Here is a 72,089-nt window from a genome sequence, read left to right as displayed (position 1 = left end):
GGCTTTAGCGGCACTTTTGGTCCACCGCAATAGTTTGTTTTTCTTGTAGTGCATGCAAGAGTAAAACAATATTTCTATCAAATAATCATGTGTGTGTGTGTGCGCGCGCGTGTGCGCATATTTATATGTGCATCTAGATGTTAAAACTTTTAAAAGGTCAAAAATTTGAAGAATAATTACCCTCAAAGAATAATCCATGATTATAGTTGTGTTGCTTCCATAAATTAAAAAAAAAAAAAAAAAAAAATTGTGTTGCTATTGAAATTTTCTAGACAATTCAAGGTATTGTAAAAAATGAATTGAAAAATTCATATATAAATCAAACAATCAAAAGATTATGAGCCTAGAATTTATTAAAAAAATAATAAAAAAATATGTAACTATGCAATAGAGAAATATAAGAAAAAGATGAGTTATCCTTAAAAAATAATCTATTGCTAAGTGTTGAAATCTACCAAACAGTTTTAGATTTTGCAAAAACTGAACCAAAAAATTCGTATGTTAAAACTTCCAAAAGGCAAAAAAAAAAAAAAAATGAAGAATCAAAAAAACATATATGACTTCACAACATAAAAATCATATCATATTATATATAATAAAAGTTGGGCTTAGACGCCGTGGTTGCGCCACGTGACTTCATCAAATTGCAGAAATTTTATTAAATTTTTATAATTTTAAAGAACTAAAAATGAATAGTATACTATCAGGACTCTAATTCATTCTTATCATTAAATAAATTTAGATTAACATTATTTTTTTATACGCTAGGATATATTTCTTAAATTAAGGAATAATATTGAACATACAAAAATTTAATTTAGATAATATTTATCATCAAATTAACAATATTTTTTTATTTGTTAGGATATATTTCTTAAATTAGGGGATAATATATTACATACAAAAATTTAATTTAGATAATATTTATCATCAAATTAACAATATTTTTTTATTTGTTAGGATATATTTCTTAAATTAGGGGATAATATATAACATAAAAAAATTTAATTTAGATAATATTTAACATCTAAATTTTCAAAATTTTAATATTATTAAATTAATATTATTTTATCAGAATATCAAGCAACAAAACTTGATTATTAAGGGATAAGCACAATCCAAATTCTTCAAGAGGTGATTAATATAAATTGGACTTAGACGTTGTGGTTGAGCCACGTGGCTTCACCAAATTGCAGAAATTTTATTAAATTTTTATATTTTTAAAGAACTAGAAGGGAATAGTATACTACCAAGACTCTAATTTATTCTTATCATTAAATAAAATTAGATTAACATTATTTTTTTATTTGTTAGAATATATTTCTTAAATTAAGGGATAATATTTAACATACAAAAATTTAATTTAGATAATATTTATCATCAAAATTTACAAAATTTTAATATTATTAAATTAATATTATTTTATGAGAATATCAAGCTACAAAACTTGATTATTAAGAGATAAGCACAATCCAAATTCTTCAAGAGGTGATTAATATAAATCTATCCTAAGAAACAGTATATATATATATCTCCAATAATTTGGTAATCTCTATCTATTCCACAAAAACAGTATATATCTCCATTAATTTAATAATTTTTACGTTGATGACATTAAATATATATATATATATATATATATCAAAATTCCTTATAGCTATCAACCATGTTTTCTTTCTTTTTTCTTTCTTTTTTCATTCTATTCATATGAACGTTTTTTAATTCCAATTTTTATGAGATAAAAACAAACACATTGATTAGATATCTTTAATTTCAATAAAATTTAAATGAATTATATTTCAAATGGAACTCTACCAATATATATAACCCTATATATCCCTTTTGGAGTGAAGCTTATTTCAATATGTGAATGCCTAAATCCCATGACAATGCAGGTATGCATTCTTTATTCTTTTATTATTATTATTTTCATTTTGTTTATTTTCTTTAGTGTTATTATTGGTTTTTTGTCTTCATGTTATTTTAATTGATGAAATCAAAACATTCGAAAACATTGTCAAGTTTCTAAAGGCTTCTTCTTTGTTTTTGTATTTTGTTTTTATTAAATTGATTTGGTTTTGTGTATTGGTTGCCTTTTGTTTAAACTATTTTTCTTAGCTTTGATCTAATTTATATGCTTAGGGTTAGGGTTATGGTCTTAGAATTAATGATTAAATTGTGTTAGAATTAATAGATTAATTTTAACAATTTTCTTATTTTATTTTTATGTTACATCAAATTATTAAGATATTCTACATGTGTATTCATGAATTATCACCTTTAATTTTTAATTTATAATATTATCAAGATTATATTAATTTTAGACTTATCAATTGTTTAGTACATTTTTTTAAATAATTATCAACTTAAAATTCAATTTGGAATTATCAATTTAATTTAGTAGGAAGAAATCTTACCCCTTATTTTAGTGAGATAATTATTTACACTTGATAATTTTTTCTTTTATCTTTATTAAATCTATTAAAATATATAATTATTTATAAATTTATTTTATAAGTTTTTTCACAAAACCATGCAACGCACGGACCCATAACTAGTATAAAAGAATATTTAGTTACCTTTGAAAGAATAATGCATGGTTAGAGCGGTTGAAATTCACAAGACAATTTCAAATAATTGCAAATAAATGAACCCAAAAATTCAAATGTTAAAACCATTAAAAGATAATAATAAAAAAATGAAGAATGGTTACCCTCAAAAAATAATCCATGATTATGCAATAATAGATCTAGATGATCCTTAAATCAACTAAAATGTATATTAGTTATTGATTAGCTTCTAAGAAATAATAATCATTATGGTAGTTTTTAGATAATTCATGATGATTATTACCTAATCTACCTAACCAATCGCATTATACGAATATGCATTAGAAACAACTTCCCAATTATGAATGAAATTCTCCATAAAAATCCATCCGTGATGTCCATGAACCATTTCAATGGATTTATTCTCCAAAACTTAAATATGCATTACTTTTCTTCACCAATGGGTTTAAGCTGTAGACATTTTCCTGTGAGGATTTTCAAAATTAAAATCCCTAACCTTGATGCAATGACCAGAGAAGGAGAGAAGGAGTCCAAAACGTAAGAGAAAAACGTATCACAGAAGGTGCATAGTGGTAAACGTAGAACGTAGGGTTTTTTTTAGAGAAACATGTTGCTAAAATTTAGTTAAAATCAAATAAATAAATTGTGTAGCCATAGAATTAAGACATGTTGCTCCCTACTTTCCAGGTCACGCATGAGCCACCTTCATCTAAGAAGTTTTCGAACATAGTAGAACCCTCATATATAGAATCTTGAAGAGAAAGAAGTTGTAGGGAGAACATTGTGTTGCGGCAAAAGAAGACAGTAGCAGATCAGACTTTATGCATAAAAGTACGTAAAAAACTATAGATAAATTTTTACTATAAGTTTGCAATGGACCAAAGAAATTGGATTTTCTGGGTCTTTGCGGGAGATAGAGATTAGAGTGAGAGAGAAGGAATGAGGCAATTGAAAGTTTCACCGTGTGTTTCTTTAGGTTTTTCAGAAACTTGGAGTCACCTTCTTCAAACTAAATAATAAAGAAGATAAATCAAATTTAAAAAATAATAATGATGTGGAAAAGTGTAGAGTTTACAAAGTTGATGTGACAAGCTCTAATGAGATAAACAAATAGTCAAAAGTTTTGATTTTATAGTATATTGGTTAAAGACCCATACGTTACACGGTTTTATTATAAACTTATAGAATATACATTTTATTTGATAAACAATAATCTCTCAAATAAACTAATACTATATATAATAGTAGAAGCCTTTAAGGAGGTGCTGACACGTTAGGAAAAATGCCCCCTCAAAATGCTGCCACGTATATAGTTTTCCATTTAAAAAACCGTACAGTGCGTTTAGAAGACACACTTTCGTCAAACGTGTATCTATAAAAACACCAAGCCGCCTATTAAAAAAAAAAAAAAAAACGCATACCCTAAAACGCTCTAACTTCCGTTTCTCCTCTTTCGGATACTCTCTCCTTTCGCTTCCTTTTGATTTTCTTAACACCGATGCTTACGATACAAAGATAGAGAAGGAGGGAAAAATAAACCTTGCAATTCAAAGATGAGAAGAAGACAGACGTTGAGAGAACTACCACCGGTAAGTTTTTCTTCTTCTTTTTTTTCATTCTTTCTTAGATTTGGGTATGGGTATGAAATATGAATTAGTTTTGAGAAATTTGGTTGGATTGATTTTAATTTAGGTATTTGGGTTACATTAGGTTTTGATTTTATTTTCTGAAATTTGGGGTTATATATGATTTAGGTCTGGAGAGGGCAAAAACAGAGAAATAAGAGAGAACAAGAGTTCTTATTCGGAAAGAGCAGAAATCTTTATCGGTAATTTTTTTTTTTAAAATATTGCTTTAAACGTTTGAGTTGATTTAGTATTAGGTTTGGGTATTTAATTGAATTGATTTTGATTCAATATCTGTCTTCCTTTTTTTCTTTTTCCCCTTAAACTACACTCTTAGATACCATTTAGAGGACAGAAAAACAGCGAGTCGGAGATTGAAGAAGTTTGATTTTTTTAATTTGATTTTGATTGTCAATTTGTCAATTTGTCAATTTTATTATTATTATTATTTTTTCAAATAGTTTGTTCTGGGAATAGGAACAATTAAATAGGAATGTTGATTGAAATCACTAGCAGACAAATAACTTGCGGAGAATGACTTAGTTTTGGTTGATTAGTAGTTTGGATTTGTTTTGATTAACATTTTTGGAATCCATTTATATATATATATATATATGGGCATGTTGTTCCTTTGGGAAGGTTACCGTGTAAATTTTAAGGATTTCTCTGTTTTTCAGCATTGATAAAGATTATTGATATAGACGCTCTTATGCTATGAGCGCATCAACTTTTATATGTTTATCCAAGTCAATGATATGGACATGCAGCACCATGACAAAGATAAGATAATCATGGCTTTTTATGAATCAAGTTCTAATTCAATAAAAAACAATGTATCACATGTATTAATCACGGCACACATGAATAAATCCAATACCTATGTAGAAAAAATTACTGCAAAATTTTTAATATGAAGAAAAGAACTTTTCTTTCATTCTAAAACACAATTAACTCATTAGTGCTGTTTTGTTCTCAAAGCAAATTGACCTGTAAAATTGTTATGATTTCATTAATTTTTTTCCCACCTTTTCCCAGTAGCCAAATAGATTGTTAGAGTTCTCTTTTTTCTTCTTTTTTAGGCTATGCTTTGTAGCAAATTTGGCTTATTTGTGTTTGTATAGTTTTACAATTCAGTCTGCCTCTAAGATTACATATAGTTTTAGTTTCTATTAGTCATATTTGAGTTTCTATTAGTCATATTTCTATAACTACTAAATTTAAGTCCAAACCGAGTTTTATATATATGGTTTGTGGTCTCTAGCATTTTTTCCTACAAAACAAATACATATGTATAGTTTTAAGTTTGACTAAACCATGTTTCAATAGATTTTCATACTATACGTATTTTTTTAATTTATAAATTGACATTTAATGTAATTTTTCTCTTTAGTTAAATATGGATGATAGAAAGGTTATAGCGAATGTGAAGATGAGAGACATACTTTGGTTTATGGTGGTTGACTATTTCAACAATTACATGTTGGTGCATACACATGTATAGAAGGAAATCTATTTATGTGGGTGAGGTTGAACCAACATATATCGAAGACTGAATTATATAATGGATTGAATGGTGTGATTAGAATCCTAACTTTGAATAAGAAAAATCTTTGAAGAGGAATGAGACTAACTTATTACTAAAAATTTTATGATATTATGATTTTGTTTAGCTATTTTATAGAGTTATCTTAGAAGTTTTATCATATCATGTTTATATTATTAGATTATGATAGTAGTAGGTTTAAGCAATAAGTGAAAATTGTAGTACCATACTAATAGAAATTATTTATAATTCTTTGATTCTATACCTATAATTAAAGGATTTTACATATTTTTCCATAATTAATTTTTTCCCCATGTTATATGCTTAATAATCAATGTTGTTTGTTCTCTAGAATTGGTTTTTTGTTTAATTTTGCTTTCTCTTTCATTCTATTTGATAGATAGTATACCTACAAAAAACATAAATGAGTGTGTTAAGTTCATTGTCTCCTCATACATAACCATCTATTGAATGGATAGAGTATGGAGAATATGTGTCTAAAATTAATGAGAAAATTTGTGGTTTATATGTATTTATGATTTTTTTTTTTTTTTTAAGTTTCTTATCAAGCTTCTAAGATACATTTACTTTGTGCAGTATATAAATGTTGGGGTTGAACGGAATCTACAAAGGTCTATATTTATTCCTCACAAAAGGGACATGATAGGTGGAAAATAAAAAGGGGAAACGATATTTGACCGATTGGAAGGGAGCAAGAACAAAAAGAACAACTGAGATATGAAATGAGCTGATGCTGAATTAGCATCTTCAAATGCACTTGGTTGAATTGTTTTAGATTTAGATATTTGAGTTAGATTTGGTTTTAATGGGTTTAAAATAAATTTCGTTTTGAGTATTTGTATTAGATTTGGGTTAAATTAGTTTTTGGTATCTGCCTATGGTGTTTGTAATTAGATTTATAAATGGAGATATGTGTTGGGTGTTTAGTACGTGGTAAAAGTGTATTTAAATATTATTAAAAAAATTCTTTTCTAATAAATGTAAATAAAAAGGTTCCCGCACATAGTGCGGGTTAAAAAGCTAGTTATTATAATAACAAAAGGAAAAAATTGTTTTGGTATAATAATTATCAAATATAAAATGATAACAACTAATAAAAAATAATTATTTTGTAACCACCCAATTGTGCTCTAATGAGAATTTTGTATCTTTGGGAGATTGTTGAATACCTCTTTATACACTATATTTTTAGTGTATCCTTATTCTTGTTTGTCATTGTTCTTTATTATAAAATTTTACGATTGATAAAAAATCATGTCAAACCATATTTAATAATTGATTAAAAAAATAAAAATAAAAATAAAAACTAAATGGATAGTTTGACTTCTTTTGTAGATCAAAGTGTACAACTCTAATAATTAGCCAAAGCTATTTCAATCAGGAAACAAAAATCAAATTGATATGAACAATTTATAATCAAATTTATATCAAGACATGCTTAATAGTAAGCTAAAAAGAAGATTTTTCTGTAAATCAAAATTGAGATGATGAAAGCAACATATCACCATCAGAACCCATGTCATAAAACGAAAAATAATAATTTAAAAAATCATGCCTAAGCATATTTAATGATTAATTCTCAAACCATAATCATATAAATTGTATAAAACATAAGCAAATTAGATTAAACAAAAAACAAAAAAATATGCAAAACCTATTCAATTTAATGAAAAAAATTAGAGTAAAAAAATACATACCTGAAAGGTTGTAGGTAGAAGAAGAGAATAATAAAGAAAAAGAACCATACGGTACATACTCATTATGAATTATTTAGTATATATACACTCCACATTGAAGAAGTTGATATGAACAAAAAGTCTAATGTTAGTCTAATTTGTGGAAGTATAAAGCTAAAGTCTAAATCTTTGATAGGCCAAAAACATATTAACTCCTTGTGATGAATTAATTGATTAATTAGCCAAGTTTATTAATTAAACAAATTAACATGCAAGATGCGGGGTAGTACAAACAAATCACTAATTAAACTAAATATGCAGCAGAAAATAAATTGACACAGTGATCTGTTTATGAATGGGAAAAACCTACACAGCAAAAACCCCACCGGGTGATTTTAAGGTCACCACTCTCGAGAATCCACTATTATCAAAACAAGCAGTTACAAGTAAAGGAATCCTAGTACCTTATACCAACCTACAGTTGAACTCTTACCCCAATACCCAATTGGACTTGTTCTGTAGTGACAATCTCTTCTTGTAATGCACGGCTCCCAATACGTGACTAACCAATTGTGCGAATCCCAATCCGCAACTTCAATCACCAACTAGAGAAGGTTGTTGGCTGCAAAGTTCTTCAGTTCATCCAGACGATGTAGATCAAGAAGATGCTTGGTCACAAAACCCTATGGTGCACAAACACAACAACTTCTACACAAGAACGATGAACTAGAGCAAATTTAGTCTTCGATCACAATTTGCTTGAACAAACTTTATTCAACACTTGTGCAACTTGTTCCACCTTTGACGGCCTTTAAAATAATCATTTTATATGTCTAAAGTTGTGAGAAAAGAAAGTTCAAACACATAATCACGGATTAGAGTCAAAACAATACTGAAAATCTGACAGACTTGTATAGCTTTAACACTTGATCTTGAAACAAAGTTTCTTGAAGTATTAAACACATCTTAGATCTACCCAAATACAAGTAAAGTGCATTTTGTCAAAGGATTAGCCAATTACATAAAATAGTGACATATATTCCTAACAAATGAATCACATATGTCCTAACAATCTTAAAAAAAGTTCATGAGGAAATTCAAAAAATTTAGGTGTTTTATTTAAATACTAAGAGTAGTTGCTTTTTTTTTTTTTTTCTTTTTTTTTTTACATGTACTACCTTGCTTTTTTTTTTTTTTTTTTTTTTTTTAAGTGTACAACGTTGCTTTTTTTTTTTTTTTTTTTATAGATGTAGTAATATAATTTATATTAAAAAATAAGGATTAATTGAAGATTTTGGATTGCAATCAAATTGATATTTTATCAACTTATAAATTATAATAAGGAAATGATTAGATGAAGAATTTGGATTGTAATCTTATGATGCATGAAAATCAGTAGGCTAGAATGCTTTGGGCTATGGTGATGGTTGTAAGTCCAAAAAAGAAAGAAATAACTGTCAAGGGTGACCGGTGTAACTCGGCCAAGGACCCTCCGACGGTTAAGTCAGTTTTCTCTTTATAACACAATGATGGGAAATTGTGAATGGTAGAACTTACTCTGGGTGAATGGGACTTGCTTCTTTTATAGAGAATTTGGAGTGGGTATACTTGTTCGGATCCACCACCATCATGGGTGATGTGAGTAGTTAATGGAGAAAATGGGTAAATGGGAAACGTGGAGCTAATTACGGGGAACTTCCTCCACATTTCAAGAGTAGCACGTTATGGTTAGATCATATGGAATTTTTATGAGAAGTTTTTGTAGAGTTCACCAAGTGTCGTTTGGTCATCCTTGCCTTAGTGTCATGGACAACTAACTTGGTCTTGTTTCAAAGACGTGTATTGTTCCTACGCACAGTGTCATTGTTCTCTTCTTAAGGTTTTCTGGATGTGATCAAGTTATGGACGTGATGACTATGGACGACCACCATGGACGAATATCCTTAACTTAGATTCTCATTATAATCAAAGTATCAACTTAGAAATTATAGGAGAAGAAGATAAAAAAAATAAAAAAAATAAAAAAATTAAAAAAATTAAAAATGTCTATTTTTAAAAAATCTAACAAAATTTCTGCAATTTGGTGGAGAGAGAGAGAGAGAGAATTTTCAATTGTGAGGAAATTAGATTTCTAATCATTCTAGGAATTATAAGAGAAGAAGAATTAACTTAGGATATATGTTTATCCAAAAAAAAAAATGTCATATAGATTGAATGAAAAAAATTAGAAGTAATTATCTCAAAAAAAAAAAAGAAGCAAAAATGTCGTATAGATTGAATATGTTGAATATGTAGTTGAATACATTGCTTTTTTTTCTTTTTCTTTTTCTTTTTTAATTTGTGTACTATGTTTTTTTTTTTTTTTTTTACACGTAGTAATATAATTCAAATAAAAATAAAGGATTAGATGAAAATTATTGCAGATTTTTAAAAAAAATAATAATAATTTACGTGTACTATGTTGTTTTTTGTTACACTCACGTGATAATATAATTTAAAAAGAAAAAAGAAAAAAAAAAAGAGTAGATGAAGAGTTTGTATTGTAATTAAATTAATATTTTTATCAACTTAGAAATTATAGGAGAAGAATATAAGAACAAAAAAAAATTATATTTATTTAAAAAAAAAATCTAAAAAAAAATTATGCAATTTAGTGTAGCCATGCGTTTGATTAACTAAAAAAATCTAAAAAAATTATTTTCCGTTGTATACTTAGTTTATTAGTGATTTGTTTGTACTACCATGCGTTTGATTAATTTAATTAATTCACTTGGCTAAATTAATTGGTTAATTTATCACAAGGGGTCAATTCATTTTTGGCCTATCAGGCTTACTAGGTATAAATCCAAGCAAATCTATATATCTTTCTTGCATGTGTTTTGCCACAATCTCAACTGTATCATTCATTCATTTGTACTAGCCAAGAGTATTCACATGAGACTTAATACATTTTTAGTCCATTTTAGTTAAAGTCCTTTGTTTTGTTTGATTTTTTTTTTTTTTTTTCTTTTTAACTAACCCACTACTCACATTCACTTCCATTAAACTCTTTAAAAATTATCCTTATTGATTCTTTTTCCTCTCCACGAATTTTTTTTTTTTTTTTGGAAAATTACAATTTACCCATTAGTAATAGGGCCGAAATTTAAGTTACCTACTTGTAGTTTGAAATTTGACACTTTATCTACCTGCGGTTAGTTCAATTAGATTTCCTTAACCCACATCTCTTAAAAACATGGCTAAATATGTGATTTTGCTTCACTTTATGTTTCTCTCCTCCAAAAACACAAAAAACATATAAAAAAATAATAAAAAAAAGAAGATCAAATAAGATCACAAAGAATCCAGTAGACTACTTGCATCATAGGATTTTAAACCATAGGTAGGCAATTTAAATTTTGATCAAACCTCAGGTGGGTAAAGTGCCAAATTTTAAATCACAAATAGACAACTTAAATTTCAGTCAAACCACAGGTCACGTAATTTGTAATTTGCCATTTTTTTTTCTTTCCTAACCTTTACCAACTTTAGGATTTTTTTTTTTTTTTTAACTTTCTTGGAGCTTCTTCATAAATATCTAAATTTTCATAACCAATTAAAAATTTTCCTAGAAGAACCACGATGGATTTGCCACAAGCTATACTCTGATGGTGTAATTCATTGGGAAGTTGAAAAGAGAGAGATGTAGGACAATTTTATGTTGGAAAAAATAAATTAATAAATGGGTTACCATTTACCAACTGAATTTTGTTTAAGGAGGGACTGTATTTTTCATTAATTTCGAGTAGCTAGAAACAAGTTAGAGCCGGCCCAAGGCCTAGGGCACTTAGCCCTACACTTAACCCCAACCACCCCCCCCCCCCCCCCCCCAAAACACAAAATGGTTTCACCTTTCATATATAAAAAATAATATATATATATATATAAATTCCAAAATTATATGATAATAACTATTTCCAAAAAATATATAAATTAAAAATGCTGTACATTATTTTTGTCATGAGCGATACTAATGATACTACAAATTTTCCTATATATGTAATTCTTACAAACTCATGTGTTACTAATCACATTTATCATCACATCACTCTGTAAACATTTTATAGTAAAATTTATAGTAGCTTTAGGCTTTAGCATTTTATTTTTCTCATTTCTAATAAGACCTCCAAAATATACTTGATCAATTGAAACCCTAAATTGTTCCAAAAGTTTTTTTAGTAAACATGCTAGAATTAATTTCCCCCAATAGCTTGAGACTATAATTTTTGTAAACCAATATTTTATACAGTAAATTGTCAATATTAGTCACCACCCACTGTATCTCCCACATGAGCACACACCAAACAATCTCTATCTCTCTCTTAACACCAAAATATAAATTTTAAAATTATATTACAACTTTACTAAATCATGCATCACCTTCTATCCAAGATAAAGTAAATTTTTTTATTTATACTTTTTTATGGATTAAATTTTATACTTAAACTATGATATTTAATTTTCTATATAAATCATCCTTAGTTTAGTTAGTATTAATTCATTAAATTAACTTTGATTTAATTAGTTAGTATTAAATAATTTTTTTAATTAATATTTAAATGAAAAAGATCCAACGTAAATTTTTCGCATTAGCTATCAAATTATATTGAGCTTGCCTTGCAACGAGCTGGCCTGATGGGTCTTGTTTTTAAGTACTTTCAGTTGAATTTTGACTCAAAATCTAAGATGCCTGCACTATTGCGTACGCTTTAAATTTTTTTTTTTTTTTTAAAAAGGTATATTGTGGTTCAAGTTTTTTTATGAAAAATTGAAAAAACTGTTAAAATAATGAATTACTAATAAATGTCCTAAGGGCACACATTAATAAATCTCATATATATATATATATGTGTGTGTGTGTGTGTGTGTGTGAGAGAGAGTCTTGTTTGCTGTAAGAAGAAGATTTTATGGAGCCACTATATGATATACCTCCTCATAAAGTGGGAGTATTCAAAAGGCGAGATGGTTTGGATTTTGATATCGACCAACCACTAGACCCGAACTTCTAGGATGGGACTGTTCCAACTCATTGCTAACCGAAGAGGATTAACTTACTAAGCCTCATTTTTGAGTTGTGGACCAAAATGGGTCAGTTTCGTGGTGTTTGCACTTCGCACATAAGCAAACACTAAAAGCCATTCAGGTTGAAAAAAACAACTTAAAAGAAATATGTCGAACTGTAAATCATATCCATAACATTTAAGGTAGTAATGTAGACTAGTTTTTGAGCACGCGCATGCTTAGAGACTCTATTTTTTTGGGTAAAAGTTAATAATTTGCATAAATTATAATTTGGAATTAATATTTTTTTTAATCACAAAAAAAATCTAGGAGTGTGATGAGTGTTAAGCATTTGTGGTGAAATAATTTTATGTGATATGAGTAGTTGTTCAGAGGCTAGTGTTTTTTTTTTTTTTTTTTTTTTAAATTTATGTGATGTGAGTATTTTTTTTTTTTTTTTTTTTTAATTTGGAACCGTTGGTAGTTTTTTTTTTTTTTTTTTTTTTTTTTTGATAGGAGCCGTTTGTGGGTAGCCTTTCTTTTTTATTTTTGGTTAGAAACATGGGGTAATAGGGCTAGGAAGTGGGAAGTGTGAGGGTAGTGGGAAATGTTTAGTTGACTTACCATCTTAACCTTATTTATCTTTTTAAGAAACAAGAATAGATTAATTAAAATAGGGGTATTTTTTACAGTAAAAAAAGCAATAACTAACTTTCCGAATCCTCTTAATATATACAAATTACCACCATTTCGTGAATTACATTAATAATTTACATTTTGTGTTGTGCAACTAGTTTTTTTTTTGGCTAAAGGATTTTCATATACAAAAACTAGATGACTAAGTTATGCATAAAAAATAAGTTTATGAATCAAATAGTAAACAAATAATTACGTTAAATTTAATTATTGTGCGCACCCAAAACGAGACTAACTGGCTGACTCTACCTTGGGCTCACAATCTATTTGTAATGAGGGTTTTGGATTTCCTACTCTGGGTAATTCTTGCTTAGAAGCCCAGCAACAACTCTCAAACCTTTGTATTCTTTTCCCTTCACTCTTATGGCTCTATTGCTTTTAGTTCTAAGCACCCCTCAAAACCTTTCAACAACCCCCACTCTTCCTTTAGCTTCTTATATATATAGCCAAGCGTTAGTGGAGGGATTATGATTGCTTTCAGAGTTAGTGCAATAGGAGGTCCAATATCGTTAATCATAGGTGGGTATTTAGGTTGGAGTGGGATATAGTGAGAGTGGCTTTGGAAATGGTTCCCACTTCAGTAGGTTTGCTCGGTAGAGGTAATCTCCGACACTGCCGAGCAAATGACAAACAATACTACTGAGCAATCACTTTCTTGTTAGGGAAGCAGATCACCGAATGGGATCCTGGAGGTGTAGGGTGGAACAAATTGATGAAGATCATTTGTTCAATGGGCTTAAAGGTGATTGAGGCCTGGGCCTAGGGGCAATACGGGCCATATTGTCAGGTTGAAGCTCGAGGCCCAAATGTGTTCAAATATCACAGGGCCGTACAATAGCCCCCCCTTGATTCGTGCCTAGTTCTCGAGGACGAATCAAGGAGTCCAAGAGGCAATTGTTACCCAAGAAGTTCAACAGGTAGATATTGGACGGTTGAGGAACCCATTAATGCGCTCTCAAAAGGCGCATTGCATTCGACTGTTCACTCAACCGCCATCATTATCTGATGGTTCGTGAACTGAAGCGGCACATGTGGTAGTAAATGGGGATTCATTGGTTTTCCCTCCCCCTCCCAATTATTAAATGTCACTCATTCCCCTTTTGGCTCCTATAAATAGCCATCTCTAAGTCCCTCCTTCACTTTTGCATTCTTCATCTTCCAGACTTTCACTCTACCGTGCATATTTTCCTTGTACGTCCATCTTCCAGCCCAGAACTCTTCCTCCTTAGAACCCGCTATAAGTTTCCTTTCCCTTTCCTTCTTTTTCTTCTATTTCTTCCTATTCTATCGTAATCGTAGTCCTAGGAATCCTAGCTTAGAGAATGGGTTTTTCTCATCTACTTTCTTCAGAAGCCACTTTGGCCACTTTTAGGGCTGCTTACAACGTCCCTGAGGATGTTGATAACGCCTACTGTCATGAGGGTGATATTGACATCTAAAGGCGTCGTGGCTCAAACACCGTATTTTTTCCTTTAATGGCCATCCTTGAGGGTGGGGTTAGGTTCCCTATTGACCCCCTCATCATTAGCACCCTTAGGTTTTATGGTCTTTGTCCCGACCAGCTCCCCCCTAATTTTTACCGAGTGGTGAGTTGCGTTAATAGGTTGAACTAGTTGTTCGGGTTGCAACTAGATCACCACGACATTAATTTCATGTACAGTTTATGCGGCAAAATTACTTTAGACTATTATTTAAAAACAAGAGATAAGCGGCAAATGGTTTGCCGACGAGCTCCCCTGCCCGTTCTCGCCTCGTGATGTAGGTTAGTACTGAATACGCTTGTTTGTAAATCCATGTTTTTCTTAATTGTACTTGACTATTTCGATTGACTGATCGTTAACTGATTTTTGTGTTGTTTCCGTGCAAAGAGCAAGTGGTTCAAGTTGGACCTAAGAGTGGCGCATGTGAGAGACCTAAATTTTTTGCTTAGGTCAGAAATTTTCGCTCACTGGGACGGACAGCTCTGAGTATCCCACTTGATCCTCGGTGTTGACCCCGTGTACTCCACTTGGCAAGCATTCAGCCAAGCTTTGTTAGTTGACAGTCCCTTTCTCTTCTATATTGATGTACGGCACGCGAATTTCCTCCCCCCAAAACTTACAGTAGGCGAAGCTCAGGACCTTGGTCCGCGGTACACTTGCTTGGATGAACTTGCACCTATACGGGACAAGTGGTTGAACGTGTATCTTTACGACACCGAGAACAGGTACACGAGAGGATTCAACTTGAGGCCCCCATTCAGCCTAAGGTTTTTGTAGAACCCGAGGCCCCTGTTGAACTTGAAGCTCTCGTTCGGGTAGCTGAGGAAGCGGTCGTTGAATCAATCAGCTCTTCAGAAACTGAATTCGACTAGGGTCACGATATGGTGAAAAGAAAGACAATGACAATCAGCCGTTTTGTGCCCAGCCAACCGCACAACAGCTACGAGCCCAAGGCCAAGATCAAACTCCCCCTCCTCCTCCGACGACTAGCCGTACTAGGAAGAGACCACGCACGGGAGAACAAACCTTGGCGAGTTCGGGAGATGCGCCCACATGGACTCCCCCCTGGTCATCGACAGGCACTGTCATCCGGGAGCCAACAGTCCAGACCGGGGTGAATGTAGTGTTTACCTCCTGGGCAGTGGTGGAATGGCAGCCTTCCTTCAAGCTTGATAGTAAACCTTTCCCCTCATTCGCCAGTGTAAGAGTATGGGAGAAGGGCCAAGGGGGCCGTGTCGCCCAAATTTTGGTGCACGGCCTCCTTCTGCCAAAAGATATGCGCACTTTTGAGAACAGGACGGACGAGTCACTAGGTCGACGGTTACAATGGCACACTATTGCGGTAATCTCTTGCCCCCTAGTTTTCTATTCATTTTGACGCTTCCTTTTATTTTCGTACTCCTTACTATTTGCTTTATCAGGACACGCAACTAACTCTTATCGTTGATGGGAGGCTGAAAGAGCTTTCTAAGGATGCTGAGTAGGAAAAAGCTCTTAAGGACGTTGTCAAGGCTATGGCGAAAGAAAAGGTGAAGGCTGCTGAGATCGCGAAGAAGAAGGCCATTATGGCTGAGAAAGATAGGGCATCAGCAGAGAGTAAATCTGCAGAGCTAAAGGTGTAGCTGGGCGGTACCAAGCTCAAAATGGCAGAGGCACAGAGTTTAAACACCACTCTAGCGGAGGAATTGGCTGATCTAAAAGCGACGTTGGATGCTTGCGAAAACAAGTGGTACAACGAAGGCTTCACTGATGCCGAGAATTCTGCAGAGCCGATAGTCCGTCAAGCCTAGAAGCTGGAGTTCGAGGAAGGGTGGTTGGCTGCTTTACAAGCCATTAGGGTCCCCGATGATTCTCCTTTAAGGAATCCCAATTAAAAACCTTTCTCAAATCTCCCTACTACCGAGCAGAACCCCCTTAGGGCAATTGATGAGGAAGAGACCACTAGAATGAGGGAGTTGGTGGAGGCAATTGACTCCCATGCGGAGCCAGTTGACCTGGAAGCCACCAGCATCCCTCATGCTAGTGATCAGCCACCCCCAGTAACTCAGCAGCCTCCCGCAAACGTCACCCATTTCCAGCCCGCAGACCCTACAAGTTAATTGCCAAACCAGATTTTTTCTATCTACTTTTCTTTTGTTTAATTTCTTCCTTTTCAGCAAGTTTGCCTACTTCGCCGGGCTGTGGTGACAAAACAATTATTTTTCTTGGTTTTAATTTTCTTATAGTTAGTTACGGTGACAAAACATTGGTTTGGTTTTTGTATGTTGGCTTTAATTACATCTATGAATGTTTGCTACTACCTTCCCAGTTGAGTTCTTTGATTGTTTCATGCCCATATTCTAGACTGCTTTCTTCTTTGCTTGTAAAAGGCCACGCGGTTGCTGGCCATGTACGGTACCCGGATTACCCTGGATGGTATCACTTGTATCTAGAAGGAATTAGCTCCTTGGCGGTAATAATAGGATTTGGCATGCATTGATCCTTCTGTACTTAACTAATTTTTGAGAATAAGTTTCCTTCTGTCAAGCAATGAGGATCGAACTAGGGACCGGTGTCTGTCCTTAGAGAGATTTTTCATATAAGGTTTCCAGCTGCTTGGTGACAAAGATCGAACGAGAAGCAGGCTTCTCTCCTTAGATTTTTGGCATAAGGTTTCCACCTACTCGGTGAGAGTGATCGAACCGAGGAATAGGCTTCTTTCCTTAGAGAGATTTTTGGCATAAGGTTTCCACCTGCTCAATGAGAGTGATCGAACCGAGGAACAGGCTTCTATCCTTAAAGAGATTTTTGGTGTAAGGTTTCCACCTGCTCGGTGATAACGATCGAACCGAGGAACAGGCTTTTGTCCTTAAGAGTTTAGTATAAGGTTTTCACCTGCTCGGTAAGAGATCGAACCGAGGAGCAGGCTTCTCTCCTTAGAGAGATTTTTGGCATAAGGTTTCTACCTGCTCGATGATAATAATCGAACCGAGGAGCAGGCTTCTGTCCTTAAGAGTTTGGTGCAAGGTTTCCACTTGCTCAGTGAGAGTGATCGAACCGAAGAGCAGGTTTTTGTCCTTAAGAAAACAAGTTGTCCCAGTTCTATAACTCTCTTTATATTTACTGATCGACAGCGCCTCTAGATGAATTAACGGTAATGGAATTAAATGCACCTGTATGGATAAATATCAACTTCATATTAGTTAAAGCATATGTACAAGATTACACTGAATCTACATTCCTGTGTACAACTGATTAATGATAAAACTTCTTCAAGTTATAGACGTTCCACGGTCGAGGAAGTGGCCTCTCGTCTAGGTCCTCCAAGTAGTACGCTTCTGCGCCCTCGATAGCAGTGATTCTATAAGGCCCTTCCCAAGTATGGGCCAGTTTCCCAGCATTCGTATCTCACATATTCCTTACTGCTTTCCGTAGCACCAAGTCCTCAGCACCAAATTCCCTTGCCTTCACATTTCGATTGTAACGCTAAGCTAGCTCCTCTGATACTCAACAAGCCGTATGATTGCCGCTTCTCGGTATTCCTCCAGTAGATCCAGACGCTCCACCATCATTCCCTCATTTTGGGTAGGATTAAATTCTTTGACCCGTGCACTGCATAGATTTACTTCGGCTGGTATCACAACTTCTGTCCCATACGTTAAAGAAAACAGAGTTTCTCTTGTAGATCTTCTGGGCATTGTTCGGTATGCCCATAAAACACTGGGCAGCTCCTCGGCCCACTTACCTTTCGCGCCGTCCAATCTTTTTCTTCAACCCATTGACAATTGTCTTGTTAATGGCTTCAGCCTATCCATTGCCTTGAGGATAGGCCGGGGTAGAGTATCTGTTCTTGATGCCGAGATCACTACAAAACTTGCGGAAGACCCTGCTGTCAAACTGCAACCCATTGTCAGATATAAGCGAGTCTGGCACCCCAAATCTAGTGACTATATTCTTCCACATGAACTTCTTAACATCCACGTTTCGAATGTTAGCTAACGCCTCTGCCTCTGCCCACTTGGTGAAGTAATCAACAGCCACTAGAACAAACCTTCGATTGCCCGTCGCCCGGGGAAATGGGCTAATAATATCCAGCCCCCATTGTGTAAAAGGCCAAGGGCTGCTAATCGGATTCAGATGCCCCGCTGGCTAGTGGATCAAAGGAGCATGCTTTTGGCACCACTCACACTTACGTACATATTCTACTGCATCCTTCTGCATTTGTGGCCACCAAAATCCCTGAGTCATTGCCCGATAAGCTAATGAGTATCCCTTCACATAACTACCGCACACCCCATCATGTAACTCGACCAAGAGTCCATTTACTTTCCCCGGGTGTAAGCACAAAAGGTATGGCCCTCCAAAGGACCTCCGATATAGCTTCCTATCCGTTGACAACCGATACTGAGAGGCTATTCGACGAACCCTGTTAACCTCTTTTTCGTCATCCGGGACATGATCCTCAGCTAAAAAGTCAATGATCGGGTCCATCCAGCATGACTCGATTGTTGAAATCACTATAACACCAACCCCGGCGACACTGACATCAGTCGCAGTACTAATGCTTGCTTCCGTTATGAGCTCCACTTTGATTAACCGAGGAACATCCTCAATCATTGTTGAAGCTAGCATAGCCAGAGAATTAGCATGTCTGTTTTGCCCTTGGGCCACCTTTACCGTACAGAACTTACCCATAACTTGCTTTACCACCTATAAGTATTCTTTCATTTAAAAATCTCGGGCTTCAAAAATGCCTTGTACCTGGCTAACCACCAGCCGTGAATCTAAATGAATCTCTACATCTCGAGTACCCATACCTAGAACGGTCCTCAACCCGGCAAGTAAGGCCTCGAACTTTGCCTCATTATTAGAGGCTCTAAACCCCAATCTAAAAGAATGCTCTAACCGTATTCCTTCTGGAGTAACTATGACAATCCCGACACCAGCCCCCATGGTGCTTGACGCACCGTCCACAAACACCCTCCATGGATGGCTTTCCACATGACAAACCATTTCCCCTTTGTTCCTAGGAGAAAATTCTGCCACAAAATCGGCCAACAATTGCCGTTTCATCGAATTTCGTGGCTTATACCTTATGTCAAAGGCTCTGAGCCAGGTCCCTCACTTAGCTATCCGTCCTGTGAAGTCAGATATTTTCAACAATAATTGCAAAGGGTATTTGGTTAATACGTATACAGTATGAGCCTGAAAGTAATGGGACAGTTTTTTTGTGGCAGTTTTTTTGTGGCATAAATTAACGCCAACACCAACTTTTCCATAGGCAAGTACCTCTCCTTGGCATCGACCAAGGTTTTGCTGATATAATATATAGGCTTTTGCATTCCTCGATCCCTCAGAAGGATGGCACTTACAGCGTGATTGGACACTGAGAGGTACATTGACAAGTCCTCCCCGTGTTCCGAGGCTGTCAACATAGGTGCCTGCATTAAATACTCCTTTAAGTCTTGGAAGGCTTTTTCACATTCCTCATTCCACTGGAATCCCTTCCACTTCTTCAGAAGTTGGTAGAATGGTCGGCAGTAGTCAGCGAATTTGGAAATAAATCGGTTAAGGGCAATTAGAATCCTGGTCAATACCTGCATTTCTTTCGGCTATCTCGGCAGCTTAAGGCATTTCACGTCTTCAATCTGGTCAGGGTTGACCTCTATTCCTCAATTAGTAATCAGATATCCCAGGAATTTACTAGCCCCCACCCCGAAAAGACACTTCTCCACATTAAGGTGCAACTTATGTTACTGGAGTATTTCAAACACGTCCTGGAGATCCTCCACATGCTATAATTCTTGCTTGCTTTTTACTACCATATCATCGATGTACACCTCGACCATACACCCTATTTTATCTCGGAACATTCTCGTCATCATCTATTGGTAAGTGGTCTCGGCGTTTTTTAGCCCAAAATGCATTACAGTATAGTGATAATTGGCTTCTGGGGAGATGAATGCTGTCTTTTCTCGATCTTCGGCCACCATGGCAATCTGATGATACCCCTAAAAGGCATCCAAGAAACTCATCCTCGGGTGTCTGTATGTGGCGTCTACCAACTGATCGATATTTGGCATAGGAAACGAATCCTTTGGGCATGTTTGGTTCAAATCTATGAAGTCTACACAAACCCTCCATTTACCATTCTTCTTCTTCACCATGACCATGTTGGCTAACCATTCCGAAAATAAAATCTCTCTTATCGCCCTAGCTTCTCTTAACCTATTAACTTCCAACTTAACTGCCTCAACATGCTCCTTGGCTAACCTTCTCGGCTTCTATTTCTTGGGAGGAAACGATGGGTCCATATTGAGCCTATGGACTATGAACTCAGGATCCACCCCGGGCACCTCATACGGGCTTTAAGCGAAGACGTCTACATTTTGAATAAGGAATAGCAACATTCCCACCTTATCTTCGTACTTCAAACTTGCTCCAATTTGGAAATACCTATCAACATCTAGTAACATCTTAATTTTGAGTGGTTCCTCGGCACAACCGGCTCCCATTACCTCTCAAGGCTCTTGTAATTGCTATAAAGGTGCCTCCTCAGCGATTTCCTTCTCCTTGGCTTGCTCACTCTTCTTATCAACCGCAGCAACTAGGCATTGCCTCGCCACTTGTTGGCTTCCTCTGACTACAGTTACGCCCTGCTCAGTAGGAAATTTAACATTCACATGCAAGGTGGATGGAACAGCCCCCATTGCATGAATCCACGGCCTTCCAAAAATCGCTATATAAAAAGAAAACGAGCTTACCACAATAAACGTTGCACCTACCTCCTTACCTTCCATATTCACAGCAAGGGAGATTTGCCCCTGAGGAATAACCATTTTGCCATCAAACCCAACCAAAGGTGTATCGTACTTTGAGAGGTCCTCCCTTCTAAGCCCGAGCCCCTTAAATAGGTCAGGGTACATTACGTCAGCCCTACTCCCCTGATCTATCATCAACCTCTTTACTAGGAAACCACTTATTCAAGCCGTCACCACCAATGCGGCTGAATCGTCCCCTCTAGATCGCTATCATTGAAAGCAAAAGGTCCCCAAGCAAATCTCATTTTCTTTTCGAGAGGCTACTCATCTAAGTATTTCTCTACGAGTGCGACACTCAGTACCCACTTACCAGTCACTGCCATATTCTTCGGCGTAGCATGGATAACTTCAATCACTCCTAGCAATGGTGGAAGGGGATTTCCTCTCAGCGGGGCTCCTTTCCCGACACCTCGGTTCCCAGAATCCGTCACGAACTCTTTCAAGTACCTTGCCTTCACCAGCTGTCCTAAATGATCTTTCAACACTCGGCACTACTCAATTTCCTTTTCCTTAGCTTGCTCACTCTTCCTATCAACCGCGGCAACTAGGCATTGCCTAGCCACTTGTTGGCTTCCTCTATCTATAGCTACGCCCTGCTCAATAGGAAATTTAACATTCACATGCAAGGTGGATGGAACAGCCCCCATTGCATAAATCCACGGCCTTCCAAAAATCAGTATATAAAAAGAAAACGAGCTTACCACAATAAACGTTGCACCTACCTCCTTACCTTCCATATTCACGGGAAGGGAGATTTGCCCCTGGGGAAAAACCATTCTGCCATCAAACCCAACTAGAGGTGTATCGTACTTTGAGAGGTCCTCCCTTCTAAGCCCGAGCCCCTTAAACAGGTCGGGGTACATTACGTCAGCCCTACTCCCCTGATCTATCATCAACCTCTTTACTAGGAAACCACTTATTCGAGCCGTCACCACCAATGCGGCTGAATCATCCCCTCTAGATCGCTATCATCAAAAGCAAAAGGTCCCCAAGCAAATCTTATTTTCTTTTCGAGAGGCTGCTCGTCTGAGTATTTCTCTACAGGTGTGACAGTCAGTACCCCCTTACCAGTCACTGCCTTATTCTTCGGTGTAGCATGGATGACTTCAATCACTCCTAGCAACGGTGGGAGGGGATTTCCTCTCAACAGGGCTCCTTACCCGGCACCTCAGTTCCCAGAATTCTTCACGAACTCCTTCAAGTACCTTGCCTTCACCAACTGCCCTAAATGATCTTTCAACACTCGGCACAACTCGGTTGTATGCCCCTTATCTTTGTGATAGGTACAATACAAGTTCTGATTCCTCCGAGATAGGTCTCCCCCATCTTGTTCGGCCATCTGAAGAACGGTTCGTTCTTAATCCGGTCTATGATCTTGTGCATCGTCTCCTTGAATGCCACGTTCACTTTCCCCAATTGTGCCTTCGATTCCTGCATTCTCAAATCCTTCTGGGGTCTTGGCAGAAAAACGCCTTGCCGAGGAAGATTTAATAGCGGGGCCTTGCCCTTACTTTGCAGTTGATCATCCTCAAGGCATTTATACTCTTTAATATGCCTCATGAGTTGCCTCATATCCTCGGGAGGCCTCTTTGTTAATGATTCCCGTAGTTCAGAGTCCCCGGGCAGCCCCATCCTAAAAATGCTTGATGCAATCTTTTCATTGCCCCTACCAATTTCATTGTAAAGCTCTTAATACCGACTGGCATAACCACGAACGGTTTCACTGACCCTTATCTTCATAGATAGTAGTGCGTCCACTGGCTGTGGCACCTGGCTACACATTACAAATCAGGCACCAAATTCCTGAATTAGCTTGGCAAAGCTGTGAATGGAGCCTTTTCGTAACCCATTAAACCATCTCAATGCCGTGGGGCCAAGACTTAAGGGAAATACCTTATACATTAGCACGTCATTGCGTGTATGTAGAGAGACATCATATGGATATAATGATTGACGTGCTCTACTGGGTCCATTTTCCCATCGTAGGAGTATAATGGTAGCCGCATGAATCTGCTCGGCATTGGGGCTTGTTCAATATCGTCCAAGAATGGAGATTGAGCGGCTTTATGCAAGGCGCGTCTCATAGCATCCATAGCGGCATTGTGGGGCTGTCGCCCCTCTAAGGAGTCTGAACCCTAGTCGACATACTCACGTGAACGTGAACGGTCCCGGTTTCGACGTAACTCTCGAGAATGGGAATGGTCCCTGCGTCGACGTGACTCTCAGGAATGGGAATGGTCCTAGCGTTGTCGTGACTCTCGAGAGTGGCAACGATCCCTGCGTTGACGGGAACCAGATTGATTGGACTCCACCCTGCGTCGGTTTCCCCCACCACTAGCTCTTCTTTCTCATTCATCTTGGTCCTTTCTCTGGTGCCCACCTCTCGCCTCTAACTCCAAATCTCTCACCAGTTTGCGTAACCGCTCCAACTCCTTATCTCTCTCGTCAAATTGCCTGTGCCCCGAAGCACCTGATATTGTTCGGTGCATTTGATATGATCCCTTTCCGAGGCCAGACTGTTCCTCTTCTTGTTCACGCTCCCTATCCTCACGCCTTTTAAGTCTCCTCTCTTGCCAAGTTAACCCCCGAGAAGACCCCACCAAATCACTTTCAACATGGCTCCCTGAACGTTTATTAGACATTTTCCTGGGCGTGGGTCTCAGTTGAACCACAGCTTTGTAGGAGATTCCCATAGACGGCGCCAATTGTGCGCACCCAAAACGAGACTAGCTGGCTGACTCTACCTTAGGCTCACAATCTATTTGTAATGTGGGCTTTGGATTTCCTACTCTGGGTGATTCTTGCTTAGAGGCCCAGTAGCAACTCTTAAACCTTTGTATTCTTTTCCCTTCACTCTTATGGCTCTATTGCTCTTAGTTCTAAGCACCCCTCAGAACCTTTCAACAACCCCCACTCTTCCTTTAGCTTCTTATATATATAGTCAAGCATTAGTGGAGGGATTATGATTGCTTTCAGAGTTAGTGCAATAGGAGGTCCAATATCGTTAATCGAAGGTGGGTACTTAGGTGGGAGTGGGATGTGGTGAGAGTGGCTTTGGAAATGGTTCCCATTTCAGTAGGTATGCTCAGCAGTGGTAATCCTCGATACTGCCGAGCAACCGAGAGACAATACAACCGAGCAATCACTTTCTTGTTAGGGAAGCAGATCACCGAATGGGATCCTTGAGGTGTAGTGTGGTACGAATTGATGAAGATCATTTGTTCAATGGTCTTAAAGGTGACTTGAGGCTTGGGCCTAGGGGCAATACGGGCCATATTGTCAGGTTCTAGCCTGAGACCCAAATGTGTCTAGATATCATAGGGTTGTACAATTGTCATTAAAAATAACAGTCATGTGTTTAGATTTAATGGGAAAACATAACATAGAAAGTAGACTACCTAAGGAATGTATCTAAATTTTACCCTATTATTATTAGTAAGGTACATACACTCACTTCATTTTCCATTCCAAGAGTATGGGAAAAGAAGAACTCATAAGCCAAACTAGGGCTGTTCACAGGTCGAGTTTGTGCCCAACTTGAAATCGACCCGACCACTTCGGGTCTCTAACATCTAAAATTGCTACCGTCCCATAGCAAGAGTTGGTTCAAGCGAGTTGGTAATCAATCGAAGTCAGTTGGTCCTCGGTAAGATTCAGGGAAGAGGGATATGGCCAAAATTCGGAAAAGACCCGTTAGTCTTAGTTATTAGAGGCTGAGACTCGCCACCAGGGCTGACCCTTCCACTAGGCCAGTTAGGCAATGGCCTAAGGCCCCCTAGTGGAAGGAAGCCCCAAAATTTTGGAAAAATATGGGTAGTATATATATAGCCTAAAAAATTAGACTTTGCCCCAATATATCAGCAAATTATTTTTGGCCTCTGATGAATCCCATAAATAAATAAGATATGCTCCATCCTTTTGTCCCAAGAACAAGAAGAAAATCTTCTGATCTAAACAAAATCAATTGTCCCAAAAATAAAGTAATTTAACCACTTGACAAACCAAAATTAACTACAAGATAGGTCTAAAAAATTACACAAAAACAATTACAAATCAAAAACCCCAAATCCCAAAAATTTTATCCATATTGTTTCTCTCTTTGTCTTGCTCTCTAAGCTCTGCTTTAGCAATTTGCATAATCTCATTCTTCCTCTCCACTGGTTACTACTGACCCAACTTGAATCCCTTATGTTGGTGGCTTGGCATCACACCTACTCTTCTTCTTCGTTTGATCTATTGTCCACACTCACACACCATTAGTTTCAGTTGAGGTATGGTCTTCTCCTTTCTAATCTAATTTTATTTTCCCATCTCTTTTCTGATCTAAGATCTGATATCTCTCTCTTTGACGCACTCTTTCTTTGCTGCCACTAGTTTTGACCCTTGTGTTTTGGGTTTATTGCTTTTTCTTTAATATAGTATTATTAAATTTGGGCTATGGTTGACATTGCTATTAACGAGATTTGTGGGCTGGCGTTTTACTTTTACTTTTATTATTTTTTTTAATCTTGCGTTTTATTTTTATTTTTGTTATGGGATGTGTTTAATTTTTATTCCAAATCTTGCGTTTTGGACTAGTTGTGAATTACTACAACAAAAGACTTCAACTGAAAAGAAAAACAAAAACAAAAAAAAACAAAAGAAAAAATAATACTAAAGGATTATAAAAAATCAAAATAAAAAACTAAAGGGAAAAACAAAAAGAAAAATTAGCCAATTTGAATCTCAAAAAAGAGATGTTAAACTTGAATGCAAAAATTTAATTGGATAGTTTGCATCTCAAAGGACAAGAAAAAAAATTTAAATAAAATGTATTATGATATAAAAATATTAATTTTGTTAATATATAAATATAAAAAAAAGAAAAAAGAAAAAAGAAGGGCCTGTTTTAATTATTCGCCTAAGCTCCCAAAATGTTTAGGGCCAGCCTTACTCACCATTTTTTATCACTGATGTTGGGTTGGCTAGTTTTCGAGTTCGGCTTGGACGGAGTGGGTCGGGTTATAGGTTATGGTGGACAGCCCTACGCCAAACTAATCAGAAATTTCACATTGTAGGTTAAAAAAAAAAAAAAAGAGTTAGTTTAATTACCCTGCAGTCCACTACCATTACCATCACAATCGCCATTATAAGAACGAAATTGGAAAATAGGCCTAATTTCCCAACTATCTAGTTAATAGGTCCGGTTTTGAAACTAATTGGGTTAGTAACATCTCGAGTTTATGACAGTCGATTTTGGGCTTTGTAAATCGACTCTCATAGAGTCGGTTTTGGTTGTCCGTGACGATCTGATGTGGCGTACTGCCAGGTGGCAGCCATCTGAAAATCGACCATCAGAAAGTCGATTTCCATGTGGAAACCGAGTGTGTGAAGGTCGATTTCCATGTGGAAACCGAGTGTGTGAAGGTCGATTTCTAATAGGATATATTTGAATTTAACGCTCTCTCTCAGTCACCCACCCACTCACTCTCCCTCATCAGTCAAACGCCTCTACAGACGGACACTCTCGCTCACCCTCACTCACCCTCTCCTTCTCTCACTCTCTCAGCGTCACCGTCGCCGACGGCAGCCCCAACCCAGTCACCCACCCACCCACTCACTCTCCCTCATCAGTCAAACGCCTCACTCACGCTCTCAGCAAACCGATCGACACTCTCGCTCACCCTCTCCTCCTCTCACTCTCTCAGCGTCACCGTCGCCGACGCCGGCCCCAACCCACTCACCGACCCAGTCTCAGTCACTCTGTCGCTCACCTACGCGGTATCTGAAACAAAAGGTGCAGTCTCAGTCACTCTCTTGTTTGTTTGTTTTTTTTTTTTTTTTTTTTTTTTTTTTTTTGTATAAGAAGCATTCTTCTTCATTCCCATATTGTTGCTTCAATTCCTTCCCATTTTTCAAGTATGCCATTTCTCAGTTACTTACTTTTTTAGATTCGAATTTTATGTTCGAATTAAGACAAATTTCGGGGATGAATTTTAGATAACATCAGTATTTTTTATTTTTTTTTTTGTTTGAGTATATTATTGTGATGAAGGAGGACAAAAAAATGGCATGACATGTGGTGTGGCTTTGAAGGGGATGAATTTGGGTATTTGATTGCAGATAACACAGATGCTTCAGATTCATCTTTGGTAGGTTTTAGAAAGACCATAAGAAATGTAGAATGTACTGCTGTGCAGATAAACACTTAGAAATGAAATAAGACAATTTAATAAGCAAAGCACTTAAAAATCCAAATTTCTCTTTGACAGACCAATATATAAGATGCTGGTGTGTTCGTGTGTGTGCGTGTGTGAGAGAGAGAGAGAGATGCATTTGGCTTAGAAATTGAACTGCAACATGATGAAAAATCAATAATTGTGTCTATGCTATGTTATAGATAGTACCTCAAGAACCCCATCATGGGCAACTAATCTCCCTGCTGCTGATTTAGCACCTCCCGATAGAAAACTTGAGTGCTGGAAAACACCTTTCTTCTTCTGACCCACATACAAAGCCCTTGATGTGCTGAGCACAAAAATCCACTTAGAACCCTCAACTGTGTTAATAAGCATCCCTGTTTGCCTGTATAAAAGCTTTCCACTCTCTACAATTACTTCATATGCTTCCCTCTCTTTCTGTAATACCAAACGACAGAGAATGTAAAGTTATAACAGTGAAATAGTGAAATATATGCACTTATCCACATTCATAAGAAGCCACTTAGTTATCTATGTAGGCACTTATCTAGGTTGCAAAGATGCTTATGGGAGTGTGTGCATGTAAATTGAACACAACAAATTTGATGAAGAAACAAGATTGGAGGGGGTCCATTTCACAGTTAAGATATTATTTTTTGGATCTAATGTATAAAGAGCCATGTTACTTAAAATTTTAAATGATGTTGCAGTGGATACACTTAAATTTGTAATATTTAATCTAAACCATGAAATAAACACATTTAAAATGGAGAGGGGGTGTATTATTGGAATGCAGTAACAGATGGTATGATTAGTAATACTTACTGGTCCAAGATACGCGATGCATTGACGTTGTAGAACAGTCCTTAGGCACCTTTCAAGATTTAGGTCTTTACCATCACCAACATCCAACCTTCAGTTTCAGAGGAGGAGAAAAATAAAGTTAGAAATCAGTGATAAAGAAGGATAAGGCTAAATCAAAAGCAATTATACCAAGAAAGAAAAAGTTAATTTTCATGAGTACCAGTAGAAGAAAGGTTGGGTGCTCTTGCTATCAGAGCAGACATCATAGTAGAAGTGTAAATTGTGTCCATAACGATGGCGTGGATCAATCTGAAAAAAAACAAAGATTAACAAAGCCCATTAGTCCAGTGATTCTACTTCCTTACCTATTAATTGGGGACTAACAACATGGAACCTATTAATATCCAAAAATATAAATCCATAGAAGATATGTACTTAGCTAGACCACTATTCAAAAGCCCAAAACTTGAGCTCAATTTGAAATTTCATCCAAAAAAAAAGTCACCAATTCCTATATAGGAAGCATACATTGGCCAAGTTTGACTCTCTTTTTTAAGTCTTATTATGAGAAGTGACTAGGAATACATGTCCCCTAAATTCCTAATATCTAATACAGCAGTCGTTATTGGAACCATCACTTGACCAAAATTAGATTGTTTTGAGGAAAATATTACTTTCTCCATTTTTAGATGGAAACGTAAATTATTTTGGAAACATAAATTAAGTCATAAGAACAAAGTTTATTTCCTTGTATCAGATTCTTTTTTTGGTTGAGGGAGCCTTCCCATCAAAACGCAAATAAATAGTGCAGCCTTAAAAAACCTATCTTATTCCTGCATCAATACCCTTACAGAGCTTTCCCATCAATACCCTTGGCCTTGTCATTAAGTCTTTTCTGCCTCCCACCACATATATTTTTTATATGTGGTATCTGTCTTGTACAATGTCATTATTAAAATCCCATTTGAAAAAGTTTGATTCCCCCCCTTTGGTCTTTTCAGCATGTGCTAATAGTTTCACACAGAACTAATTGCATAGATTATTGTAGATATAGTTTAGTTAGATCACTTCCGGTTGAAACAACCTGTTCCTATATCTAACAACATGGCAACATGCACATGGGATTCTTTCCCCTAGGAAATGAAACAAAGATACATATTTTCAATTGTCAATTTATTATAATACTTTCTTTGCAATAATATCGTCTTTTAGAAATGCCGCCTTCTTTTTTATTTCTTAATTTCTTTTTGTTTCCCTTTATTCCATGTTGTGCCCTACCACTTTTTAGTGAATGAATTATAAATGTCCATGACAAGCCTTGGCAGAACGGCATTTTAGTTACTGCCTAGCTTTTTAGTTAAACTTTCAAACATAAAAGCATAAACATGCAGGTAGTTACAGTTGCAAATTTCCAAGGAGGTGGTGCATTCAATGTTATTCCTTATTCTTTCAAACGTAAATATTGCTTTAGCATTTTGAATATTGAATTCTTTTAGATAACTAAACTAAATTATTTTGCATATTGAATTCTTTTTTAAAATTATTTCTCGTATTTTGCATATTGTAATAAATAAAAAATCTAATGCCATATAATTGTCAATAATCAGTTATTCAAATTATTGAACACTCTCTCTCTCTCTCTCTCTCTCTCTCATATGCACTCTGCAAACCATGCAATACATACACAACAACAAGTTGCTTAATTAAAGCTTTGGGACAGAGATTGTTCCTTTGTGCTCTATTTTTGACCTATTAGATGGATGCAACTTGAAAGTAATAATTATTTGTATTTTGTGGTTTTGTTAGAGGTTTGTTCAAATAACCTATATAAAAGAAAAAGTTAGATGTAACATCAAATGCATACCTTGTTTCATTATGTATTATTATTGACAATATTTTTTAGGTTGTTTTTGTTTTGTTTTCAATAATGTCTAGTATGTGGTAATTGCTTATCATTTTTGTGCAGTATGGCTGCTGCAAATGCTGGACAGATTAACCATGCGCAGCCTGGCCCCATTGACAGGTCAGTGTTGACGTTGCAGCCCAACCATCGATCAGAAGCCATTTGGAATGGGCAGGTAAAACACACCACTAAAGATTTCACTTTTTTTTGTGTGTGGTGAATTTCGTTTTTTGAACCTGGACTTTAGTTTGGTTTTAATTAAATGAATTTAAAATTTAAAAATATTTGTTTTAGTCGAAAATAGGTTATTTGTATTTTAACTAGAAGGTTGCCCGCGCGTTGCGCGGATAATGCTATAAGCTTTTATGTAAAATGGTTTTTGAAATTTTTGTACATATATTATAGCATAAATGGTGGATATTTTCATTGCTAAAATCACCTACAATTATAGTAGAAACTTCGGAGAATGTAGGCATATTTTGTTGCAAACCATGAATTGATTGTAAACCAATTAATTGCAAGCATACATTATGCATATCAAGCTCCTTCAACCTATCCCTTGTCATACGAAATGTCTAACTAAGGCATTGATCTTATGAAGCATCTTCAATAATATTTTAACTATAGCAGTGCTAAGGTTGCATTCATGTCTAGGCGAAGCAACAAACACACTTTGATATTGTCAAGGCTCTTGCGGACAGTTGTACATGATACTTGACCAATAAATAAATAAATAAAGCAAGTAGTTTCAATGATGGTTGAGGTAGACATGATTCAACATATTTAACAATTTTTTAACAAAGGTGTACCCGTATAATATATTTAACAATTTTTTATTTATATAGATTCTAGGCTAACCTTCAAATAATGGAGACACCACATAATTTTTTCTGCCCACTTAGTTCTTAATTTGTACCTTTACTATTCTATTGTTTCTTTTTTTGTGCTTATTTTTAACAATTGAGTTTCTACCATTTAGTAGGACATAGAATATGTGTAGATTATGGTGATTAATTTAAAACTTTGCAACCAAATAATACTTAACCCCTCAATAGGTAAAAGAAAATTATTCACGTAAAAATAATAACAACTTTCTTCCCCGTAGCTAATTTAATTTGTTTCACTCATGTCAATTATATAGGCTGCTACATCATACAACCAAATAAAAATTAGAAATTTTCTGTCAAGCATTTTATCAAACACTTTGGATTCAAAATAAAATTTTCTGTCAAGCATTTTAGCAGAAATTATGCAGGAAAATTCCTGCAGAAATTTGAACAATCAATTTTCACAACAAACCCATGATGTACAATTTTTTCAGATTTTATACAATGGTGGATCTTGAGGCTGATAACCGTATGATAGAAGGTATTTAGTATCATTGAGATATATCACTCCACCTGGGAATGGATTTTACCCGGATCCGTTCTCATGTGAAGGAATTGTGATATATTTTGATCACATAAAATAAAAATTGGTATCGTAGGGGCTAAGTGACTGTCGTTTTCATTTAATCTTTGGTCTTTTAAAACCATGGTTAATGAGAAAAATGAAAATATTGTAATGCAGTTCTGAATGTCATCTGCTAAATTAATGTGGTTTAGAAAATCTTGCTCAATCCTCGATGAACAATTTGAATCTAAATACATGCTTGCTTGCTTGCCTGCCCTATATCTCAAAAGACTTCGAAAAATTGAATGTATAATGCCTTAGGCAGTAGTAAGTTGCAACTGTATTAAAGTTCAGAGAAATGGACCGAGAAAAAAAAGAGAGGATGCTTTGGATTCGAAATATATAGATTAAAAAAAAAAAAAAAGAGTAGAAAAAAACATAAGTACCTTCGTGGACATAGTCATATAAATCTAAACAACAAACCTCCTGTATGCATTGAAATCCGGTTTAGTAGCTAGGGCTTACACCATGAAATTACCACACCCATTACCCATATGAGATGTATAAGATAATATGGTAAAAAAGTTATTTTATATTATTTTTTTTAATATAAAATCCCATCAACTTTTATATTTCACTTAGTGTGGTAATTGCATGGTGCAATAGTCCTTATTCTAAATCCCTCTTGTATTATTGTGTTAACATATTGTTAGAATCTATTGATGGTTGATTCATGCATCGCATTTTGTAAAGTCAACGGTAAAAACGAATGTTTAACATTGATGCCAATAAGAGATTTTATGACCTAAATATCTTTAAAGTGTAATTTTCTTAGTTAGCATCAAGTCATTAACTAGCTTTTAGAAATTAATAATAAGTTGTATGTTTATAAGTTGTATGTTAATCCACCCCACATGTTAGTCCATGGTGGGTGTTATAAATACTATAAACAACTTCTATTGCACTCAACTTGTTGTCATATGTTAATCCATGCATCGTTTTGTGCAGGATCCAGGGTCCCTTAAATGTCGTGCCCGTAGTGAAGAGTTCTCGAATCGAGAGCCAATGGTGGACGATCGAGTCATTGATATCATTAAGGCACTTGGTTTGGAGGGACTTCTCAGGACTCCGGGTAGAGAGATTGATCATGGCCTGATAACGGCCTTAGTGGAGCGATGGCGGCCCGAGACTCACACATTCCACATGCCGCATGGTGAGGTCACCATCACACTGCAGGATGTGGAGGTTCTTCTTGGACTTCCTGTTGATGGTGACGCTGTAACAGGGAGCACACAAAAAGAATGGGAGTATCCAACCCACCAACACAACCCAACCTAACCCACCATAAGTCTATTTGGGTGGTGTCATGTGTAGTGCATAGGATGTGACTTCAAGGCTTTAGGTGGCACGTAAGGGTCAGTGGAAGCTTGAAATCTTCAATAATGAGTTGATCTATCAATCTGATTGTGGAGAGCTGAATGTCTTACACCACTAGGGAGACACTTGGAATGCTAAGGGGCGTAGAGACACGTCAATGTGTTTGGTACTATATTTCAAATAACATGTTTTAATGTGTAAAAAAACAGTACTCAAATTTTTTTCTTTCTCTTTTGGCACTTAAACTGTACCAGCCTTGTGATTTTATCGTGAATATGAATGCAAATATTTGAATAATATAGCATGATTCGTTGAGATGAGTGGCGTTTGAATTCGTTGAGATGAGGACGGTTACAATATACCGTCTATCAAAGTCTTACATTAAAGCCTATGTGATAAAGTAAGAAAGTTTCAAATTTGAGCTTTTAGACTTGGTGTGGTTCTCTTTAGTCTAAAATTTCATTAAGGTATGTCCTTGCAATATATGGAGACAAATAACCTAATTCATTTAATTTGACTCTTGCAATTTAATTTCAGCATTGTACTTAGTTTTATGCACAAAATAGGAAACTTGAGTTCATTGTTATATCTGTCGTGACTTTTTACATCTATACGTTTATATTTAAAGCAATAAGTTATAAAAATACCCATTTTCACTTGCCTGTTGAAATTAGTTCCCAACTTGGGATTAAAAAAAAAAAAAAATTCCCCCAGTGGAAGTCGACCATCTTATAGTCGATTTCCTATGGAAATCGACTCTCTGATAGTCGATTTCGTATGGAAATCGACTATAACATGGTCGATTTCTATTTTTAAAGATTTTTTTTTTTTTGGTGTTTGGCACCTACTCGAAATCCCCAGTGGAAGTGGAGTGTTTTAATACCAAATCGACTCTCAGAGAGTCGATTTCCTATGGAAATCGACTATTAGGGAGTCGATTTCTACTTGGGTTTTTTTTTTTCCATTTTTTTTTTTGTTTTTGTTTTTGGCACCTACTCGTGCAGCAGTAAACCATAATTGGTTTCCCTTCCCCTGCAGCAGTAAACTAGATCCAGAACACATAACATGAGCAGCAGTAAACAAGTAGATACAAGCATATGATACTGGTAAATGGCTCGTACATCATATGCAAACAGCTGGATTCAAACAGTTACTATGACCATTATAGGTTCTCTATTAACGGACAAAAAACATTCAATACTAGCTATCATCGCTTTGAAGGAGGGCCCTGTGGTTGAATTTGCCAAAGTAGTAGCTACTAATGCCAAAGTAATATAATTGCTGGCATTATAGGCAGCTGCACAACGCAACTATAGTAACAAGTACAATGGACAGCAAATAGTTCAATTACAACAACATTCAACAATAACCAAAATAACAACTAATAAATAGAACATAGTCTCCATATTTGCCTACCACTTGTCCATACTAAAACCATACTGATACAACATACTCTACATAGTCACCAAGCACTTCTCCATACTGATACAACAGATTCTACATAGTCACCTAGCACTTGTCAATACAGAAGATAACCACAAGTCCCACGTACAATGTCACTTAGCAAAACCGAGTTTCCGCTTGCCTGCCAAAAATTAAAATACGGTCATTAGTTTCCAAATGCAAAGAACTATAAGAAAATGAAATTCTGAATATATTATATAAAAACAGTGAGGGCACTTGCCTAGTTTATAGCAGTACCACTTGTCGATGCCCCACGGGAATTGGGACAACTTCTACGGTTATGCCCCTCTTGATGACACACTCCGCATCGTTGCCTCGGTTGAGTCTCCCTCAAGTCCGGATCTTCCCTCCGGCTTCCCCGTTCTCGCCGTACCCCATCCATTTCATTCCTTATTCTTGACTTCACAGGACGACCTATGCCCCGCAACAGCAGTGGATCAGGCACCCATCGTGGTCCGGAAACGTCCCTCCACTCAGACTCTGACTTTGGTACCACAAAATTATGTGAATATGTGAGAATGGCGTTGTTCAAACTGTAACATGGGTCAATATAGTTGGTCGCATTGAGATGCAGAACTTGAAGAACTTTAATTGCATGTGAACAAGGGATCTTCAAGTTTTGCCACTTTCTGCAACCACATGTTCTAGCAAATATGCGCACTTCATGACTGTGGTTTCCCCCTCCACCTCTACGGTCATTGTATGGGGTAACCACCTGATATACACCATCTGCATGATTAAATTTCCTCACAGTGTGTTCTGCACTTTTCTGCTCATTTCTGCTATAGATCTCCATTGCATAATCACTCCACAGCTTACCTCGAGAGAGATCAGAAGTAATTTGTTTATGTCGATCGTGGAAATATGCAACAAGTTTGCACCAAGTGAAATGAACCATTGCAGCAATGGGCAAACCGCGGGCACCTTTAAGTACCCCATTAAAGCACTCGGAGATATTGGTTGTCATTGCCCCGTAACGTCTTCCACCATCATGTGACTGGGTCCATTTCTCCACTTCCTCACTCACTAGATATGTGAACGGCATATAACGTTCAATCCGCGTATCAGTAGGGTCTACACCCCTCAGTAAATTAATCTCGGCCTCCTTAATGGTTTGCATTATGGACTGAAATTTAGCTTCATTACTCGCATATCCAGCTTTCAAGGCCAATGCCTTTAGAATCGGGTTATCAAAGTGTCTGTTGAAGTTGCTAGCAACATGTCGAAGGCAATATCGGTGATATACCTGTTCTCTTCCGTCCTCACGTCTAGGCCACTCTCGAATGGCACATTTGATACCTTTATGTCGGTCAGAAATAATACAAATTCCATCGTTAGGTATGACATGCTCTATGGAAGTCCTGAGACACTCTAAAAACCACCCCCAACTAGCCCCTGACTCCTTGTTCACAACAGCGAAGGCGAGAGGCAAAACCTTTTGGTTAGCATCGGTTGCCATTGCAATCATCAATACCCCTTTGTATTTACCATACAGATGAGTCCCGTCAATACTAATCACTGGCCTGCAATATTGGAATGCAGCAATGCATGGAGCGAATGCCCAATATACATAGCGTAGTACAGCAGTACCTTCGTCTGGCCTAGGTATGGTGTGATAGCTGTACTGGGTACCTGAGTCCTCATCCAAGTATGCCAACAACAACTTTCGCAACTTTTGGTAAGACTCCTCCCAATCCCCAAATATCTTAGCAATTGCCTTTTGTTTTGCGTCCCATACTTTATAGTAAGAAAGCTCATGATTATACTTAGTACGTATGATCTCCCATAGGTCATCAATACGTGTAGTGTGATTTTTTTGCAATCTCCCCACAATTTCTGATGCAACAAAATGCGAATCCATCATTCTACCATCTCTTTTTAGGCCAAAGGGTATACAAGTGTGTGGACCCACATAAGACGTAACCATCCACATACCACTGAATTTAGTCTTCATGTATGCCCCAACATACCACTTGCAGTTGTCATCAACACATGCGGCGCACAATTTCGTTTTGGTCGACCTCCGGATTATAAAATTTCTATTATCCTTTGCTGCGTATATTATCAATGCATGTTTCACCGCATCTTTATTTGCAAAAGTCAACCCTTTAGAAAAATGCATCCCATCTTCCCAAGTAGAGACAAATGGTATCTGAAGACGTGAAGGATCAACCATATCTTCCCAAGTATTTGAGTAGAATGACTCAGCAGGAGGTCTGTAGCCAGTGGTCGTATTTCTATTATGCTGGACACCAATATCATCATTTGCATCACCTTCATCATGGTCCTCCATACTTTCCTCTTCAAAATTGGGAACGACTTCATGTTCATCCACATCGTTCTCAAAGTCGCCTTGCTCAATCCTCTCTTCGTACTCATCCACAACCTCAACATTTTCACCATCATTCGCAACATGATCTTCGTCTTCGTCTTCCTCCTCTAAATGTGTCTCTTCACGATAGAGGGTTTCACTAGTATTAGCAACATGATCTTGAGATGGGAGCGTATAACCTCCCATCGTATACCCTTGTGCAGTATACCCTCCCATCGTATACCCTCCCATTGTAGTGCATCCATCATCTAGGGCTGTAAATTGTAAAGCCGTAGTTGTTTCTTGCACCACCTCAGTAGTGTTATCTGCAGCCGCCTCCAAACTTACATACAACTCAGCAGCATTTACTTGGGGCATTTTCTGGATCCTATTAAACATCATCTTTACATGTTTATCTTCTTTGATCGCCATATACCCATAATTTATCCGTTCATGAAGGACTTCTTGTGGGTAACGATAAATAATCTTGATGTCATACCAAGCAGGATTCAATTTCAATTCGTCCATTATTTTCCTCTTCAAATCATTCAACGTCTTCAACTTACGACGGAACATCATGTAGTAGCATTCGATACCCTCCCCTCTAAATGGGAATCCGTCAATCCCTTCAGGATTGTGAAGGTGTCCACCGAAGTATACATTTATATCAATATTCTTCAAAGATTGTGAACCTATTAGAGAGCCAAGCCAAGGAAATTTATGTTAGTGACATATTTTATCTCTTTCATTTAACATCAATTACAAAACTTTTTCTATCTACTCAAAGTACAAAAATTACAACGGATCTAAAAGTGTAACAATTGCATATACTCACCCCACATCACATACAAACACACTCAAACAAATAAAAAAACTAAAAACAAAACTCACCCCCATTACAAATTTTAAACTCAGCTCTAACAAAAATATAAATAAAAATATCATCATTCCAGTGCTACGGAAATTAATGGCATACCCTATTACACTACTATTAATGAAATAACATAGAGCAGGGTTCATCAGACAAAAGAAAAAAGAAAAAAACACTAATGTGAATATGATCATGATCAATCAAATTAGACATATCATCTAATTTGAAAATCAAGGCATTAATATACAGTGAAATATACTAGATGTGATATACAAACTCAAATTTTGACTCTGAATCATAAAAATCATACAATAAAAAATCCGTCATGACAGTAAATTTGTTTCGGATCTGCTAATATGTCATCAGCTTTATGTCATCTAGAAAATGGAAAAATGTCAGCTGCTTAATTAGGTGCAACTGGACCGGTGATCCAATTATTTTCACAGCTTTTACTGTATTCAATAATGTCTTTCTCATGGTTGGAATTTCATAAAAGTTGGAGGTTGCACAATTCTTTGAACCTGTTTCTTTTTTGTTTCCTTATGTGTCTATTATTTATATATTTATATAAATATATAAATATTTAAATATATAGTTGTATAAATATATAAATATAAATATATAAATATAAATATATAAACATAAATATATAAATATAAATATAAATATATAAATATAAATATAAATATAAATATAAATATATAAATATAAATATATAAATATATATAATTATATATAAATATATAAATATATAACTATATATAAATATATAAATATATAAATATATATATATAAATATAAATATAAATCTATAAACATAAATATATAAATATAAATATAAATATAAATATATAAATATAAATATATATAATTATATATAAATATATAAATATATATATATATATAAATATAAATATAAATATAAATCTATATATTTATATAAATATATATTTATATTTATATTTATATTTGCATTTAGTTGTATAAATATATAAATACAAAATATATTTATATAAATATTTAAACATATAGTTGTATAAATATATAAATATAAATATATATATACACATATTTAAACAACCAACTAATATACATAAGGAGCCCTGCTTGGGCTTCCAGGCCGGTTACTCAAAAAAAATAATAATAATATTATGAAACAAATATACATATTTAATACAAACAAATATCTTATCAGGAAACAAATATAAATATTTAATACAAACAAATATCTTATTAGGAAACAAATATAAATATTTAATACAAACAAATATTTTATCAAGAAATGGCATGACAAATTCAATGCAAGCAACACTTTTTAAAGCAGCTATATACACTAAACAACCAACTAGAGAGTGAGGAGGAGACCCTTACTTGACATGAGGATGAGCAAATATACTGCTGAGATTGTATGAGAGTGAGAGGAGCAATGTTTTGCTGCTGATGTATGAGAGTTTATGAGAGTTGTATGATGTTTTGTGAGAGTTGTTGAGAGAGGTTCTGTGATAGAAGTTGCTGAAGGTGTGAGAGTTGTGTGAGAGTTTTTTTTTTTTTTTCTGACCAATCACCCAAAAAACAAAACACAGAGACTTTGGACATTCAAAATAGACATAAAAATGGGCATGACATGACCAATGCATAGCTGGTCAAATATTCTGCACGCCTAAAGACTTTTTCTTTATAAGCTTTTAGACAAACATTGCACATTCAAAATAAAACATAAACGACATGACCAATGTCAGATATTCTCTGCGCCCAACAGACATGACCTATGCCTGGCTAGTATTCTGCACGCCCAAAGACCTTCTCTTTTAGACAAACATTGCACATTTGAAATAAAACAAAAAAGACATGACCAATGCCTAGAAATATTCTCTGCGCCCAACAGACATGACCAATGCCTGGCTGTCAGATACTCTGTCGGATACTCTGCTGATGGAGATGATGGAAAACCAAGATGCGTGAATAATGGAAGTCTAAAAATCGACTGTCTGAGACTCGGTTTAACCTTTAGGAAACCGAGTCTCAGAGACTCGATTTTTACGTGGAGAACACGTCGAAATCGAGTCTCATAGACTCGATTTCTACGTGGAGTACACGCGGAAATCGAGTCTCAGACACTCGATTTTCTCTTGTACTCCACGTGGAATTTTCGCATGTTAACTCACGTAAACCGAGGCTTAGAGGGTCGATTTACAGGCCCTAAATCGACCCTCTAAGCCTCGAGTTGTTAGAACTACAAAATGTTTGCAAACGGGTCCAACTAACTGAATAGTTAGTTTTTTAATGCTAGTTTCCTACAATCTCCCCATTATAACAACAATATTATCTTTGAACAACCAATAATAAACTCCATATTTCCAGCTCGCACTGCGCAGCCCACAAATCTATAACACAAACACAAAAGCAACAATATACTTCTCTTCGAAACAAAAAGTAAATAAAAAACCCATTTCTTAAAATAATAATAGTATACTACTTTTCAACAATTGTCTCTCATATTTTCTTTGTATACCAAACAGAGAGAGAGAGAGAGTTGTGTATGAAATGGGGGCTTACAGAGCAGATGATGATTACGATTACTTGTTTAAGGTGGTGCTGATCGGGGACTCCGGTGTCGGCAAATCGAACCTGTTGTCGAGGTTCACGAAGAACGAGTTTAGCCTTGAATCCAAGTCCACCATTGGGGTCGAGTTCGCCACCAGAAGTATTCGTGTCGATGAAAAGGTTGTCAAGGCTCAGATTTGGGACACTGCTGGCCAAGAAAGGTTCTCACCCATTTCATATTTCCCTCAATCTTACCTGATTTTATTTTCTTTGTTTTTAAGTTTGGATCTTTAAATTGCACTTGGTCTTCAATTTTGGGTTCTTCGTAGATCTTGAATTTTTTTTTGCTTTTGATTGTCATTTGTTACATGTGGTTATATGGGTTTTATGCGTGTTGTACTTTTCTTCTATTGAGATTTTGTTTGGTTGTGGAGAAAATTGAAGGGAAGAAAAGAAATGGCAATTGGGTTTGTTAGGAAAAAGAAAAATTTTTACTTAACTAAACTAAATACTTGTGCTGGACTTCGGATTTTCTATATGGAAACCGAAATGGAGCCTTTAGAAGACAAATGAGAAATTCATTAGGGTTTTTTTTTTTTTTTTTTAATTGGGAATTGAATATTTTATTTGTGATTGAAATAGGTTTTCAGTGCTATATTTGAGATTAGGGTTAAACTAGGTACAGCTTGTTAGGTGCAGTACATTTTGCTTCCCAACTAAATTCAAACACATAGCTTCATTGTGTTTAATTGTCCTTAGAAAAAGATAAGGTTGTTTGTGCTTCAGTTTTCAATGCTACCATGTGTTTGAATATAATTAGGGAACTTAATGTACTAGACCTAAAGAACTATACTTAAGCTTTGCCCCTTGAGATTATATGTAATTGGTGACTTTGTTGCATAGATTTAGATAAGGTTGTTTGTGCTTCATTGGTCAATTCAACCATGTGTTTGAATATAATTAGGTAACTTAATGTACTAGAGCTAAAGAACTATACTTAAGCTTTGCCCTTTGAGATTATATGTAATTGGTGGCATTGTTGCATAGATTTCTTTTTCATATCGGTTGAATGCATGATGATCTTTACAATGTAGTTAGTTGAATAGGCGTGCTTTGGTGGTGTTGCTGTTTTGCTTTCATGGATAAATGACACGTTTTTTAGATTTCTTAAGGAACGCTGCACAAAGGTGGTGTTGTGTCTGCAAATCACTAGGTGGTTGTTGTGAGCACATCTCTGTTTTAATATGTCATGCATTCTGTTGTTAGATCATCACCAATCATTCATTTCTGAACATTGCATTGTTGGTAATACTTTTAAACAGATCCTTTGAGTAAAAGAATCATGGGAAAAAAATACAGCCAAGGCTGAATGGGCATTTCCTCCCAGATAATAAAGTGAGGAGAGTAATATAAAAAGGATAATATATCAAGTCTTTAACATAATTATAAAGCAAATCCTAAATTATCTTATTATATAATAGTTGGCGCAGTTGAATACTTAAAGGGACTAACCTATCACCTAAGCTAAAATTAATGTCACTTTCTGGAAAATTGTCTATCTTGGGAATTGTATCAAACTATTTCCAACCAGTTAGTTATTAAACTATTAATGGCATGCAGCTCTAAATGAACTCATATTTGTTGTCCCCACCCCAACCCCCCCAAACCCCCTTTTTTTTTTCTCTTTTTTCCCCTAATTAGCTTTGGCTGCATGTGCAACTTTAATTCAAAGACCTCTTTACGTTTCTTCAAACTAACTACTATCTGCTTCCCCCTTCCACCAAGATTCTTTGTAATGGTTAGAAATTTGATATTGGGAAAGTGCATCTTTTTTCTTTATGCCTCTTTATAGTTGTGCATCATGGTAAATATGATTTTGATTATGACTCTTCATACCAGTTAAGGTACTTCTCTTGTCCAAGACATTAGCAACATTGTTCAAATTCCAACCCATCACCACCTACACTCTTCTTTTCCCCTTGAATCTAATTAGCTCTCTTGCTTGGATTTATATGCTGTTAAAACCTACGTCGTCATTGTCCATTGTGACTAGCTTCAGAATGACTTGTACCACTATGAAACTTTTTTTTTTTCTTGTTCAGCACTTTATTATTATGTGACAATATTGCTGTGATGTATCCATGCTATGGTCTTCAAAATGAAAGAATAGGGGGATACAAAAATAGATAAAGGTAAGGAAGAGAAAAGTTCTCAAGTTAGTATAAATTTTCCTTCATCTGGAGAAAGTGTCCTTTTTTTAATAGTAATGCCTTTTTATGGGCTTGATGAAACCCTACAATCAAGTGGATATCATCTATACCACAACCCAGCCAATATGGGAGCAAAACATTGCCCATAGTTCATTCTTGAAATCTGCATAACTTCAAAAGATAAGAAATACAGAATCTTCTATTAAAATGCTCCTAATACAACTTAAATCTAGCAGCAACATCTTCTTCCGAGTCCCACATCAACATGGTTGCATCATGCTATAATTAGTTGATTGGATCATAATGCTTCGTTATATTCAATCTTATTTCATGTTTTCTTTTCTATAGGTATCGTGCAATCACAAGTGCCTATTATCGAGGTGCTGTTGGTGCCTTACTAGTCTATGATGTTACCCGCCATGTTACATTTGAAAATGTGGAGAGATGGCTGAAGGAGCTTCGGGATCACACAGATGCCAACATTGTGATCATGCTTGTAGGAAACAAAGCAGACCTGCGGCACCTGCGAGCAGTTGCCACTGAAGATGCCAAAGCATTTGCTGAACGAGAGAACACTTTTTTCATGGAAACATCTGCCCTTGAGTCCATGAATGTTGAGAATGCCTTCACAGAAGTGCTGACCCAAATTTATCATGTTGTAAGCAGGAAGGCCCTGGAGGTTGGGGATGACCCAGCAGCCGTACCCAAAGGAGAAACAATCAATGTTGGAACCAAGGATGATGTATCAGCTGTGAAGAAAGTTGGATGTTGCTCTACTTGAGCATGGAGAGTTTAAAATACATTCTCTTTGAAATTCTATCCCATGTTCATATCTTTGTAGAGATCAGCAACTGAATGAAAAGTGATTTCTATAGAATATTTACAGTGTGAACTTGTCTACCTTAGCTGAAAATTTAGGATCCAAAAGATATGTGCCTGTTCTTTTCTATGATTGAATTTAAAGTACCTGCGTCCCCACTTACCCTTTTTGTATTACTAAAATTACTCAGCTGCTTCAGTTTTTTATCAAGTTTGATCGTTTTGGGCTATAAAAGTTCAAAGACTGGTGGTTGAATGGAAAGTGAAAATGATCATTTTTTTCCCTTATTTTATGTCTTGTTAGACATGTATGTGTAAACGTTTGATTGCTGTTATTAGATTTTGACCCAGCTAATTTGTTTGGTAGAGACCAAAAAAGTAGTGCATTGTCTCAACTGTCCATACCACGTATTTTTGTTATGGTTTTTTAATTCATGATGATGGTGATGATGTTGTGACCTATTATAATTTATTGTGGACTGTCGGATTAGATTTTATCCTGGCAGACCCCCCAGAACCACTTGCAATTTGCTTCCAGCAGCCAGCAGAGGGTATACGGACAAAATTTGGGTCTTAGACAATTACCATTTCAACCTCATAGTCATAGAGCCGTACAATTTTAGCTCTTCTCCCTCAAATTTTTCTCTAGTCAATGAGAGGGGATGATGTATTGATGTACCATCATGAACAAGTTAGAATTAGGCTCATGGTTCCATTCAATCGAGCGGAACTAGAAATTTTTGCTAGGTGGGGACGAGTAATAGGATATTGATATATTAGTCAAGACAAACCATGCTCCGCACGCACACACACATCTAATGGCAGAGTTAATCATAATTCATAAATGTATTAGGGGCAAATTCCACTAACATACCCTGAGGTTTTGGTTAATGTCAACCAAGTCCAAGACTTTTCAAAATTAACCAATTTGGTCTCTAAAGCCAACTTAGTCCCTAAATAGTTAGTTATTTTTTCTCAACTGTTTTAGGAACTAAACTAGTTTTAGGGACTAAATTAGTTAATTTTGAAAAATCTTGGACCTAGTTGGCATTAGTCCAAACCTCAGGGGGTGTAAATGGAATTTACTCATGTATTAGATACAAAAATATCAACTTGTATATAATATACTACTTCATAGTGAAATTTTTGAAAATTTTAATTTTCAACATAGGTAAGTTACGAAATAAATAGACAATTTACAATGGAACCAATGAATTCTTTAAAATCATGAATGATCCAAAATTTTAGAAAATATAAGAATAAATTTTACAATAAAAAAGGTCAATGAATATTTTTTACTTTTTAGGGAGGCCAAACCTTTCAAAATTTTAGTAAGTATATATATTACATTTTTTTTAAAAAAAAATTCAATGTAATATTTATTTGGTGTTTAAATGGAATTTTGATTTTGATTTTTGAATAAAATTTGAATATTCAACAATCACCTTATCATCGTTTATAAGAGACCGATGCTTGCAGATCAATTCAATTTCTTGCATTTTAAAAGACTTCATACAAATGCCTTTCAACAGTACGGGATGAAACCATGTATATTGGTATAAAAATAAACAATAAAAAACAAAGAAAGAAAGAAAGAAAGGAAAATCGTTAAGTACATAATCAGTTATCAACAACTATAAATTTTTACAGAAGCTTTTTTGAATAAATTGATAAAGTACGTTTCATCAAAAACATCTGCACTGGAACAACCTCAACTGATTGGGATGATTCTATGATTGGTTGTTAGATGTCTTAATAGGAATCATTTTCGATAATTCTATGCTTGGTTGTAATAAGATGTCTGGCTAGGAAATATTTCTCAAGCTGCATGAAATCAGGTTGTCTTTCGAGTTCTAAGCAACAGCAATGAAGAACATGGCACAAGAGGTTGTGATTGCTATAGAATGTTAATTTCAAGACTATCTTTGGGGAGGAGTATTTCCTGAATTGCTTCATATGGCTGAAATATGGAACTTGGGAACTCTGGTTCCAACTTTACGCCGACAACCGTATCCAAACTTCTCATTGAAAATAAAGAGGGTAAGGAATGTCACAATCCACTATCTTTTGTAGACTTCTCCCCTGAAAATGATGAAAAAGATATTTATTCTCACAATTTTTATTGTACATTATCCATACACATCATTCATTTCACGTTTAAATGTATGAGAACATCAAGTGTGAATTATGAATGTTATGTGTATGATATGCACATCAATGAGTGAGGGAACAATTACCGATGGATGAAATGAGTTTGGGCTAGCTTTTTTTTTTTTTTTTTCATTAGCATATTTGCCAGCTTTTAACAAATAAGACAAATAAGCTATGCTTTTTGTTACATTTCTTTTTATTTTTGATACACTTTTTGTTACATTTCCAAAGCTTAAAATAGAGTAGAAAACTTTCGTAAATTAATGAAAACTTGGAATAGAGAATCAGAACCGACCCTGTCACGCAAGTTGTCCCTATTCTGTACAGAAGAGCAGAACATTTCTGCTTATTTATCCTCTTGTTTTCTTTATTTTTACACTAACAAAGAATCCAAACTGGAATGGAAGCTTTTTTAGGCAAAGATTTCCCCAAAAAGCTTCAGAACTAAGAAATTTTGACAGCAGACCATGTCATACAATTGTTCAAGATAAACATACAGTGTCAGAATTTATACAAGGCCGAGAACCAAATTTGGAAGACTATCCAGAATAGTAATGGTGCACCAACAGCAAACTGATCTACTCCATTACCCAGGAAAGAAACACAGTATGACGCTCTCAAGATACTGTACACCAAGACCAGTTAAAGGTTCGGTTGTTAGACCCACGGATGGAATGGCTCTCTTCCTAATTGCTGTGGGCCTGTGGCATCTGCAATCATTGTTCCATCATAATTATATACAGTAATGTGAACAGAGCAGCATGAAGAGCTATCATATTGCATAATAGTTAGCAATTTATATAATTCCACATAAATAAATGTAAAAACTGAAGTACAACCTATTCTTCTGCAATCTATTTCCTGGCATCCCTCGAGTTTAGTTTTTCATTAGTTGCAGCATAGAACTGCTTTATGCGTGTGCACATGCCCCCGGGAGAGGGGAAGGGGGGGGGGGGGGGTTGGGTTTGGGAAGCAGTGGGAGGAAGAGAGAGAGAGATTAGGAGGGAACAGGATCCTCTTCATTTTACTTGAAATGGAGCCTAAGTAGATTAGAAAGCATGGACTTGGAAAAACACCAGAACTTTTGAAGTGTACATTTGGGAACAGTTTAATTAGCTTTTTGTTCAAAAATTTTTACTGAAAGTGTACTTAAGTATACTTGTACTTTGAAAAATTGAGAAAAAATAAGAAAAAGTGAGGTTTTGAAGTGTACGTTTGGAAACAGCTAATTTAGCTTTTTGCTGAAAGTATGCTAAAGTATACTCATATTTTGAAAATTTGAGAAAAAGTAAGAAAAAGTGAGGTTTTAAAAAGTTGTATATAAAAGCTAAAATTTGAGCTTATAAGCTCTAGCCAATCAGACTTCTCAAGTTCATCCCATTTAAGACTTTCTTGTAGAAAGGGCATGAATTGATGATTTTTTCCTGCTCAGAAGGTTTCTCTTGGCAGATAACACTGCACAAGGTCCCTTCTGGAAAGGGCATGATGTGAATTTCTTTGACATAGTGACGATTACTCATTCAGAGAAAGTGTAATTACTGGAGAGTGACAGTTGACAACCATTTTAACCACCGAGCTTTTGTTGAAAATCCAGTGCCAAGTATAACAAGCAGAAGAAAAACAAGAATCAATGATCTTTTTATGTGAATTAATTAAATAATTTGATTTACAGAAGAAGGAAAACAAACCCAGGCCTCATCCTAAGTATGGTAAGGGAAGAAAAAAATTCCAAGAAAAAACTCAATTGGCTGGGGTGCAATAGAGTTACTGCATCGTTAGATACTTTATAATATCTTCTTTGAAGGAGCAGTACCATGAAACATATTGTCAATGGAGGGGGAAAAAATCATTCACTCAATAATATTACAGAACAAGCATGAAAACAGTCAATAATATGTCACAGTAGACAGGAAACTCCTCAAGCTATGAAGGAGATGATTGGATTGTGGATTCCAGCAAGCACTTCTTTCACATGATTTGTTTATTGAATTATTTTAATGGCAAGACTTCAAGCTGTAAATCCAACTCAACCATATGAAAACTAAAATGCTATTTTATACATTAAGACTAACTCCTAAAGAGAATGACATTGAATCCACATACTAACAAACCTGTAGGGGACAAACCATGAGAGAACCCCCCCTCTCTCTCTCTCTCCAATTTGAAGCAGATTTAGCCATCAGGCTCAAAGTGCCATATAGCAGATTGTATTGACCTTTGAAAATCCTATTATGTCTACAAATAGGTGCAAAAGCAAGACTTGCTATCCTATTCCCTAATATGGTACCTAAGGACATTGGCACCGGGCATGCTAACCAATGTCCTACAAGGTAGCAGGCACAAAACTACAAACTAGTAGCAAGAATGGCCGCCCTTTCAAACTCAACAATTTAAATCAATCAAGTGACATATTTGTGTAACTAAATTACATTAGCTCAACAGGCCATAACCATTTAAGAATTTAGTATCTACAAACCTAAGGGCACATTAAATTTGCGAGTGCTTATGACTCAAGAATGCTGAAATACTGGAGAACTCATCATTACCATTAACACCTCTACCCTATTAAACCTAAAGTTGATTTCAGCCTTCAACTCCACCACTTAACTATATATATCTTTTTGTAGTTCTTTCCTCTAGCATCATGAGCATACTTTATGGTTAATTAGATTACTAAGCCCTCACTGTTTTAATCCAAAGGCTTAAAACTTGAACAATTCAAACAAACAACCAAACCCTCCCCACCCATTCGACAAAAACCAAATTCAATCCTAAATATTGAAATAAGAATTAACCAATAACTATTTCCCAACCCCAAAGTCCATTTTTCAAATAAAACGATCAATCATTCACATAATAGCAAACACAATATTCAAATTTGAAAGAAACCCATCAAAGGTCCCCTCAAATCCAACATGCCCAGAAACCCAAAACGCAAAATAACCAAAACAACTGAACAGAGAACTCACCCACCATCACCGGCGAGCTTCATTTGCATCATTAGCAGAGGTGGAAGAAGAAGAAGAAGAAGAAGAAGAATCGGAGGAAGACTCAGGGGGCTTATCGTGGAAAGAAGGCAGAGGATTAGAGCCCTTGATGATCCAACCGAGTGCAAAGAAGGAGAAACCAGCAAGAATGGCGGTGCCCCAAGCATGAGAGTACCATTTGGCGTATTGTCTAGTGGCGAACTTCCATTGCTCCCGGAGCGTTGCCGGGTCCGGATTCGCTGCGTCTGGCGGGTTCCGGTATCGGACGTTTTGACCCGAGAAGTTGGCTTCGGTGTTGGGGTTGTTGATTTGAGTGGGAGTTTTCTTAGAAGAAGATGGAAGTTTTTGATTGGGGTCCTGGTGATGATCAGTCATAGTTAGTGAGAGAGGGAGAGACTAGAGAGCTCAAACAAATTGTTCCCTTTGTGCGTGCTTTGCTGAAAACCCAAGAGTGAGATTGCTTTGCCTATAAATCAGAATCTAAGGTTATATAAAGTGGGATTGATGAGTGTTTGTTTCTATATATACCATGAATGTTCATCCGTTATGCATATCTCCTTCTGATGTGCCACCTGTTCAATTGGGGACAAATGGCTGCAGGTATTTGCCTTTTTGGCAATTTTTTTTTTTTTTTTTTTTTTTTTTTTTTTTAAGAAAATGAAAATTTACTCAATCTGCACTTGAGCGTATAAGTCAACTTTTAACTTGCTTTTTGAAACTTCACCTTTATTTTTTTTTTCCTCACTTTTTTTTTATTATAAATACAAGTATATTTTAACCTAATTTTAGCAACCAAAAAAAAAAAAGATAAATTGTTCTCAAACAAAGACCTAGCTATGTTTGTATTCCGAGTAAATTTGCAATTTGAACATTAAAGTTTAGGAATTTTGACTAAATTGTAATTTATAATTTTATATCCTTGAAATTTGGGGTAACTTTTTTATTTTACCCCTAAAGTTTCAAAATTTAGGTCTATAAATCTACCTCGTTTAGAATTGAGATGATATTGAATGAAGACCTCATCACAACACGTGGACAGCAAGGTTTAAATAAAAAAGATATGCAATGTCAGGACAATTGTAATTTATTCCAAACTTTAAAGGTATAAATTGTAATTTTTAGTCTTTTGTTCCTGTTTTTACCTAAAAGTCTCGTAACTCAATTGAGATCTCCTTATATTTCCAATAACTTATGTAGTAAAATTTGCAGTAACTTTACCATTTTATTTTTTCAAAAGTAGGCTTGTGAATGAATGATAAACATCGATCCAGAAAAAGATATTTATTTAGCATGTGAGTCAAGCTTAAGTTTAAGTTTATGCTCAAGGAACTCAACTATTAATAGAAACAAGTTCATGAGAATAAGATTTGATTTAAGTATATATGATAATGTATGCACATATAAAAAAATTATTTATATGGGCTTCAAATTTAATTTTATAAATTTGTAACTGTATACACTCGATTTTGCACCCATAATTTAATCAAAAAAGATGACTAGAATGACCAATCATATACCCAAAATTCATGATTGCATTACATTCATTAATTCATTCATTGCATATCATAAAAATGATCTTGAGATTCTAATGGTAGTGACAGTATGTTGGATTTCCAAATCAGACCGTCGGATTGAAAGATATCATAAGATCAAGTTTTCACGGTCTGCATGCATTGTAGGGGTGAAACTGATCACGTGTGATTAATTGAAATTTATTTTGATTGGTTAATGATTAAAATTGATTAAATGAATTTATGTGATTGGTGAAGTATTTTTCTTAAAGTGAGATTTGTTGCATGGGATTTAAACAAATAAGCTGATAATATTTAAAGGCCGTAGATAATTAGGCTTTTAGGATAGTTATATTCAAAATAATTATTTTAAAAGTCCTAATTATCACTTTGGAATGAGGTTTATCATAAAAATAACTTTGAAATTCGTCCAAATACAATTTTAGTGTTGGAAAACACTTCAAAAACATGCTAATCAAGTAACAAATTTCAAATTCACATTCCAAGGGACTTTTGGCATAGTAGAACTCAAAATTCGGACTAGGCTATTTCTGGTAAAGTTGTAGAGAATCGAATTTCCCTCAGCTGTCAAAATTTCAACTTAATCCGAATTTTTAATAAAAATATATGATCAAAATACTTAAGCTTGTTCTGATCTAAAAAATCAGCTTACTCTTATCCAAATCTCCCTTTTTTTAGGATTTTCCCCTCTAAATTTTTTGCTTATTTTTTCAGCATTCCAACCTCTATAAATAGGGAATGCCTCTCAAAATTCAGCACACTTTTTCACGCTCTCTGATTTCCCCTCTTTCTGACTCCCATTTTCTATTATTTTCTATTATTTTCTCTCTTATGTTAAAGATGTTCTGGAGGCTCTAGCCTTAAGAATTTCTTTTTTGTAAGCAAGGTATTTTAGGTTTCAAAGATAATTGAATAAATTTCTTTGAACCCTAAAATATTCCTCAATAAGAAGAGTACGTCCATGCAAGAGGTGGTTTTTCTTTACCCTTTTTTCTGTTTTCTTTTATTTTGATGATGCATGATGCAAATATTCTTTTAGTTTCAATTTCTAATGTTCATGCCATGTGTTGTTAATATTTTTGTCAAAATATGTTCTTAATGCTTCTGTTGTCATGATTTACCTTTTGAGTTTCCAAAATCTACACATTATCACATTTTTTTTCAAAAAAAAAAAAAAAACTGATTTATATCTTCCTTAGATGCATATTTGAATTTTTTTCTAACATAAAAACTTATCTATATCTTCCTTAGATGCAAATCTAAAGTTTCAAAATGACATCACAAGACAAGACGTGGATAGCAGGGTTTAAGTTCAAAAAATATCACACTACAAAAAACGCGGGCTATAGCCGCGTTTACAAAAAAACGCAGCTATAAGGGTGAAACGCGGCTAAAGCTACATGCTATAGCCGCGTTTTCTAAAAACGCCACTATAGCTAACTTAAAACGCAACTAAAGATAAGCTGTAGCCGCGTTTTAAAAAACGCAGCTATAGGTTCAACCGAATAATTTTTTAAGGTGGACTTATAGCCGCGTTTTTGTGTTTTAAAAAGCGGCTAAAGGTTACCTACAACCATGTTTTTCAAAAAACGCAGCTATAGGTAACCTGTAGCTGTGTTTTTGTGATTTAAAAACGCGGCTACTGGTCCCTTAAAAATCGCACTAGCGCCGACCTATAGTCGCGTTTTCAAAAAACGCGGCTATAGGTAACCTGTAGCTGTGTTTTTTCTATGTAAAAACGCGGCTATAGATAGCGCTTAAAAAAAAAAAAAAAATTTCCTAAAGCTTCCCACGTACACTACCTTTTACACCTGCACCCCACTTTCCCACCTACCCCCACTTGCTCTCTTTTCTTTCTTTTCCCTTTCTTTCTTCATTCTTCAGATGGTTCGTTCTTTCTTTCTTTCTTTTTTTCTTTTTCTTTCTTCCTTCTTCACATCTGGGTAAGTCTTCTTCTTTATTTATTTTTTTTTTCTTCCTTCTCCACTTCCAGGTAACTCTTTTCTCTTTTCTCTTTTCTCTTTTCTCTTTTCTCTTTTCTCTTTTTTTTTTTTTTTTTTTTTTTTTTTTTTTTTCCTTTTTCTTTCTTCCTTCCCATCTGGGTTCCTTTTTTTTTTTTTGTTCCTTTTTCTTTCTTCCTTCTTCACAGGTTTGTGTTCTTTTTTGATTCTGAGCTTGTGCTTTTGTTTTATTGAATGGAATTAGTGTTAGATTTGGTTGGTTTTGTTGAATGAGAGGAGATTCATGGGTTTGTGTTATACTCCCTCCGTCCCACTTTGTTTGTCCTCTATTCCATTTTGGGATGTCCCAAAATATTGTCCTGTTTCTAAAAATAAAAGTCACTAATTTACTAATGTTCCTATTATACCCCTATTAATTTATTAATTCAATTTTTTAATACATTTATTTAAGGGTAGTTTTGGAAACTTATACATTTTTAAAAGGTAGACAAGACAATAAATGATGTTCCCTTAAAAAGTTTGACTTTTCAAACAGGACAAACAAAGTGGGACGGAGGGAGTATTTTGGAACACGTTTTGTTTGATTTTGAATTTTTTCGTTGTGTTTGTATTGTGAGTATGTTGTGTTTGCTTTTAATTTTCCGGGTTTGTGTTTGATTTTGAATTTTCTGGGTTTATGTTTGATTTTTAATTTTTTGGGTGCATGTGTTTGTATTGTGAGTATATTGTGTTTAATTTAAAATTTTCTGGGTGTGTTTGTATTGTGAGTATGTTGTATTTGATTTTGAATTTTGTGGATTTGTATTTGTTTTTGAATTTTTTGTATTTGTGTTTAATTTTGAATTTTTTATATTTGATTTTTCAATTTTGAATTTTCTGGGGAAAAAAAAACCCAGAATTTTTTTTTTTTTTTTGTTTTTTAAAAGACCTATAGCCGCGTTTTCAGACGTGGCTTAAAGCTGGTCTATAGCCGCGTTTCCAAAAACGCGCCTATAGGCCGAATCCTATAGCCGCGGTTATAAAACACGGCTATAGGTCAGACCTTTAGCCGCGTTTTTGGGGTCTTAAGCTGGTTTTTTCAAACGCAGTTTAGACCGGTTTTTTTGTAGTGTCAGGACAATTGTAATTTATTCCAAACTTTAAAGGTGTAAATTGTAATTTTTAGTCTTCTGTTCCTGTTTTTACCTAAAAGTCTCGTAGGTCAATTGGGATCTCCTTATATTTCCAATAACTTATGTAGTAAAATTTGCAATATCTTTACCATTTTTTTTTTTCAAAAGTAGGCTTGTGAATGAATGATAAACATCAATCCAGAAAAAAGATATTTATTTTGCATGTGAGTCAAGCTTAAGTTTAAGTTTATGCTCAAGTAACTCAACTATTAATAGAAACAAGTTCATGAGAATAAAATTTGATTTAAGTATATATAACACTGTATGCACATATTAAAAAAAAAAATTATTTATATAGGCTTCAAATTTAATTTTATAAATTTGTAACTCAGAGTCTATTCTATAAATAAATAAATAAAAACTCCACAAATAACCGTACAAGGAATTAAGTTACATAGTGCCACCCAGTTTGGAGCCCACTTTTTAAGAATTCATATGCACGTATGAGTTATCACCTCAACGGTCGCCACCTCTCCCAGAACTAGAATGATTATCCCCACCTGATTGGTCTACATCCATCCTTGAATGTCGTCGATTCCAGACATGAACTGATGATGGTAGAGCTTCTTGGCAGTCTAACTAGCTTCCTTACTTCTTTGTTAGAAGTAATTCGAGGTTCATCGACTCTGGTTCCATTAGGCTTATCCTGATTTTTCCTAGATATGACTGGTCTTTTTTCTGTTGAAGCTGTATCTTTTCATGTAGTCAAAGATCAAAGGATCATTCATTAGCCCTACTAGTAAAGCACAGAACAAGAGGGATTGATTTCAACCCTACTATAGACACCCAATTTTGCACCCATAATTTAACCTTGAAAGATGACCAAAATAATCATTCTAAGTACCCAAAAATCATAATTGCATTTCACGCATTAAATCATTTGTCACATATCATAAAAATGATCTTGAAATTCTAACAATCACGACGATATGCTCGGTTCCCAAATCGGACCATCAGATTGAAAGATATCATAAGATTAAGTTTTCACGGTCTGCATATATTCATTTGGGTGAAACTGATCACATGTGATTAATTGAAATTAATTTTGATTGGTTAACAATTAAAATTAATTAAATAAATTTATGTGATTGGTTGTTGATTTTGATTAAAAATAAGTTTGTTTGCATGGGAATAAAACGAGTAATCTGATAATATGAGAATTGAGTTGATAATTAGGTTTTTAGGGTAATTATAAAAAGAGTCCAAAACGTACAAGAAGACAAAACTAGGCGAAGCACTGAGGAGTGCCAATCAGCACTTTAATAGTGCCAGTGCTAATCGGCACTTCAATTGTCACGCCCCAAACCCCAAAGGGCCCAAAGCATGAGAAAGATGTCTCAAGTACCTGTAATTTTTTTTTTTTCCCTTTTTGACAATTCAATCCACATAAATCCTATCAAGTGCCAACATCAAGAATTATTATGATAATCTCATAGAATATACTCTCAGAGTAAGTCAGAGCTCTAAGCATTAATTACAAGGACCATTAGCCACAAAAGAATAGAGGTCTGAATAAAACAATTATATAACAATAGCTTGTCCCATCAGTGGAAATACAGTCATAACCACTATAATATACAAAAAATAAGTCAAGCCTAGTCTAAGATGTATACCATCTAATATATCCATTACAAAAATTCAACCTCCATCAGTAGTTAGTCTAACTACTATTAGCCATCAAAAAGCTGTCTCAAAAGATTGTTGCCTACTCTGAAAAGTTTATAAAAATAATGGAATGAGACAGAGCCCAGTAAGTAGCACATTAATGGGGGTGGGGGAAATGCAAGTTTCATCTTCAATAATAATAATATGACAAGAATGATTACATAATGAAACACAAAGTTTCTCAAAGTAAATACCTTGAAACTATATACTATAATCTGTGAGCATCAACAATATAATTTCTAAAACCATAATATCTAACATAAGATAAATTATCACAAATCTACCTCACTACCACATAAACCGGTCAGGGGATCCACCCATTCACAATTGGTATGATATTATCCTCTCTGGTATGCAGACTCTTGGCCCCATGGACAGCAGTCTCACCCATACCCTCAAGGTTTTTCTCTCCCCCTATGGGCAACATAGAGAGCACGTCAAATAGGACCTCTCTTGCATGTGGTCTCTTGGCCCCATGGACAGCAGCCTCACCCACACACAATCAAGGAACCTCTTCCCCCCCCCCCCACCCCATGGACAGCAGGGAAGAACGCGTCATCCAAAGTGAAAGGGCACTGACCTAAATTTGATTCCATTGTCAGTTTGTCACAAAGACTACGGAAACCAAATCGAGTGATCACCGGGAAATCACACATGGCATAGGGCTAAAATCACATAAACTCACAGGTTACCTTACTTTGAAACACATAGTTCATATCCAAGTAGTTTCAGAAAACCTTAAATAATCTAACTTCTACAAAGGTTGTAAGGTTTTCAAACTTCATTATTGTCAAAAGATTTTCTAACAATTTCTCAAATAATACAAGACAAGATAAGCATCTTTAAAATTTTCAATACACCATAAAATCAATGATTTTCTTATCAAAGATTAAATAAAAGATGCTCATTTTTTCATATCAACAATTCATGCATTTCCCCAAATGCAATACCAAATATGATGCATTTTTCATATATAGTAAGGGTCACAACACAATACTTTTAAGAAAACATATATCCATATATATCATTTTCCAAAATGTGTTTGACTCAAAAACAACATTTATAAGACATGGTTATTTTCCAAAAATACCCATTAAAAAGCTACTTACCTCGCAACCACAAAATCCTAATTCTCCAAGCTCCAAGGGGAGATTAGCTAGAACCTAAACAATGTCAAGCAAATCTATCACAATGAGCACAAAGCTTGAAATTGTATCTAACTACAAATTAGGAATTGCCAAGTAAGAAGTTAATTAGGCAAGCCTAGTATTCAACCTCACATGTAATGTATTCTACTTCCAAAATTTCTCAAAACACTTTAATTTGCAAGGCATAGACTCCCATTTATACTCATAAATCTTTCAAGGTGTCATATCTAACATCAAAACCTCCACACTTTACAAGTGCTTCCCACAAGACTTTTATAACATCATCAAGTGACCCATGACACCAAAATCATAATTTTCTCCAAGACAACAATTTAAATCTTTAACTAGCTCCAAATAATCAATAAAAATTATAGTCATCATCTATCACATGTTATAACTCAAAACCTCTAAATTTTCACCATAACAAGCCTTAGATAGCCATCATTGTAAAAATCATGAACTCACTCATCAAATACATCCACCAAGACCAAAACCCATACATATAAACACATGAATATCATTTCCAAAGCTCTTAAATCACATGAATAACATTATTAAAGCTTGGGTAAAATAATCTCAAACAACAACATAAGACCCATCAAAAAAGATTTGAACTTTTACCTCAAATAAAATGATGAAGATGCTTTGGAGTTCCTAAGTATTTTTCTGGTGATCTTGCCAGAAAAATGATGGTGAGATGGTGTGGTTTGGAGTGGGGGCTGGCGAGTGAGTGTGTGTGTGTGTGTTTCAGTAAAATGAAAAGAGAGAAAATGAAAGAAAGAAAAGAGAGAGCTCGCCAAAAGAGAGAAGAGAGGTGGGTGAAAATGAGTGGATGAGAATGATGGGTAGTGGGGTTAGGTGAGGGCACACATGGTCCACAAAAAATACTGACTTACATTTTTTTTTTTTTTTAAAACTGACGGGATGTTACACCAATAGTGCCAGTCAGTACTTGTGAAGTGCCGATTGGCAAAAATTTTGAATTGGGCCCAAATGCGTTTGGTTTAGGTTTGGACTCATCAGATTCGATTTTTTAGGGATAAGACTTGACCCATTTCGTGTTTGTTGATTTTCTAAGCAACCCTAACTTATTTTTTAAGTAGATACACCTCTATAAATAGAGGAGAAAACCCAGAATTCAGCACCCCTCTCTCCCTTTATGTTAAAGAAATTCTAGAAGCTTTCCTTTAGGAATTTCTTTTTTGTTAAGTGACACTATTTTAGACCTCAAAGAGATTCATTCTCTTTGATTTCTAAAATAATTCCCTCTTGTAGAATACATTCATGCAAGTAACGACGCTCGGCCTCGATTGGAGTAGAAAATCGCCGTCATCGGGCCTTTGTTTGACCTCCGGCCGTGGCGACACTCTAGCGTGCGCGGGGCCCGTTAGAGGCCCCTCTCGATTGGTTGGTGCGCTTGGTGTGGTTTGCACGGAGTTTCAGGTGCTCTCTCTCTCTCTCTCGGTGGATGAAGGTATTTGTCTACCTTTGGCAAGGGAGGTAGAAATCTTGGCCAAATTTTAAGAGATTACCAAAGGTAAGTGAAGTCGCTACCCATCATTGGGTTTTTCTAAGGTGTGATTGGTCACCTGTTTCTAGTTGATTTTATTACCGATCCTAGGCTAAGAGAAAATGTTCTTTTTCCTAATCTAATGTGGATAGTAAAAAATCTTGATTCTTAAATCCAGAAGTTTGGTTACAGGTGGAAATAGTGTTAGGCACCCCACAACACTTGTCCAAGGACAGTCCTTTATTTTGATAAAAACTTAATTTTTGGAGATTGGCAGTAAAAACATGATTTTGGCATTGGCTTTTGGGGCTTTGCATGCATGGGGGCTTTGAGGTTTAGCTTTTGAATAGGTGTGGTCCCAATCTATACTTTCCTAAGGCATTCGGGTAATATACTAGATTTCCACGACGAAAATCTGGTGACATGTCATCTTACTTTCGCAACGGAAATTAAGCATTACTTTGCCTTAGGTGACATGGACTGTGACACTCACACCAGAAGGGGGGAGCAGGTATATATACATACATACATACATCATGCACAATGCTAGCACACAAAGCAGGAAAGTAAATGCCTACATCCCTAAAGCATGGCCCAAAATATAGGTACAGGAAAGTAAACAAGGGTTGCCATACTCTAGAGATGAGGACGAATGGTACATGGCATGATATACCTAATACAAACCATTTAAGAGAGAAGGGAAAGAGGAAGGAAGGGGTTTTAAAAGAGTATATAACCAAATGAGAGAGGTTAGACCCCTAAAACTACTGAACATTGTCGCTTGGTTTATATCTACATGCTTGTGTATTCACCCTTTTTACTTGCGTCTGGGAGACCGTGCCCTAGCTCCATGTGTCCTCACTCCATCTGTGTACATGCAAAGGCAAATACAAGAAACCAGCAGACAAGCAATGGAAGGAAAAAATGCAAAGAGCATATGAAAGAGAAATAAAGCAGATAAGCCTGATAGACATGACAAGCATAGCATATAGCAGGAGACATGACAAGCTGCAAGATAAACAAACAAATAAGAAAGCAAGAAGGCAAATAGGGAAGCAAGCAAACAAGAAAGAAGACAAACAAGCAAAAAGGCAAACAAAAGGTGGTGTCCACAGGGGACAAATGTAAGTTTGGATCGAATGTCCATAACTTCATTATGTTGAAGCATGAATGACACACTAGCAAACAAGACTCATGCATGAACATGTGAGCAAGCGTGTAAAAATGCATAGAAAGCCAATAGGTGGCACAAACAAGCATGGTGAGCATAGCATCGCGTGAGTAGAAAAGAGGAAAACTATGCACGAAGCAACCGACATCATGGTGATGCATCCCATGTGGTTACATCCAAACAAGGCTTCATGGGTGACGAATGTAACCACACAACCACGAACCCGCTAAGGGTGTTAAGCGTGGCAAAGCTTAGAACAAGAGAGGCTAGCACAAGCATAAAGCATAGAAGCAAGCAAGCATAGACATGCGAATAGGATGATCCAAACCCTTTGATGTGGGCCTTGGTGTATGGACGATGACAAATACCATAGGGTCTAGATCGGGTTCTAACCATTAAGCCAAAACATAAAAAAATGCGATAAAAAGGAACAAAAGGGCTACAATAGCACATGGCATGACAAACTATGTGTAGGCCTAAGCACATAAACAAGGCGTGAAGCACGCAAGTACATGGATGATGGCATAAAGCATGTAGAGAACATTGATCTAAGCATGTAAACATACCAATCTACACATATAAGCATGGAAATAAGCATGTAGGCATGTAAAAGCCTAGCACATAGACATGGAAGAACATGGATCCAAGCATATAAGCATGTGAAGACAAGGATCTAACCATATAATATGGAAATATATGTTAGGACATATGTGAGTCACTTGTTAGGAACATATATCACTATTTTATGTAATTATCTTATCCTTTGAAAAAACGCACTTTACTTGTAATTGAGTAGATCTAAAATGTGTTTAATACTTAAAAAAATTGTGTTTCAAGATCAAGTGTTGAAGACATGCAAGTCTGTCTAAGATTCAAGCTGAAGAAGTGTTATTCATTAAAACTCGACAGCTAGCTATCCGTCGAGTTTGAGAAGCTATTCCAATCCCGTGGCTCGACAGCATCTCGACAGACAAGTATCTGTCGAGCTTTATGAAAAACAGAATTCCAGTTCTGTTTTGACTCTAATCCGTGATTATGTGTTTGGACTTTCTTTTCTTCTAACCCCAGACATATAAAAAGATTATTTTAAGGGCCATCAAAGTGTACACAAGTTGCACAAGTGTTGAGTAAAGTTTGTTCAAGCAATTTGTAACTGGAGGCAAAGTTTTGCCCTAGTTCATCATTCTTGTGAAGAAGTTGCTGTGTATGTGCACCATAGGGTTTTGTGACCAAACATCTTCTTGATCTTTATTGTTGGGATGAACTAAAGAACTTTGTAGCCAACAACCTTCTCTAGTTGGTGATTGAAATCGCGTACTAGGATCCGCGCATTGGTTAGTCACGTATTTGGGAGCCGTGCATTAAAAGGGGAAATTATCACAACAGAACAAGTCCAATTGGGTATTGGGATAAAAGTTCAACTGTAGGTTGGTATAAGGTACTAGGATTCCTTTACTTATAACCGCTTGTTGTGATAATAGTGGAATTTTGGGAGTAGTGACCTAAAAATCACTCGGTGGGGTTTTTGCCGTTAGGTTTTCCCCCATTCGTAAACAAATCACCATGTCAAATTTATTTTCCGTTGCATAATTAGTTTATTGGTGATTTGTTTGTGCTATCATGCATTTGCATGTTAATTTGATTAATTAATAAACTTGGCTAATTAATCAATTAATTAATTAGAAGGGGGTCAATTCGTTTTTGGCCTATCAAGTGGTATCAGAGCAGGCACACTCTTGATTAGGGTTTAATCTTTGCTGTGTTGATCCATTGACCCCTTTTTGTCATGAATAGAGGACAGTCGTCAATTATACTCCTTTATTTGATGACACTAACTATGCATACTAGAAAGTACGCATGAGAGTTTTCTTGCAGTCTTTAGATGAGAAAGTGTAGCAAGCTATGGAGATAGGCTGGACTAAGCCTACAAGAGCGTCGGCCGACTGGGATGATGCCAAGATCAAGGCGGCAAACTTCAACAGCAGAGCGTTGAATGTCTTATTCAATGCGGTCACCAATGAGGAGTTCAAGAAGATATCCTCCATTGAAACTGCTAAGGAAGTATGGACCATCCTCCAGACAACCTATAAGGGAACAAAGGCTGTTAAGGATTCAAAGTTTCAGAGGCTCACTACAAGCTTTGAAGAGATTAAGATGGAGGAGGATGAGTCATTTGATGAGTTTTATGCCTAGCTCAAGGACATAGTGAACTTAACTTTCAATCTTGGGGAAACCATTCCTGAACCCAAAATTGTGAGAAAGGTGCTCAGATCTCTACCTGAGAGATTCCATGCCAAGATTACAACAATTGAGGAATCAAAGGACATTGACAAGATTCCTTTGATAAAGCCAGTTGGAAATCTGCAGACTTACGAGGTAGGGTTAACAAGGATTGGTAAGTCAGGCAAGAGCAAGAGCATGGCTTTGAAGGCCAAGAGCAGTGACACAGATGAGTCTTCAAACGATGAAGATTCTAAGATGAAGTCCTATATCACCAGGCAATTCAAGAAGTTCATGAAGAATGCCAATGGGAAGGGCTTCGACAAGGACCATAGGCAATCCAGTTATTCTCAGTTCAAGATCCAAGACAAAGGGAAGAATGATGCAAGGGATGGCGGTCAGTACACTATTCCCACAGGACCTAAGTGCTTTGGGTGTCAAGGCTTCGTTCACATGAAACAAAAGTGTCCTACATATCTCAAGAGCATTGGGAAGAACAAGGTACTTGCTGCTACCTTAAGCGACACCGAGCCTGAGGATGATTCCGACAATGAGGATGACAGAATCTTGAATGCCTTCACTGCCACTGTCAATCCTACTGATAGGATTATTGAAGATGTGGTTGAAGAAGAGGAATTGGTAGAGTCCAAGTTTGAGAAGATGGATGATCAAGATGATATCCATACAGCCTATGAGAAATTATACAAACTTTCTGAGAAACATGAGAAACTTTATAGGCTGACCACCAAGAAGCTCAGTGATGTGGAACTTGATCGTGAAAAGCTTTCCACAAAATTTGATGAGGCTAATCAGACTATTGGAGCACTGAGGTTGGAGAATAATTTTTTGGCTGAGAAGACCAAGAAGCTTGAAGCGAAGCTGTTTCAAGTCAGAGCTCAATTGGAGAGGACTTCAAGTGCAAAGCTTGATGAGATGCTCAGTCTTCAGAAATCTGCTTCTGATCAAACAGATTTAGGGTATGGTTTCTCTTCCTCTAATACTGCTTCTACCAGTATTATTGTTTTTGTTCCTCCTAGTAATAATGTTGAAATTGAGAACAATGATGTTAAAACCGATTTAGCTAGTGAGAATTTAGACAAAGGTAAATCTATCTTAGGAGCACCCCCTAAGCAAGATAAGAAAGAAGCTAAGAACCCTAGGGCTAAGAAGGCTAACTCTCAAAAGCCTAAACAAAAGAAGCAGCATCTCTGTCATCATTGTGGATTTGCTGGTTATACTCGACAAAATTGCTATAAGTGATTAGCCATTCAACAGAGCAACGGCATGATAGCATCTGGAAGCCAAAATCAGCTTCAATCCTCTTTTGCTCCCCTTGGAGGTCTTCTCAAATCCCTCATGTTCCTTTCGAACTTGAACGGTTTCAATTCTTCCCCCTCACCGCCGATTCAAGGGTTTAATCAAAGGAAAGGTTCTTCCAGGGTGTGGAAGGAAAAGGGCTCCAAGTGATTCTATCACTTTTCTCTTTCTCTCTTCTTGTTTTTGTGTGTGCATTACTTGTGTGTTTTGCTTTCAAGTTTTGAGTCAATCTAGTTTTATACTTTGCATTGTTTAACATGTTTTTGTTTGTTTTCAATTTTTTTATTTATTTTGTTTTTAATAAAAAAAATAAAAAATTGAAAAATCAGAAAAATACAAAAACAGTGTGTATTTTGTGTACATTAGTATTTGTGTACCTTGGATGGCCATTGAAATAAAGATTTCTAAACTTTGTATCTCTTGTAGCTTAGATGAGCATCTCTATGCACAACTAAGCAAGTGAGCTTTGTGGCTCGTGTTTGTGATGAGTAAGATTAAGTAATCTCTTGTACTTAACACTCGTATCACTCTTTTTGACGGGAAAGACTAGAAAATCCTAAGAGAAAGGCATAATAACCAGCTTACCATTGTTGCCCGCCAATCATAATATGACACTTGTATGCCAAAACCAAAACCAATCATAATATCTCACCACTAGATCGGGTTCTAACCATTAAGCCAAAACATAAAAAAATGCAATAAAAAAGAAAAAAAGGGCTACAATAGCACATGGAATGACAAACAATGTCTAGGCCTAAGCACATAAACAAGGCGTGAAGCACGCAAGTACATGGATGATGGCATAAAGCATGTAAACACACCAATCTACACATATAAGCATGGAAATAAGCATGTAGGCATGTAAAAGCCTAGCACATAGACATGGAAGAACATGGATCCAAGCATATAAGCATGTGAAGACAAATATATGTTAGGACATATGTGAGTCACTTGTTAGGAATATATGTCACTATTTTATGTAATTGGATTATCTTTTGACAAAACACACTTTACTTGTAGTTGGGTAGATTTAGGATGTGTTTAATACTTCAAGAAACTGTGTTTCAAGATCAAGTGTTGAAGACATGCAAGTCTGCCCAAGATTCAAGCTGAAGAAGTGTTGTTCATTAAAGCTCAACAGCTAGCTATCCATTGAGCTTAAAAAGCTGTTCCAGCCCCATGGCTCGACAGCATCTCGACAGATAGGTATCTATCAAGTTTTATGAAAAACAGAATTCCAGTTCTGTTTTGACTCTAATCCGTGACTATGTGTTTAGGCTTTCTTTTCTTCTAACCCTAGACATATAAAAAGATTATTTTAAGAGTCGTCAAAGTGTACACAAGTTGCACAAGTGTTGAGCAAAGTTTGTTCAAGCAATTTGTAACCGGAGACAAAGTTTTGCCCTAGTTCATCATTCTTGTGAAAAAGTTGCTGGGTATATGCACCATAGGGTTTTGTGAACAAGCATCTTCTTGATTTTCATCGTTGGGATGAACTGAAGAACTTTGCAGCTAACAACCTTCTCTATTTGGTGATTGAAGTCGCGTACTAGGATCCACACATTGGTTAGTCACGTACTTGGGAGCCGTGCATCAAAAGAGAAAATTGTCACTACATAACAAGTCCAATTGGGTATTGGGATAAGGGTTCAACTGTAGGTTGGTATAAGGTACTGGGATTCCTTTACTTGTAACCGCTTGTTGTGATAATAATGGAATTTCGAAAATGGTGACCTGAAAATCACCCAGTGGGGTTTTTGCCATAGATTTTCCCAATTCGTAAACAAATCACCATGTCAAATTTATTTTCTACTGCATAATTAGATTATTGGTGATTTGTTTGTGCTACCATGTATTTGCATGTTAATTTAATTAATTAATAAACTTGGCAAATTAATCAATTAATTAATCATAAGGGGGTCAATTCGATTTTGGCCTATCAATATACACATAAATACATAGATCCAAGCAAGGCATAGCCAACAACATCATACAAGCATGTGAGCATGTAAACCTAACATCATCCTAGAACAAAAAGAGGAACAAAGCATAGGAAAACATGACATATAACATAAAGCATGTAGATTTAAACATATAAACATGTAAGGATGTAGATCTAAGCATGAAACATGGCATAAGGAATAAAAAGCAAGGAGATTTAGGCTAGAAGAACAAATAAAGCAAGCAACATGCTAAAGAAAGCAATAGATCATGTTATTCAAGCAAAAAGAACAAGATAAATGCTAGAAAAATATTTAGAAGGCTAGGGGTGTGGATAGTAACTAAAAAACTACATCCACACCCCTAAACCCCAAATTGAAAGTGTAGAACCAAGGAAAAGAAGATTGGGTACAAGAACAATACCTTGTATTTTTGGTGAAGAAGGAAGAATCGAGAGGCTTTGGTGTGTTTTTTATGTTTTTAAGAGAGGAGAAAAGCTTGGAATTCATCCAGGCAAAGAGCAGGGAGCCTAAGAGTCTCTTTTTTTTAGTCTAAAAGGTGCCTGGGGCCTTTTATAGACCCGACACGATTTTCAAGGTAGCGGCCCTTGTAGGGCCACCCCCTTCAAAATGCCTTGGATCAGGTTGATCTTGACACCCCTAGAAAGATCTTGACTTCCTGTTTCTAAAAAGGTATGGATCTTGAAAATCCAATAGTCGAATCAAAAGTTATAGCTCTTGGAAGTTAGTGGTGCATCGATCGGTGCGTTAACTTGGTTTTCATGATATCTCGGCTGTTCTAACTCTGATTTCGACCCATGAATAGTCATTGGAATGAGAATTTAATAATCTTCACAATGGCATTAGTCTCAACCCATTTTGATGGCTGGATCAAAATTAGGGTTTCTAAGGCTCACTAGAGTCAACTCTGGGTCAAAGTTGCTAAAAATCTCCGAGGAGATCGAGTTTGATATAAAATCATGAAAAATGTTGTTTTGTGAGGATTTTGACCTTGTTTGACCTTTGGTCAACCTAGGGTTGACCATGGGCACTTTGGTTATTTTGGCTGAAAAATGCACTTTGAGCGCTCCGGTGTCCAAACGGGTTGCACCATGTCATTCTAGATGTTCTCGCGGCCTCATGGAGAGAAAATAATATTTTTGGATTTTTTGGGGTATGACACGCAAATCGAGAGCAAACAAAATACGATATCAACAGCAGATATGTTCTTATTTTACTTCTCATAAAGATGCTTTCGTTTCTGCTTTATCTTCTATGAACATGTATTTGCTTCTTTCATTGTAAAATAATTGTGTTCTTAATACGTTATTGCATGCTTCTCCTTTTGAAAAATTCACATGATTAGTTTAGATTTTAATGTGTTGATTAATTAACATGCATAGATCTAGGGTTAAATTTCTTCTTAAAATCTTAAATATATAAGAAAATCCATCATAAAAGTTTCATTCTATTCTCTTTCTAAAAAAAAAAAAAACAAATCTATGCCTTTTCATAAAAATCCAATTTATGTTTTCCAAAACAAAAACCAGATCTGTGCCTTTTCATATAAATCCAACCTATGTTTTTCAAAACAAAAACTAGATTTGTGCTTTCCATGTAAATCGGATCTATATTTTTCAAAAACAAGACCAGATTTGTATTTTTCTACAAAAGTCAGCATTTTCATAAAAATCTGTTTTCTCTTATATTTATAAAAGTAAAATCAAATCTAAATTTTTTTATTGAAAACTCATTCTTTCTCACTATGAAAACTCAGATCTAATTTTTTTAATCAAGCGATCTCATCAAACTCCTTTTTGTAGATCTAGGGTTCTAAAAATAGTAATATAACTAGATCTAGAATTTGACATGGTATTTGCTACATATCATTTAATATTTTGAATATGGGTACTTAATGATCATTTAGAGTCTAGAAGACCGGATTCTATTTGGGCAAAATAGGTGCCTAACACCTTCCTATTCTATAACCTAGCCCCCAAACTATAGATTTTGGTTCGTAGAATAATGCTTTGTCTTTTCTTTTGATAGATTGTAACTAGGAAACAAAGCCTTGTAACCTTTTTTTACTAAATTGTAAGCAAGGAAGCAAAGCTATGTATAGTTCTTTTTATCAAATTGTAATTCATTCAAGTTAATGAGAATTTGTATTATTTAGATATTTTATACTCTTTTTATAGTTTTTCTTATTTTTTATAATATAAAATAAGTGGCAACTCCACATAACCCTAAGGCCTCATTTGGGAGGAGGGAATGGAATGGAATGGAAACGAATGAAAAGAATAATTTTAGAATATTCTTCCCTTCCCTTGTTTGAGAATTTTAATGGAGGGAATGGAAAATTCATTCATTTATTGAGAGTTTAAGTGGGAGGGAATGGAATAGGTAGGAGGGAACATTCATTTCTCTCTTTTCCCTTTTAACCTCAAATTTTCATTCCCCCCAAAATTGGGAGGAATGGGAGGGAATGAAATTAGATTTAATGAATTTTTTACTAAAACTCCCAAAATACCCCTATATATTTAACCATTTATTTTAAAATAGGGGTCTAATTGTAATATTTTCATAAAATGATTCCATTCTGCTCCCACCATGTTATTCCCAAACAAGATTACTTACATCCCATTCATTTTCATTCCTTTATTTTAAAACATCCAATCAGGGTTACTTAATTCCATTCCATTCCATTCTTTTTCATTCATTTCCCTTATTTAAATACATTTCATTCGATTCCATTCCCTTATGATCATTCTATTCCATTCCCTTATGAACTCCAAAACGAAGCCTAAAAGAGAGGTGTCGATGTCTGTCTCTTTTTGAGAGCCAATCTCTCACACCTGCTTTTAGTTGTAAGGGCTAGCTTTTGACTTATAGAGCGCTTAGGCTTAACTCATCAAACAAGTGCGCTAAAAGTGGGAGGTGGTATGTATTATCTTATAATAAGAGCACATCCACTTTTAGCTCATAGTTTGGATTCCTTCTTTATTACCGAGGTTGATCCCAAAGCCATAATGTCTCAAAACAAGGAGGCCATAAAGAACTTTTTTTTATTCATTTGTTTCGAACTTCGTAAAGAACTTATGAGATAATGCTCTATTCTTAAAGGACTCCCCTCAATGGGAAAGAAAGTGTGCCAAATCTTGCTTTGGGTTGCCAAAGCATTGAACATACAGACCCGACCCAACTCGCCGAGTTGGGTCAATTTTTAGGGGTGGATGGGTTAGGTTGGGTTATGAAAAAAATTTTAATAGTTGGTCGAGTTGGGTTTGGATCATAACAATCACAACCCACCTAACCCGACCCTACTCACCTATATATTTAATATATATTTAAAACTATATTATATAATTAATAATTTTTTTATTTAAATTTTTTTCCCATATTTAGCTCTTCCTATATAAAACTCAATTATCACACAAACCCTAACAATCTTATTTCTCTCTCTGCCGCCTCCCACTCCTACTCTCTCACTCCACTCTTATTTGTTTATAACTGAGTTGGGATACTAGTTCATGTATATTTTGTTTATCAACTCAGTTGGTTATATATTTTTTTTTTTTATAACTGAGTTGGAATACTAGTTCATGTATATTTTTTTTATCAACTTAGGTGGTAAGTGAGATATATTTTTTTGCTCAATTTAATAATAATAGTAATAATAAAAAAATTGTCCAACCCATGGGTTCGACCCAACCCAATCCAACCCATGCACACCCCTAGAATTAAGGAATTATACTATTGATCCAAGCCGTATAGGGTTTACAAGATTGATAAGATGAACGAGACAAATGGTGATGAGATAATAAATATTATTTATAATATAAATAGTGTATTTGTAATGGAGAGTATATACAATTTTTAATTAAAGAAAAATAACAATAAGTTTTTTTTAGCATTTTGCATCCCAGACCACCATTACCAATGGACTATCATGTCTTTTGGTCTAAAAAATGCTTAATAATACAAGGTTGGTAAATCTAAGTTCATAATAATAAAAAAAAAAAATCATTTTACTTAATTAGCTTAAATAATATAATTTCAACTTTAGCATAAATTTGTGAAGTGATAAAAATTTTTAGTCATAATATTTACAAAAAGAATAATTTAATCAAATAACTCGTGAACAAGCTTAAACTTATTTGACAATTAAAAAAATCTAAGATTGAATAATGTAATCTAGTTTGAAAATAAGCTAAAACTCAACTTGTGTTCAAAATATAATTAATAAACCATCCTAAACATTTTACACCCAACTTGTATACATTGGTAGCTCCACATGCAAGCCAGGGTGGTCACAGGACCACCTTGACTTGCACCTAACTTGCAAAAAAGTGTATATATACACTTCCTAAAAAAATATTATATGCTAAATTGACCTATTGTGACCACCCTAATAAAAATGTTGAACACCATGACTTGAGAATTACAAAAATTTGGGTTCAACAAAAATAAGAGTAATGTTACATTCACAACATTGTTACAATAATTTTACAACAAATTCAATGTAATAAGCTATTACTAATTCTAATTTGACCCAAATACCGATATTATTTGTTTACCCACCAATAACAATTTTTTTGCATAAGATTTATTATAAAATTTTGTGAACGTAGCATTACTCCAAAATTAATTCTACCCTCCCCCCCCAAAAAAAACACAATCCTTAATCCCTTTTAAAATTAAAAAAAAAAATTCTTAAATAACAACAATAAATTTTAGCCCAAATAACAACAACAAAAACAAAAAAAAAAAAAAAAAAAAACAAGACAAGACCAAATAACAGCAAGTGAACAAATTGTTCAACAAAAAGCCTATTATAAAACAAAAAGATAAAAATCGCTAATCATTTAAATTTGTAGATCGTTCAACATATTCAATAAAATAAGAAAAATGCTATGTCCATAAACATTTTCACTACATTTTCAAAACAAATTCTATGTGGCAAGTTGTTATGGGTTGTTATTGGTGAGGAAGAAAAGTAATTTCAGTGGTAGGTTTAAATTAGAAATAATAACTAACCACCTATAATTTGTTGTGAAAATGTTGTAAACGTAGCACCTCTCATAAAATAATCTCTAATTTTATTTTTCCTTAAAAAATGGTACTAAGAAAAATATTGTGCTTGTGAGTTCTCTTTGATGGTGACGACAGTTATACTCTTTTTGACTTTGCAATCGTAACAATTTTGCTCTCCTTAGTGACTTAACTCACAATTGTAACAAATATTCAAATTATCGTTTTATTATATTTTGTATAATTTAAATTTTTTAATGACCACCCTAAAAAAATTTCTGAAGTCGCCAGTACTTGTATACAAATCTTTTTAAAAGGCAGTAATGTAATCTAATGTATAACATGAGCCTTGCTTCCTTAAACAATGTAAATATCTAAGATTTAACACTCTATTTATTTTAGCAATTTTTTTTTTTTTTCGTGTATTTGGTAAGACAGAAAACACAAATCAATGAAAAACAAGCTTAATAACGCAGAAAATGTTTCCTACTTTTTAAGAGCAAACAAAATTTTCAAAAACATTACATAATCATTAAACCACCGCAAATAAACTTCACAGTTCACACCATAAAAAACTTCTCTCAATGATAAATTCTCTCTCTCTCTCTCTCTCTCTCTCTCTCTCATTTAAGGCTCCCTTTTTTTTTGAGAAGGAAGGCTCCCGATTGTTGACCAGTTGTTACTCAAAATCACATGAAATACAAATGATTTTCCATACGAACCGAAAAATAAAAAAAATATTTATGATTATAACCAAATACATAAATTTTATTCAGTTTTTTCATAATGAAAAAAAATTCAAAAAACCATTTTTTTAATAAATTTCAAAAAAACCTTTTTTAACGAAATAAACCAAAAGTAAATGTAAACTATAAGATTATAATTCTAATGAATGACCACTTGGATTTTCTCCCTCGCCACCCAAACACCTACGTTAAAGTTATCACCCCTCTAATTAAAGCGAGAAAGTTTTTTTTTTTTTTTTTTTTTTTTTTTTTTTTTTGGAGAATATAAAGCGAGAGAGATGATTTCAGGTGTTCCTACAACAAATTTTTTTCATATACAAGTCAGTTGTCCAGGTCAATTAATTTAAGGCTATCAAATATAATATACAATTTTTTATTTTCTTTTTTAGGGTACAAATTGCACATGTCCATTTTCTAAACAACACAATCTGTTCATAGAGTAAGCTCCAATTTACATGCATTGTCTATTTGATATAAAGGACTAGAGTCTAGAAGTGAATTTTATAAGAATTGTTACTCTTGATCTTTTATTCTTTTATTTATGATTATTGAATTATATTTATGGGTGTATTTTTACTATATATACCTATGTATCAATATATCTATACAACTATTTAAAGGGTTTCCTCTGTTTGAACCGGATTTTTTTTTGTTCCCAAATACCTCTACATCCCTAGGTTTAAGTAGAGACAAAACTAAAGGATAGTCCAGTAAAATTACATATCTAACATACACTAAAACGTTGCCTACAAAATAGAAACACTCTTCCACTAATCCACTTCTTCAAAGCAACTATACCTTTATTGTTTTTTTTTTTAATAGAAAAATTAGTTAAATTACCTACGTTTCTGTTGTTTTTTTTCCTAAAAAAAATTATAAAAAATTATAAAATAAAATAAAATAAAATAAACATTAGTTTCTAATACTACTTTATTATTGTAGGGACTGGATTAGAGCACTTCTTCTATTAGATGAGTGGACTCAAGCCCAACTAGCCCAATACAATAAATTTATAGAGAATGAGTTTAAGAACTAGGCCTTAGTCAGGATTACAACAACTAGACACGGTTACGTGTGGATTAAATAATAAGGATATGGACTAAAGTATGAAATTCTGTCCTTGGGCACTTCATCCGAGGAACTTTCGATCCCCCATTCTTGGAGGATCTCTCACATTATATATCTCCTTCCAATCGATCTTGGCCCTCTATCTGTTGATCACGCAGGTCCTTACTCGAGTGCTCGTCTCATCAACCACCTTTCCAAACCCTTTGTGAGTTGTGGCAACCAAGACCGCACTGTTCAGGGGTCATTTCCTATTTAATGCAGCCAGAACGTTGGTTGGGTGCACTTAATGCGGAGGTGACAGTTTCTCCTTGAATTGCTCCTATACCATACCCCCATAGGTGTCCTACTGTACTTGTCCTTTTTCTGGGGGCGCTCTAGGAGGCTGCCTTTGACGGCGTGTCGTTCTTTCCTTCTGGGATCTGGAATGCCGAGAACAAGACCGTCCTCGGCATTGTTTCTAGGCTATTTGGGATTTCTTTGTTCGTCCTCGGCCATTTCTTCCTCCTCGGCGTGGGCCTTGGGCTTAGAATAAAGTGGGCCAGGGTTGTCAAATTCTTTGGCCCCACAATAGACCCTCAAAATCCTGCTGTCCGACTCCTCGGATGGAGAGGAGGGTTTTGGTGTCCTCGGGCCTTTATCATGGCTTGTCAAGTCTTGTCCTCCATCAATACAAGAGCCTCTTCACTTGTCTAAGGCATGTTCCTGGCGCCTTGGTATACGAAGCGCATCTTCATTAAATTCTGGTGGCTCTGTGCTCCCCACGTTCAACGATGCGATGGTAATCTAACGGTGGGGATTTCCTTAACTTTATAGGCGGGAAAACCCGCACAGTTACTTTTAACGGGAGGTATAAATACCCATTTGAACTGATTTGTCTCTTTACTTTTACACTCAAGAGTTCTTGCGCACATATCCTAAGTTCAATCAAACCTCCAGCCAAACTCAAGTCTCTTTCCAGCATAAAAAGCCTGTCCGAGAAGTTTTTCCTCATTTCTGTAAGTTTTCTTTTCTCTCTAACTCGCATTTTCTCTCTTCTAAGTTTCTTTTCCTCTTAGTCCTCTCCTTCTTTCGTCCTTCCCTGAGTCTTTTTAGCCGTTTCTAGGTATGGGTAAGTTAAAAAAGTTAGTTGAGTCCGAAAAGGCGA

General features: G+C 35.4%; 3 protein-coding genes and 1 long non-coding RNA gene across 7 annotated transcripts; 2 read left to right on the top strand and 2 right to left on the bottom strand.

The window, feature by feature from the left end:
• Positions 1-3,952: 3,952 nt before the first annotated feature.
• LOC115992130 lies at positions 3,953-6,688 on the top strand. Its single transcript, XR_004092427.1, has 3 exons — positions 3,953-4,159; positions 4,325-4,398; positions 6,336-6,688. It is a non-coding gene; the product is annotated as an uncharacterized LOC115992130 (long non-coding RNA).
• Positions 6,689-27,479: 20,791 nt separating this feature from the next.
• On the bottom strand, positions 27,480-37,196 carry LOC115991453 (IQ domain-containing protein IQM5-like). 3 transcript variants are annotated; one of them, XM_031115147.1, is made up of 4 exons: positions 36,204-37,177; positions 28,656-28,744; positions 28,457-28,544; positions 27,480-28,069 (listed from the first exon to the last, which is right to left on the bottom strand). In XM_031115147.1, the coding sequence occupies exons 1-4, from the start codon at positions 36,363-36,365 to the stop codon at positions 27,821-27,823; spliced, it is 588 nt and encodes a 195-aa protein (XP_030971007.1). In that variant the 5' UTR covers positions 36,366-37,177; the 3' UTR covers positions 27,480-27,820. The 3 variants fall into 3 exon arrangements, with proteins under 3 accessions (XP_030971007.1, XP_030971005.1, XP_030971006.1); XM_031115145.1 differs by lacking the exon at positions 27,480-28,069 and having other exon boundaries at positions 28,471-28,544; positions 28,656-29,307; positions 36,197-37,196; XM_031115146.1 differs by lacking the exon at positions 27,480-28,069 and having other exon boundaries at positions 28,471-28,544; positions 36,204-37,196.
• A 2,868-nt stretch (positions 37,197-40,064) lies between these two features.
• On the top strand, positions 40,065-43,614 carry LOC115991454 (ras-related protein RABA1f-like). The gene is made up of 3 exons (XM_031115149.1): positions 40,065-40,186; positions 40,273-40,518; positions 42,856-43,614. The coding sequence occupies exons 2-3, from the start codon at positions 40,298-40,300 to the stop codon at positions 43,286-43,288; spliced, it is 654 nt and encodes a 217-aa protein (XP_030971009.1). The 5' UTR covers positions 40,065-40,186; positions 40,273-40,297; the 3' UTR covers positions 43,289-43,614.
• Positions 43,615-45,715: 2,101 nt separating this feature from the next.
• On the bottom strand, positions 45,716-48,968 carry LOC115988715. 2 transcript variants are annotated; one of them, XM_031112325.1, is made up of 2 exons: positions 48,447-48,968; positions 45,716-46,187 (listed from the first exon to the last, which is right to left on the bottom strand). In XM_031112325.1, exon 1 carries the CDS (start codon positions 48,837-48,839, stop codon positions 48,453-48,455), a length of 387 nt encoding a protein of 128 aa, XP_030968185.1. In that variant the 5' UTR covers positions 48,840-48,968; the 3' UTR covers positions 45,716-46,187; positions 48,447-48,452. The 2 variants fall into 2 exon arrangements, with proteins under 2 accessions (XP_030968185.1, XP_030968186.1); XM_031112326.1 differs by having other exon boundaries at positions 48,451-48,968.
• Between the last annotated feature and the right edge of the window lie 23,121 nt (positions 48,969-72,089).

Source organism: Quercus lobata, chromosome 5 (genome assembly GCF_001633185.2).
Source record: "Quercus lobata isolate SW786 chromosome 5, ValleyOak3.0 Primary Assembly, whole genome shotgun sequence".
In the NCBI taxonomy this organism is placed as follows: domain Eukaryota; kingdom Viridiplantae; phylum Streptophyta; class Magnoliopsida; order Fagales; family Fagaceae; genus Quercus; species Quercus lobata.
Note: the sequence above shows the minus strand (reverse complement) of the source record. Positions and strands in the feature narration are given on the sequence as shown.

What these genes read in the sequence shown, in the direction of transcription:
- LOC115991453 (XM_031115145.1), bottom strand. Translation starts at nt 37,134, where the DNA reads ATGGGAGGGTATACGATGGGAGGGTATACTGCACAAGGGTATACGATG. An exon ending in GATGAGGACTCAGGTACCCA is followed by an intron (nt 29,308 to 36,196) that starts GTACAGCTATCA and finishes TGACAAGGCCAA; the next exon opens with GGGTATTGATGGGAAAGCTC.
- LOC115991454 (XM_031115149.1), top strand. Translation starts at nt 40,298, where the DNA reads ATGGGGGCTTACAGAGCAGATGATGATTACGATTACTTGTTTAAGGTG. An exon ending in GACACTGCTGGCCAAGAAAG is followed by an intron (nt 40,519 to 42,855) that starts GTTCTCACCCAT and finishes TCTTTTCTATAG; the next exon opens with GTATCGTGCAATCACAAGTG.
- LOC115988715 (XM_031112325.1), bottom strand. Translation starts at nt 48,839, where the DNA reads ATGACTGATCATCACCAGGACCCCAATCAAAAACTTCCATCTTCTTCT.